Source organism: Sander vitreus, chromosome 16 (genome assembly GCF_031162955.1).
Source record: "Sander vitreus isolate 19-12246 chromosome 16, sanVit1, whole genome shotgun sequence".
Lineage (NCBI taxonomy): Eukaryota > Metazoa > Chordata > Actinopteri > Perciformes > Percidae > Sander > Sander vitreus.
Genome location: NC_135870.1, coordinates 13,466,363 through 13,537,700, shown reverse-complemented (window position 1 = coordinate 13,537,700; position 71,338 = coordinate 13,466,363). Strand labels below are relative to the sequence as shown.

General features: G+C 40.5%; 6 protein-coding genes across 10 annotated transcripts in view; 2 read left to right on the top strand and 4 right to left on the bottom strand.

Moving 5' to 3' along the window:
• LOC144531919 (mediator of RNA polymerase II transcription subunit 13-like) overlaps nt 1-20,929 on the bottom strand; it is a 74,574-nt gene extending 53,645 nt beyond the window's left edge. For 4 of the 5 annotated variants that reach the window (XM_078272324.1, XM_078272325.1, XM_078272326.1 and 1 more), the window contains exons 1-2: nt 19,826-20,929; nt 1,989-2,226 (exon numbers count right to left, since the gene is read on the bottom strand). In XM_078272324.1, the coding sequence (XP_078128450.1) occupies nt 1,989-2,226; nt 19,826-19,897 (310 nt within the window). In that variant the 5' untranslated portion in view covers nt 19,898-20,929. The remainder of the gene's footprint in view (nt 1-1,988; nt 2,227-19,825) is intronic. The other variant, XM_078272328.1, reaches the window with a different exon arrangement.
• Nucleotides 20,930-34,387: 13,458 nt separating this feature from the next.
• On the bottom strand, nt 34,388-37,042 carry LOC144531395 (uncharacterized). The gene is made up of 3 exons (XM_078271495.1): nt 36,869-37,042; nt 36,541-36,741; nt 34,388-36,443 (listed from the first exon to the last, which is right to left on the bottom strand). Exons 1-3 carry the CDS (start codon nt 36,924-36,926, stop codon nt 36,286-36,288), a joined length of 417 nt encoding a protein of 138 aa, XP_078127621.1. The 5' UTR covers nt 36,927-37,042; the 3' UTR covers nt 34,388-36,285.
• A 610-nt stretch (nt 37,043-37,652) lies between these two features.
• On the bottom strand, nt 37,653-45,129 carry mtfp1 (mitochondrial fission process 1). Its single transcript, XM_078271266.1, has 4 exons — nt 44,981-45,129; nt 42,061-42,188; nt 41,288-41,520; nt 37,653-39,753 (listed from the first exon to the last, which is right to left on the bottom strand). The coding sequence occupies exons 1-4, from the start codon at nt 45,048-45,050 to the stop codon at nt 39,687-39,689; spliced, it is 498 nt and encodes a 165-aa protein (XP_078127392.1). The 5' UTR covers nt 45,051-45,129; the 3' UTR covers nt 37,653-39,686.
• Nucleotides 45,130-46,169: 1,040 nt separating this feature from the next.
• lman2la (lectin, mannose-binding 2-like a) lies at nt 46,170-56,586 on the top strand. Its single transcript, XM_078271264.1, has 9 exons — nt 46,170-46,686; nt 47,067-47,185; nt 50,864-50,981; nt 51,066-51,148; nt 51,288-51,320; nt 51,676-51,837; nt 52,522-52,636; nt 53,180-53,305; nt 53,463-56,586. The coding sequence occupies exons 1-9, from the start codon at nt 46,497-46,499 to the stop codon at nt 53,603-53,605; spliced, it is 1,089 nt and encodes a 362-aa protein (XP_078127390.1). The 5' UTR covers nt 46,170-46,496; the 3' UTR covers nt 53,606-56,586.
• Nucleotides 56,587-59,207: 2,621 nt separating this feature from the next.
• wbp1 (WW domain binding protein 1) lies at nt 59,208-65,579 on the bottom strand. Its single transcript, XM_078271265.1, has 4 exons — nt 65,324-65,579; nt 64,356-64,458; nt 64,020-64,187; nt 59,208-61,122 (listed from the first exon to the last, which is right to left on the bottom strand). Exons 1-4 carry the CDS (start codon nt 65,384-65,386, stop codon nt 60,569-60,571), a joined length of 888 nt encoding a protein of 295 aa, XP_078127391.1. The 5' UTR covers nt 65,387-65,579; the 3' UTR covers nt 59,208-60,568.
• Nucleotides 65,580-67,014: 1,435 nt separating this feature from the next.
• LOC144531684 (ADP-ribosylation factor-like protein 3) lies at nt 67,015-68,910 on the top strand (the record flags this gene model as incomplete). Its single annotated transcript, XM_078271945.1, has 5 exons — nt 67,015-67,194; nt 67,384-67,500; nt 67,623-67,673; nt 67,891-68,076; nt 68,558-68,910. Coding segments are annotated over 5 exons (582 nt in total), but the record flags the coding sequence as incomplete, so codon positions are not given.
• Between the last annotated feature and the right edge of the window lie 2,428 nt (nt 68,911-71,338).

Sequence of the window (71,338 nt, the reverse complement as noted above, 5' to 3'; positions counted from 1 at the left end):
TGTGTGTGTGTGTGTGTGTGTGTGTGTGTGTGTGTGTGTGTGTGTGTGTGTGTGTTATTAATCCGCCTCAAGAGACCCTTCACACTAACACAGGCTCTTCATAGCAGCCCAATGTATGCTGGACTGTCCATATGTCGTTTTAAGAATTGATTTCTTTTATAGTCATTTTTTAAACAAAAATGTGAAATGCTCCTCGCTCCCCAATAGAGAATGTGTTGCCTTTCATTGTCTTAACATTAGAGTAAATTGAATATTTTTTGGTTTTGGTTGACCTGACAAAACAAGACATCTGATGATCAACTTAAACTAACAAGATTTTGATTTTGTTTTCACAGTTTCATAAACCGCTTCATCGGTTCATCATTTAAGTGACTGGCAAATTATAAAAATAATCATTAGTTGCAGCCCTTAATGTGACACATAAGAGATCCCAACATGACAAGACAAAATGTAGCTGGGCCTAAAGTCAGAGCATTCACACTTAATTCTTTTAAACTCTATTCCTCCCAAAAAATTATGACTTCACTTGATTTTTTCTGTGTAAATAAATGAAATTGAGACTTGAAGACCAATATCAAATTAGCACTCTATAGCAGAATACATCTCCATGGTCTGCATAGATATATAAACAAATAGCGACAAAATCCTCAGACTAGTAACACATCTTCTATCCTCAGTAATCAATAGCTGTAAAATGTAATTAAATAGGCCAGAATTATTATTAACCTTATAAACCTCAATGTGCTACTCAAAGGGAGTCATAATTTACAAGTCTGGCCGCCAGCTAACAGCTTGCAAATTGGTGAGGTAATGCTAACATTTCACACTGCTACATACTTGTTATGTGGCTTCTTGTAATAATATTTTGCTCTGGATGCCAAATTGCCACTCTGTACTCACCACATTGACAATTTGTGATTTTTTTGATCGCTCAGTGAGCAAAATTAAATTATCAAAAAGGCCATATCATATCAGAGTTGGACTATTTGCTATTAGAGGATTGGAGACATAGCTACACAGTGTCTCTATTACACATGCTTGTGCAATCTGAAGGCTCTCCCCAACAGCAGTAAGAACATCTGTCAAATGTGTGCTGCAGTGCCTGTGAAGCCTTTTCACATCAAGTCAGCTTTTATAGGTAACTGAGGGCTGATATCCTCACTATCGCTTTAACCTCTCCATCCAATATTCCATCTTTTTTCCTCTTGACTGTTGTTCTGCTAAACCAAACCCAATATAATCCCTCTCCTGTTTCCTCCTCTCCCTGTCTTCCAGAGGCTCAGTCGATATGTTAGACTTCTACACACATGCTCAGGGAGATAATGAAAATGTTTCTATAAATAGGGACAATATTGCTGACAGTAGCACTCTCTCAAGTGAGATATCGCAGTGTAATTTTCACTACACACACACACACACACACACACTTAATACTGGCGAAGAAAATCTCAATTGCTGTGTGCTTCATCATAGCGATAGTCCTGAAGCAGCATATAAACACTTGAGTTGCAAAGCAAACGCTTTTCAGATATGTGCTATATGAAGCTCAAATATAGGACGAGATCAATGCGCCCTACACATTTTAAACAAACAGCACGCAGCTTGATTCTGCAGCAGACTAAACAACTTGAATTTACATAATACTGAACCCTGCTCTATGTCAGACAATACAGCTCCTGTATAACATACAGGTGTTATGCTACACCATAACACTAACATTTATTCGCCACTCCTACATCTCAGTTGTACGTCTACACACAACACATATTTCACTATTCTCAGTCCTTTTACATACAATCCGCTAAAACCACGACTTTATTCCACGTAATCACTTTTCAGTCTATATTATCAAGTGCAACCTAATCAAAAGCGAACATAAAATTAAAGCCTTTAACCTAACTTTCAGAGCATAAACGGAAGCTTAAGTGAAGAGCGATGTGATGGAAAAATAATTGAGATGATAGAAGCTCTTTCATTCTCTTTCTCACCTTCCAGCTCATGATGAATGACATCCGAGAGGATGGGCTCTTCACCCCACCAGAAGATCCACAGCTCCTTGGAGTCCGGTTTGATTTTGCGCCGCCATACACACAGCAGGTTGGCTTGCACGCAGCGCATGAAGCTGCGCAGAACTGGGTCGTCCTGGGCCGGGGCCGAGATCACCGGCCCGTACTCTCCGCTGCCGCGAAAGCTGTAGCAACGCCATTTAATGCCCGTTAACTCCGCCTGCAGGAGGAGAGAGGGTAATGATTAAGGCTGTAAGCAGTCCATTTACCTTAAAATATAATACAGCATTGTTATTATGTGCAGTGACTAATGAAGTCATTTCGCATTATCTTCAGTCCAAACACTGTTAAATGTAATGTAAAAGCTGAAACAATTAGTTGATTTGTTGATAAGTCAACCAACAGAAAACTTAATCCGCAATCATTTTGATAACCATTAATCACTTTAGTAATTTTTCAAGCAAAAACACCAAATATTCTCTCATTCAAGCTTCTCTGATGTGCTGCTTTTCTCTGTTTTAAATCATGGTAAATTGAACTGAACTAATATTTGGGCATTGGGAAAAAGTGACAACATTTTTCTCTATGATGTGACATGTTATGGACCAAAAATTAAATGATTAACTGATACTGAAAATAATTAGTTACAACCATAACTGTTATATGGAATTGTATATCAATTAATTATTTTTATTCAAGAAGCATGTTTTTATCTCACTTTCTAACGTTTATCTCCCATCCTGTAGATGGAATGAAACAACCATTATGCATGAATCCATAATGTTATAGAAGCTTCATTAGTGTTGTGTTAACCTTTAAGTATTGTACTTTAGTGTACATAGATTTCTTGCATATAAAAGGAGACCATCAGACAAGTTGTTTCAATCAATAATTGCACAGACTCTGCCCAATTATGTTACATTTTTACTGGCTTCCTGGTTACACAGCTATGATCCTGTTGTGCAAATGTTTCAGCACATTTAACGTCTCCCTGTTGTGTTCTTATAACTGTATCTAGACACCTTGACTTGCTGCTGTTGATGCTGTCAAGATAGGATATTGTGGAGAGAAGAGGTGGAGAGTGACGGCGAGACATAAGAGATAGACATAAAGGATGGCCTTGAGTGAAATGCAGGGAATTAACTACAGGAGAGACAGCACTGAAATATAGGAGGGAGCTACAGAGAGTGAGAGAGACATGAGAAGAGGAAATAGTGGCAGGGTCAATGGTTGGAGCCCGGCCCAATAACTGACATCTTCTCCATTTAATCTAATGGGGCGATAGGTGTTTATGTTGCCTATTGCAGACTTGGGCGTGGAGGCTCTCTACCGTGCTACATTTAGTGATGAGCCAGTGAAAGAGCCAAACTTCTACCTCCATCATTTTACATTTTGCAAAAGAGCATACATATGCAAAAGAGCAAAAATATACAACCGTCAGTCAGCCTGTGATGCGCATGTGTGCTTTGGCAAACTCTTTTCCGTGTTAGTTTGTGTCCTTGTGTTTGTGTTTCTGCATGGATGAGTCGAGTGCACAAAAGGCATTGTTGAACAGGACAGAGATTTGGCGGTCAGAGGGGGGGAAATCTCTTGGTGTGTTGTCGCGCTACCCTACTCTCCTGTGTTCATCCAGCTATGAGGATCGTGTTTGGCACACTAGCTAGGGAGCCAAGACATCCAAGACCAGTTGAGAGAGGAAAAAATACTTACCCATTTTAACAGGGAGACAGGTGGAAAAGAGCAGCGCAAAAAAAAATTAAAGCCTGCAGTGTCTTTGAGTGAATGAAGAAAAGGAGGCTCCACAGCTTTGATACCCGTAAAGAGAGGGACCAAGGAAGCTTGTGTGTCTTTTCAGTGTGTGTAAGCAAGGGTTGCAGGGGTTGTGTCCGAATCAAAAATCCAGCCAAAACCATGCTTTTGAGGAAGCCTGTGCATGTAATAAAAACATACACCGCAGCATCTTATATGTGAGTGTACACAGAGGTATGCACATGACCCCCAGGAACATCCTGACTGCAGCATGCACCCATAATTACAAGCATGTCCCTCCTGTAATGACAGTGTATGTAATAGGAGATATAAACATTGGCACTGTGATAAGCCAAGCCCTAAAATTAGCCATGACAAGGTCAAGGATGCTGTTTCTCCCAAAGCAAAGAGGAAGACATCTGCTTGCACTACCTCGTCACTCCCAGTCAATGTCAAAGGTTCCTCCGCTGTTTGAGACAGCTGTCTGCTGCTACTGAATCAGGAGCGGAGACGAGGAGAAGTGAAATATCAAAAAACAATATTCACAATAAAGGCATACCAGTTGTTGGTTTTATAAGACAACACATGCTCTCTGGAGAATTAATTGTTAAAGATCCCCTCCAGACATGTTTTTCAACATATAAAAATACTGCTTGGAATACTAATTTGAGTCTGATAGGGTTCTTCCAAGACAATGTTAACAAGTTTACAGCCACACCAGCAGCTCTGTGAGGCTGTACTCAGGCACAGGGAGCTAAATACTAACATGCTCACAATGGCAATGCTAACATGCTGCTGTATAGCAGGTATAATGTTTACAATGTTCACCATTTTAGTTTAACACGTTTGCCAATTAGCAATAAACACATAGTACAGCTGAGGCTGATGGGAATGTCGTTATTGTTTTACAAAATCAAATTTTGACCTGATGCTGCTGCTAGATGAAAAATTAAGAGATCACCAGAGTTATTACAATTTATTCTGAGGGTAGTTGATATCAACGACGTTCCACTTCCGGGATTGTTCAGGTGCCGCCAGAAATTCCGCCAGATGTCCCTCTTTTTAAGACGGATGTCCCACACCTTACTCTCTTTGTGTTGGCATTCTAAACTCTGGTGGATTTATGAGGACTATGGTTAACTGCTCCTCAGATCTCTGCAGGGTAAATCCAGACAGCTAGCTAGACTATCTGTCCAATCTGAGTTTTCTGTTGCACAACTAAAACAACTTTTGAACGTACACATGTTCCACCAAAACAAGTTCCTTCCCGAGGCTATTTTGCAGAGTCACCGTCACTGTGTCCGGGGCTTAGCACCGCCCAAGACGATTGTGAATGGTTTAAAGAAATGCCAATAAACCAGAGGACGTTTTTCTCCCATCACGGAATGCTTTGTGGAATAGCCAGACCCTCCTCCGCAGCACGGTGGAGGAAGGTCTGGCAATGAGAGACTATACTGAGGATAACATGAATGTGGGCACCAAGTTTCATGGCAATCCAATCAAATTTTCACATTTCAATCAAAGCCACAAATGTGCTTGAGAAAAGGTCAGGGCATCAAAAAAGTCAGTATGATTCCTCCTCTGGGGACCATGACTGTCTGTACACAATTTCACAGCACTCCACCCTAGGGGTGTCACGATTCTTAAAATCCTTGATTTTATTACATTTTCGATTCTAAGGTCACGGTTCGATTCAATTCTCAATTTTTACATATTTTGCTTTAGCATAGGTTGCTATGCCATTTATAGACTAGACTTTTATGCAATATAATATCTGACCTTTGTTAGCAATGTACCACACTACATTGTCAAATTTAAAACATTCATTAACAACACAACAATAACATATCTCCAGTCAATTGGAAACTTGACAATTTATCAATAAAGTTAATAACAAAATTTAATTAAATTAAAAAAAAAAGTTTGCCGACAATGCAGAGGGCCAAAGAATTTCTAATAAGGGAAAAAGTTTCACTCTCTCCATACTTCCGGCTTCTGAACTGGTTGCAGTTCCACCAGAGTTCCACTTGGGGCGCCCACAGGCCAGTGCAGAATGAATGGGACTCTATGGAGCTATACCCCTCAAAATCCACTTTTCTCAGGATATCATTTTTTGTCTAGTAATTTGAACGTTGCATTCGAAAGGGGAGGCTAAGAAAATACACACTGCTGGGTGTTACATTTTTAAAGTGGCTTTTTTTGTTCTAAAAAGCCTTTTAAAATGTCAATGACGTCATATACATATACGGCCAGAGATACTGCTTTACGGCAAGCTCTGTCACTTCTTTTTTTCCTCTCGAGGCATCGACAACACAGCTGACAGGTTAGGCTCTCCCTGTTAATACATGTGCTAGAAAGAAGTTTGCGAAATATTCACTCTGACATTCTGGTTCTGCTTCGGATGCCGTCAAGCGGGGATCTCCGATCGTAATCAGTCCTTCACTGACCAATCAGCATTCATTAGCAGAATGCTAGCGTGTTATGGGCAACAACGACTCAACCTCGAAGAAATCAAAAGGACACAAGTACTCGTTCATTCAACTTTTGACCTATAATCCATGTTGAACTTGCAAAAGCTACAATCAAATCTGAGATTTCTCAACGACAATCAGGCGAAAGAGACAAATTTAGCCGTCTAGCTCCATAGAGTCCCATTCAGTTTGCACTCGCCTGTGATCACCCCCAGTGGAACTCTGGTGGAACTGCAACCAAATTCGGTACAAAGGGGCTGAATAGGGAGTGAAAAGGCTTTCCGTAGACGGGCTTTGCGAGGGCAGACGCTTCGCAGCGGCAGCACAGCAGCTGAGCAGTCAGAGAGCAGAGAGGGCGACTCGGCAGTCCGCTAACTTGTTGCTCTCTAATATAACCAATATACTGTAGGCTACAAAACGTTAATGCAGGCTGAAATTCAACCGTGCGGTTTTGTTGGGATTAAGCTATTAGCAGAAGGAAACTCTGCTAGCTGCTAGGCTAATGTGCAATGGTAAACACACAGAATATGGTACACGCACATAGCAGAGCTTGCAAACTGTGGCTTTTTTGTCGACACCGCAAACGTTGTCAACATAACTCACTGGAAATCCAAAATACTTCCACACCAGCGACTTCAGCGAAAGAGGAGGGGGTCTACATCTGCAGTTGCCATGCTATCTTTTGACTGGCTGTAGCTAAGTTAGAGGAGGTTGACTCGCAGCACTTCAACACGTGCGTTTTTTTCCGCTTGGCAAGCCGACCGGACGTGACATGGGGGCGTGGCAGCATCGACGATTCCATTTTTTTATTCAAAATTGAAATCGTGACACCCTTACTCCACCCTATAGTTGTTACTTTAAAAAAGGATGGCCGAATCAGGCCCCGCACAGACCAAGGACGAAGTTTGGACTGGTAGCTGGAGAGGTGCCAGTTCACCTCCTGGGCACTGCCGAGGTGCCCTTCAGCAAGGCCCCGAACCCCAAACTAAACATACATCATTCTGCACAGGGATGGTCAAAAATTTAAGTGCAGTAAAAATAACCACGACTCATTCTTGAGTGGTGTGGGAAATGAACATTTTTGATTTAGTAATCAATGTATCTTGGTGAAGCCCTATGATTCTATGTGTTTTAAGTTGTGAGGTTGTCAGATGAAAGTCAGCTGACAGTCAAATTCATGTGTGTCTAAAAAATACCCTCAGACCCCAGAGGGTTAACATTAAAGGGCCATTGTACTGAGGAAGGTCTAAGGTGGTGGACAAATGATGAGTGAATCAACCTTGTCATGATGTCAGCAACTGCTGTTTTTGTTTGCCTAAAGGATATATACTGTAAGGCAAGGCACTCTTAAGGGACTTCAGATAACACCACGTTTGAGTCTTCTCTCCTTGCTGCATAATGAGATTTGATTCATCACATCAACTCTGTCATTTGTAAGAGAACTAGAATAATTCATTTACAGTGGAGGGAGGCTTTAAGGCAAAATGTGCTCACTTTCTAGTGCAGAAATGTGACTGAACAAGTTGTATTTTCAGGTGGAATATTGCGCTAACTGGCCAAAGGCTGCTTTCAAACAGAGGTTCTGTGTATTTGTTGGCCATGTGTAAAGCACTAACCTAAAACCCTGCTGAACCCCTGTGGAGAATAAGCTGTGGCAACGTTGCAGGAAGAGGAACAGGGCTGCAGTCACGCACTCCTAGGCAGATCCACACACCCACACCCACACACACCCACTTAATCATTTTTGCAATAGTTCTTTCATTGTTAGTCATAAAATGTAAGGTAAAAAAGTGCAGACTTTAAACTTAGATTATATAGATAGTCCAAGTCCACCAATCGGATGCTGAATTGTACCATGCACTGGCCGATAAGTAGTGTTTATAGGCCAATTTGTATTTTACTCTCATTAATCTGCAAAAAAACATTTGACAGTAGGGCTGGGCAATAGGGAGAAAATCAGATATCACAATATTCGTGACCAAATACCTCGATAGGGAGAAAATCAGATATCACAATATTCGTGACCAAATACCTCGATATCGATATTGCGGCGATATTCTAGGGTTGACAACTGGTGCTTTAACAAAATATCTTCACACTTAGATTTTAGATAAATAATCATCAGTAATGTGGACATAATGTCTAAGTGGGGAAAATGCAAATAATGGAACAGTTACAACAGTCTGGTAAGTTCAGAAAAGTACATCACTTTACTGTAATGCAGCCTTTAACACCAGTAAAAGACAACACTTATGTCATATCACGATATTACGATATCCAAAATCTAAGACGATATCTAGTCTCATATCACAATATAGATATAATATCGATATATTGCCCAGCTCTACTTGACAGAAATGTCCTTTTGTGTCATGAGCGGTGCTGATGCTTACAGTATGCGTTCAGTGAAACAGGGAATCTATATGTACGTTTGTTAAGATGGCAGCAAATTCCTCGCCATCCAAAATGCGAAAGAGCAAATCAACAATTATTCCAGGCAGCAGTCTCCGTCTCTTTTAAAAACTACCCCAAGACTAAAAAGGCAAGAGTTCAAAGAAAAAGACGTGGATTTTGTTTCACTGTCAATAAACCAAGCACTCCACTTCTGTTGGTTAGCTGGTTCAATTTCTGATTGAGTGCAGGACCAAAACCAAGAGCTTTTCCTCCCATTGCTAAGATGGACCAAAGCTTTGACCTCACACTCACCTCTATTATCTTTCTTGTCTCCACTCTCCCTCTCATCTCTCAGCACTCTCTCACTGTCACACGGATGCCTATTGAATACAGCCGGGAGTATCTCACGCTCTCTCTCTCGCCTTTGCGTTATTCCTCTCTTAATGTCTTTTTGTCTAGTAAACAGAGAAAAGATAACTTTATGTTTCCTGAATATTTTTTGCGTTAGCACAGAGGAGATGGAAGAGTGTTCCGTCTATTCAAATCCCCTTTTTCAGTTTTTGGCAGTTAAATGGATTATCTATTACTTTACATGCTTTTGTATTCTTTGAACATTGATTTCAAATAGGAATCTAATCTTAAAACCAGAGAGTTAAAAACAATTTCCTGTATATATAAGGTGAACTGAGCCCCGACTCGGAAAAACCTAATCTGTATTCCAACCAGAGGTCATCTTCAGTGCACCAGACATGTGGTAGTAATCAAAGGAAAATATGGAAGTCAGAACTTGACTAATCTTTGGCATACATTGCTCAAACAGAAAGTACTGGATAAACCATATGACTTCAACAGAAAAGAGAATCAAAAGGTTTGTCATATTGCAGGTCTAAAAGACACATTCATACGATATATACTGCATATTGTTTGAAGCACAGGAGCTTTACAATGCAGAGGAAACCTCCGCTACTTAGATATCAGCGCTGAGAGGAAAACACACTTGACATGCACTTTACAGGAATGCTTCTGCAGACTGAAAATATTTTTTGCTCCTCCTGTTCTTTCTCAAAAAACTTGTGGGACCTTTTGAATGGACCACTTAAACTTCCCAACATGCAGCTGAATGTATGTTTGTGTTGGACTTTTTCCACACAGACAAGGCTTTGCAGCTGCCTGGGACAGAGGAAGGCGTGTATTGACAGCATGTTTAAACACAACTCTGTACTTGTAGAGCACTTTCACTTTCATGACTTTTAATAATACATCAATATATACGTGAAGCTAACTTAATGCGAAATACGTAAAAAATGTTTACAGAAGAAGTTAATAAAAAACTATATTTAGACTGGTAATATGCAGATCCTTGAGCTTTATTAAGGACACTTTTCTATCAGAATTGCAGCTGATGTGGACATTTTCAAGTGTGTTGTGCTCTATCAGAGCTGACAGAAAGCATATGAGAGACGCCACTTCTTTAGGAATCTCACAATGGTGTAAGAGCCTCACAGTCTGATAGTCTGACAAAGGAGGCACTTTAATGCAATTGAGAGACAGCTTGTATCAGCAGTTTTACCTACTCTGGCACAAGTGAAACACTTATTCTGTCAGAGTGGCGTAGCTTTCTCATCAACGTCAAATCAGTTTAGACACTTGACAAGCTGCCAATATTTGGGGTGTGTTCAGATCGCTTGTGATGACTCGCAGTCTTTATCAGACACATGCAACACTATCTATCTCTCTTTCATTCAATGTCAAAGAACAGGGTGTAATTGAATTATTTCTAATAGATAGAATTGAACCAATACAACTTATTTGAAGTTTCAGCAGAAACACCTTGGTTAATAGTTAAAATCCTTCAGGATTTCTTGAAATCAAACCCTGTTTGAGATTCTATTTATGGTCTGCATTTTTGACCAATGTATTTACATTCTGAATTATCTCTCTATATAGAAATTATCATTGTTTGTGGCGGAGTCCGCCATTTCCGTGCTCGATTCAAATTGCCTACATATGCATAGAAAACAAAACGTATACAAATACATATATGTAATCCTGCATTACCGTTTACTGTTCATTCTGCTAGTTCAGAATTAAAAAGCATTCAACGAAACACGGGGAAGCTTTTATTGTGAAGCAGTCACAGGACATGAATCTTTTAACAGCAGATCAGTTCTAAATAAAAAAGACCAACTCTCTTCTGTTGTGTGGCAAACTACTTGCAGCATTCATGGCATGAAATCCGATGGTGGTGCTCATGGCATTATGGAAAAGCAGACACCATCAACCAGGAGTGAAATCTTAAGTATTACAAGTTTAATTACACTATTTAGTGCTGGCACGTTGAAGCAGTTTAATGAAACATCAAGTGCAAAAAAACTAATATAAACAAAGACAATGAAGAATGGGGTGGCTGTGCTGCTAAGTCAGCAGTGAGAAGTCACCAGTTAGAAGAGGCAGTGGCAGGAATCAGAACAGGCAACGACTCCCCCTTCATCAATTAACCCACTGAAATCAAATTAACCCACAAGGTGTCGTGCTCCCCTCTGGCATTTTACACCACAAATGAAGAGCGATGCACATTACTGCACTTGTGAGGGAGCGAGAGCAACACAAAAGCACCAAACAGGTGTAGAAAGAAGGCCTCTGGGGCTGCAGACACTAAACAGATGCCTTTCCTCTGCCTTGTGCTGCCACCTTTACAAGTCCCTACAAAACAAGGGACCGTCATTTGATATGTGTTCTGCTGTAGCATCCAGCCCTGGGAGGTGAGCAAGCCAAGCGACCTAATTAGAGCAGCGAGAGTCCCCTGGGCTGAGTGACGGATAGACCTGCCAATCACGCTGCAGAAAGCCTCCATCAAGCCATGACTTCTCACCTGACACAAAGAGAGGCGGGAGGCAGGAGGCGACCGCAGCGGAAGACCAATAAGGACAGCAAGACATTGTGTACAGTGCACTGCAGCATCTCAAACAGCTGACAAGATCTCCAGCCATTGGCAAATAAAACAACACAAAGCTGCAGAGTCAGGCTGCTTTTAAAGCATTATGGGACAGGCTAAAGCAGTGGCCCTGCTTAGCCTAAATTATTAACGTGCAAATAAATAAACCAGTTTCTGCTTTACTAGTGGCTCTGGCGTAACTTAATTAACCGTGACAAGCCACAGGGAGGAAAAAATGAGCGCAAGACACAGACAAAAGACACAAAAGTGAGAAACTAAAAAAAATTTTAAACAGTTGCTAGGCAACATACAACATCTATAAGAATTCAGCAAGGTATTACATTTTTGAGATTTCTGTCTCCAGGGTTACAGTGAAAATAAAATATTTCAAGCACTTCAGTGGTCTCTTTCTTTACTCTAAAAATCAAAAAGGAGTGTACTGCACAACTCTGTATGTTGTCTCTCCTGAGCACAGCTACATTCCAACTCCATTTGTTCCCTTACAGCTGGAATTCATACGCTCAAATTTGGCTGAAGATATTATCGAGCACGTCATACATGCATCAGGAAAGTCCTGGGATTACCAGAATTTGACACAGTAATTGTACAATTAGCACTGCATGGAGGCTTCTGAAATGCCTACAAGTAGTTAATAGTCTGATTGTTCCTTAAATTGGGCAAATGGAGCATAAGCGGTATGAAAAATATCTAATTTGGCTTGTAATTTCCTGCATTGATTTTTTCCACAGGGATGCCATTTCAGATAAAATGACAGGGTTGCATACATCAGCATGACTTCTCCTTGTTTCATTACACATCAGATAAACAAAATATAAAAGGGGAAAAACTGGAAAGCAGCACAATGCCTGTTTCTGCATATGTGTGTGTGTGTGTGTGTGTGTGTGTGTGTGTGTGTGTGTGTGTGTGTGTGTGTGTGTGTGGGTGGGTGGCAGGGCCAAGCCATTAACTTCACCGTAGGTCACACCTGAACAGGTTTAACCTGCAACTCACCTGGCTACTGTCTGTAATCTGTTGTTTGCTTACAAAGTGGGAGTGGCAGCCAATCAGAGCTTCAACACTTAACTCTTTACAAGAGCTACAATGGTACCATAGCATGTTCATATCTTTGCCAACACCACCGTGCCCATGCACAGTCAGTCACGCCTGGTAAATACTCTATCAAACCCCTTGTGTCTCACTTCTATACTGCCACGTCCATTTATTCTGTGAGGCAAGCCAGGACTGAAATTGAGCTGTACAAATTTTCATTAGCATCTGAAAAATCATGGGTGTCTGCCTAATTCAAGATGAGAGAGATCGCCGTTTGGCAGCGCAGGCAGAATCAATGCACCACAAATGGCTGTAAATCAGCAGTCTGCACATAATGTGTTTGTTCTCATCAAGTACCCGTCTGATTGGTCGCAGATAATCTCTCAATGGAACATGGACACATGATAATTAGGATTTGCAACAACACAGCAGCCAAAATTAATGTTTTCTGTTTCCCCTTGTGTTGCAGCTCTAAAAGACACCCTTTAACCTAAGTGTGCTTTAACTGCAATTGAATCCCAGCCAACCATGATATTGGCAAAGCTGTCTGGCTTGCAGGAAATATTTGCCCAGTAACAAGCAGGGCAGTATCTCCCTTTAAAGAAATTCTCTTTGTCAAGGTGTCTGCAGTCAGCTGAAGAGATTGCAAACAGATTGTGTGATGGCACAGAGAGCAGCAGCATCATCATAGAAAACAAGTTTTATCTGTTTCTGGAATGTATCTACCAATCAGACAACAGGCCTCAGACTATGGGTTCAGACCAGAGGCAGTGTAGCAACACACATCCAAAATGTAATAGTTTGGAGGAAAGTGGTGTTAATCCGTAGGGGAGAAACACCACCGTTTGGTGGGAAATGTGTCTCGCTACATGAGATGGAACAACTGAATTCATCAATGGTGGAAAATAACACAAAGCACAATTCTTCTAATGCATTTGTACTTTACTTGAGTATTTCCATGTTATGCTGCTTAAACCAATACTTCTTACTACTACAACTCCACTATATATTAGAGGAGAATATTGCACTATTTACTGCACTGCATTTATTATCAGCTATAATTCCCAGTAACTTTTCTGTACATACTGCACACATTGTAAAAGTCTCAAACCTTACCAAGTGATTCTGTCTATAATTGAGTTCTAAAAATCATATTTTCTTAAAACAAGTGAGAAGTGTCAAGTGTAGGCCTAATTTTCTTGACTACAGTGCAGTGAGCTCTCTTATTTGAATTCCTAGGAAATTCCTGAAACAAATTTGAAACTGATTTCTATTTAAACAGGTTGAAATTACTAAAGACAGTCAATATGCCGCCAGGGTCCTCACCCACACCAAGACGTGGGAGCGCATCACATCACCCCAACCCTTATCCACCTTCACTGGCTCCCAATTAAGTCCCGCATCAAATATAAAATCCTCCTTCTCACCTACAAATCCCATGCCCTGGCCCCACAGTACCTCTCCGACCTCCTCCATCTATACACCCCACCCCGAAACCTGCGGTCCTCAGACACTGGCCTGCTCTCCATTCCCCACATCAGACTCTGTACCTTCAGAGACAGAGCCTTTAGTGTTGCCGCACCATCCCTCTGGAACACCCTCCCTGCAGATATCCAAAATGCTACATCCCTGGAAATTTAAAAAAAAAAAAAAACACTCCTGAAACACCACCTGTTTGCCACAGCCTACAACCTCTTTAGCTTAGCCACAGTGTCCTTGGGTTTCATGAAAGGCGCTATATAAATAAAAGTTATTATTATTATCATCAATATTAATAACTAATGAATATAGCTTTTTAAGAAAGGTTTTCTTTGCAGTACAAAACATAAATGATCATCACCCAACAGGATATGTAAAGTATCCAATTAGCTCCACCTCAACCAGCAACAACATTAAATTGCTGCTTACAGGAGTAAGTCGAATACATTTTGGTGATTATACTCAGCATAATTAAAACACAGTAACAGCAGCACTGTACATATCTATCTATATATCTGTCTCTCAGTGCATACGCCAGATAATAGCTAACTTTTCAGCAATTACAAGCACTTGGTAGCACCAGCTACTGCTCATTCCTACAAATCCTCCTTACCCACTCAGCCTTCTGTCACCCTGGACACATGCAGGAACACCAGCGGGCACTAAGAATAGAACACAGCTGGCAATGCAGGGCTTACATATTTCACACTCAAGCCACCATGCTCCAAAATACTCCTGCCCATCCCGTCCCATTTCCAGCTCTGGCACCAGCGGTGGTTCCCTCACTCTTCCCTCCCCTCCCTCCTTCCTGTCCATCTTTGAACCATTCTTCACCTCTGTGGCAGGGCCCTGACAAGTCTACTGCTAAGATAAGATCCATGACTACACTCTGGGAGAATTTCATAAAAAAAGAGATGTGTAGTAAAAACAGAGGAACGAGTGAGCAATCCTTGTTCACAAATCATTTTGATATGGCAGCAAACTATTTAAAGGGCCCTGTATGTGCGTCTGACATAGAGAATGCCATGTTCTCACAGGTGGGCCGGTGCCGGGTTGTGTCCTATTGCGATGACAAGGGATTCCCACAGCAGTGACAGGGGCAGATTAGTGGGAGGCGCCACACAGACTCAAGGTGAAGACAGTGCTAGCTGTCAAAATTGCAAGAGAGCGAAGCCAAAAGCACAGGTTGGGCGTAGGGGGTGGACTGTTGAGTGAGAAGCAGCCAGATGGAGCTGCTCCATAGGGCACGCAGCGAAGACTGGGGGTGATGTTTGGAAACCTGGACCGATCCTCTCCTTGTGTCAGAGGACCTGGCACGGTTTCAATGTCATCCTTAGATATCTCAATAATATGTATATCAAGTACCAACAGCTGGCAGATTCATAGTGAGGTTTACTTATCAGATAGTTCCTTAAAATGATGCACCTGGTGATCATCTTTTATCTTCTAATTGCCAAGAAATCCTGTGTAAATGACAAAAATAACAATAAATTGATCCTGCTTAAAATTGCGGCCAAAGCCGGATGCATCTTCATTCCTCTGTGCCTGTGCCTTAGACTTCCATTGTTGTCCAAAAACTATTAAAAATACATCAACGAGTCACAGTGCTGACCTGAGTGACTCCTTTACTTTACAATGAACACGGGCACTGTAGATTATTTCGTCAAATCATATAGCCTTTTTTTTTTTTTTTTAAAGAAAAGTCTATATTTACTTTTTTAAAAACTCAAAAAAAAAAAAAACATTTGGTCTTTTATGAGAATTGTTGACAATAACCAAAATATAGAATATTGCTAGCCTGACAGACAGTGGATACAAAAATCTGGATATTTTTACATATAGCCATAATATAAATAAACAGATACTTTAAATCTGGTTATCAAAGTATTGTGATCAAGACATTTTAAACTTTAAAAATAAACTCTAACACGGTTTCTAAATGACAGTGTTTGCAATTCTCTACAGCAATGTATTGTTACCTAACATATGCTCCAATACCAACATATCTACAATATCCAATATATCAGCCAGAATTACATGTAGCTTACCATCAATTTATTTGTCAGACTCTAGTTTAAGATTTGAGAAATTTGGCCTTTTTTTGTTTAATGTAACAAAGAGGTTTGTAAAGGAAAGATGTTCACATTTCTCAAAGATGTCGAAAATAACTTTTAGTACCAACACTCGGGTATTGTATCAGCACAAACGATTCCCAGCCATTTACAGTATGAGCTCCAACTTGACTGATTCTTTGGCCCTTTGTATCATGACACACACTTCATCCAACCACTGCCTCTCTCTCATCCCTGAGCCTCCTTGCAATATCCACCACCATTAATGACAAGGAAATGCACACAGCCTATATTAAAACAGGCACCACCCCTGATTACCTGCTTCTTCTTACAAGGCACGGCCACTCACCTGCCATAAATCAAGACACTGCTGTTAATGGTATTCCCTCTGCTTCGTCTCTTAGCACTTTATTTCCATGCCGACAGTAGCATCATTATTATACACGCAAGATCTCTATTGGAATACAGTTTGGCTAACGAGCCCCTCTTAGTTGATCACATTAGACCTCCACTTGAGGACACTTAATTACCAGTGTTGCACTCTGTCGAGGGGACAGAGGAAGTCCTTTAATTAAGGGCGCTGCCTATGTTTGTACAAGCCTGCGTCCTTGGGATATAGGATGTATTCGCAACCTAAATAAAGGAGATAAAAAATGGGAGTGTGGTGGGAGATTTGGTGCGTGCATGTGCGTGCATGTGTGTTGCATACATAGGTTTGTGTGTGCATATGGGTGTTTATTTGTTTCCCCTCTCCGTGTCGGTGGATGCATCCGTGTGTGCATAATGTGATGGGTGTTTGAAGTTTGTCTCCAGAGTCTAGATGGTTTTTACACACACACATACACACACACACACACACACACACACACACACACACACACACACACACACACACACACACACACACACACACACACACACACACACACACACACGGTCTTGACTGTCTCCATGCATTTCATATTCAGGCTGGGACTCTGGCTCGAGTCGGCATAGTAAGAACCGGCCCAGTCCACAGAAAGATGACTGTTTTCTCTCTCCCTCTCTCTCATTACGTTCCTCCCTCTTTAATTTTCTCTCTTGCTCTGTCTCAATCTCATCATTTCTCTCTCAAATAGGCTGAGGCTAGCAGTCAGGAAATGCACATCAGTCATAATACTTTCCTAAAATGAAAACAGATTCCGCTGCAGTCTCACACACTCCTTCGGCTGAAAACATTCCTGTTTCTCCTCTCGTCCTCCACCCTTCCCTCCTCCTTTGCAGCACACCAGCTCAGATCTTTTCTCCCACTTACAAGAGTCTTGTTTGCGTTCTGTTACAGATGGATGATCACCAGCAACACAAGACAGTTGTTTAGTGGGTTGTGTGATGGCAGCGATCTCAAGTATGTGACACCGGCCTCACAGAGCCCATGACAGTAATCTGCTGCGTCCCAATAAAGTCCCACAGTATGGGCACTTATGCTTTCTAAAAGGCACTTTTTATTGATGCGGGATGCAATAACAGCCGGTAAATCTGTGCCAGGACCGAGGCTAGTGCATGTTGGAATACTGTTTTGCAGGCTGTCAGACCAGAGTGCTCACTGGTTAGCCAAGGGACCTTTACGTAAAAACACAGCCATCGTGACCTGGATGAAGAGGTTAAGAAATAGCAACCACAGGGGTTATGCTTGCAGCTAATATATATATTATCATGTTTTTCTATTGATTGAACCATTGTTAAGTCTATAAAACGTCAGAAAAACGTATACAAATACCCATCAGTTTCCTGGAAACAAAGGTGATATCTTCAAATTGCTGAAAGTTGGCCAAAACCCCCAAAAGGTATTCCATTTACAATAAAAACAGAGAAAAGCATGTTTGACATTTTGTCTAGACACAAATCTCCAATTATTAATAGAATATCAAAACTGTTCTCAATTAATTTTCTGTCAGACAGAGGGATGCAATCTGCAACCCTCTTTCTGTCCCCACAGTCTCTTTGTCTCAGTCATATTCTGTAACCAGGACACTTGAAGTGTCATTAGTGTTTTGTTCAGTCTTGGACTTCCCTGTAGGAGCCCTGCCAGTGAGCAACCGCTGTGGCACTAGCTAGTCATAAATATTCTCAACAAGCCAGCTGATGGATGGTCTCAGTTTGAAAGGGATGTTCACAGGGCCAGCACCATGGCCAACAACGCCACGGCGAGTGAATGAAAGCTTGTTTGACGAGGGAATAACTTCGACTGAGACGTTGACAGAGACGTAATCACTGCTTTTGACTGTTACATGTCAGACGGAGAGAATTTAAGACGGCTGATACTGGAGCGCTTTTACATTTATTTCAGTGTCTGTGCACAAAAATTCAAAGAAGATGCTTTTCAGTAGCTTAGGATACTATTTTGAATGCATCCCTGCTTACAGTCACAAAACACTAATGAAAAACGAGGCGATAGAACTGCCAGTGCTTTGTTTCAAACGTTTGAGATTTCTGCAAGCTGTGTGATAACGACAAAGTTTCTTTCTCCTCTCTATCCACCAAAAAGAAAATCTAAATCCTAACATGTGACACGTTTTTCTTTTGCTTTAGCTTTGGTGTAACCTGTGTAGGGTAGCAGGGGTCAGCTGCTGTTGCTGGTGGACGACCTGCATGATCACCTAAAAAGCCCTCAGGACCCCTATGTTGTTGTGGTTCTCAGCAGCCTGTGCTTGAGCTCAGTCTACCACATGCCTTTCCACTTGGCTGCCTGTTGTAGTACAGTAGGACAGTTAACTCACTGATTGCAGGATGAAAACTGTGAAAAGACACTGCTCAATCTCCTCCACCCCCAAAACCAATGACTACTGCAAAAATTATACTGCCTGTGGAGTCCAAAAAACACAGTTTCAGTGTGAAAGTGTTGTTTCCGCTGTGTGCTTGATACATGCAGCGGTCTGTCAAAATCTTATTAACCTTCCTTTGTGGGAGACATTATTATTGCATCAATTTGTATCTGAAAAATAGCTTTTGTGTGCTGCTCAGTTCACATTCAAACAAAATCATCTCTAATCTTCCCATAATTAAACTGATAAGCCATTTTTTGTATATCAGCACAACTACAGTAGTATTCACTGAATATCAGAAAACCCGTAGAAATAATAATTCTCTGGCTGTAGAAATATTTGACAGAGGCAGCAGTACACCTTCTTTCCAAGTTAGTTTCTTGGCAATGCAACCGAGTTCCACTGAAATTATTGTTTAAAAGGGGAGGAGGATAAGGGCAAGAGCTAGGGGGAAATTAGTGTTTATCATTTGTTTATCTGCTAAACCCATGCCAAAACTGCAAACACATAATAACAAATAACAAATAAAGTGGTCAGTTTGTTTTGGTAGCATTTGAAATGTGTATGTAAAGCGTTATGATATATGTTTTGGCTTGGAATCAGATAATAAACGGTTGTTCTTTTTAAATCACGTTGATTTTAGCCTCTGGGCTGAAATGTCTAATTATAAACGCCGTAGAGAGGAAATATGGTCGTTTTTGGACCATTAACCTGCCGTGTTAATGATTACCTAATAACAACATCAGCTATGGTTCACCTTTGTACAGCAGACACACATTTAAGCGTGCCTCCCACGGTCTTATGACTTGTCAATCACAACTGGCTCGCGTGTCTTTGACGAGCATGGTTTATGGATACTGTAGCCTACCAGAGAGAAGATGTTGGAGTGGCAGTCCTCAAGGCTTGCCCCGTTAGCCACCCAATTCGCTGTTGTAGTCATAATCGTCCGCCGTTGGGGTCGTCAGCGCTGGGCATGTCGAAATCCTACATCGGTATCAAACACCGAGCAGGGCTGACAAATCGGTTCCCGTACGAGTCTGCCAAAACAGGCAGGCTTATAACCTCACAAGAGGTCCAGATAATAGACTCGGGATGGTCAGGCAGAGGAATGGGCGTATTTAAAAAGAAGTGCAGAATGTATCCATGAAGCCCCAGCGGATATAACGTTGTAGGCTAATGTAAATCCAAGCGTGTGTGGGGAATCAAAACATTGTTACAAACCAGGTCAGGCGGTTCCAAATGTGAGCATTGGTCAAAGACGGAGCGCACAAAAATGTATCCATTTCAATCAACACACAGAGGAAGATCAGCCTGTTTCCATATCAATCTTTCCGCTGTTAGTTTCATCATTAAATGAGCATAATCCATGGGGAAACGACTCCCTTTCTTCCGCGCCGAGGAACAGTTCCAAAAAAGGCGAAATTAAGAGTCAAAACTTCTTTTAAAAATAGATATACACGTTCGCTAGCTCTGCAAAACAATTAACTTAAAGCCGAGACCTTACATGCAGGATATCGGATTCCGTCTGCTCCACAATCTGATGCACCACTTGTGATAGTTTTCGAGAATTGCATGAGCTATTTATAGCCTTCTTTCTTACCACAACCGTTCCTCTCACAATGTAACCCAGTCTGCCTCACACAAAACAGGCGCTGCGAACAGGAATGTGTAATCCCCTCTGTTGCTCTTCAATTAAACGGACCGCAGACGAAGGGTCGCTGAAAAAGAAAAGCCCCCGGTGCTCCTCTGTGGCAAGGCGGACAAAGTCGAGCGGGTTCCCATGTAGCTCCGAAGCATGAGTCAAAGCGTTCAGACAAGAACAACTATTCTTATACTCCGCCACCAGGAAAACGACAAGCAGGCTTCTGTAGAACGAGGTTTGAAAAAAATCCTTCCTTCCTTTCAGTTTTATATCATTACGAAACGTCCTCTCGCGGCCACAACAGCCTCAATGTTGCACAAAAAAAATATCAGATTTAAATGCACAGTTCAAGCTAAAGTGACAGTCCTTGTCTGGCGCCGATCATTGACATAACGAATATTGTGCATGCTGCAGATTGTTTTTCTCTATAAACCACCATGACATTTAAAAGCGAATCTTCCTCCTTCTCGGGAAATGATTTGATTATTGAATTAAATCCTCAAACATGTGCACGGTTTCCTCAGCGGCGACTCCTTTTCCTCGTTGTTTATCTCTCGGAGCGTGTTATTATAGGCTATCGGTACATAAGTGTGCGTGTAGCTGTAGCCTGAGTGTGTCATCCTCACCCTCTGTGTCTGTTTGCTTTACGCCAAGCGCCGCTGTTGCATTTTTTCGCGCACGATGGTCCAGCCCACCACGCATTGCAATGTAATGGCGGTCGGAAGCGTACTACCCATGGTAGGCTACTACCGAGACTCGCCTTCCCATTTGACCAAGTTTGTGCTCACGTGATCAAAGTGTGGGATTACACCACTGTTTATGATCTTTGATATGAGAGTGAATACGACGCTGGAGACGCCGTGCCTGTCGTGCGCGCTGACAGTCAGCAGTTTGTTGTTAGATGTATCTTTGCTGTTTCTTGACATCTGCCTATTAAAATTGCTTGATAAAGATTAATTTATGATGTTTTTTTTTTCATCGCTGTATGGTGTCTCTGTGATGCATTGGTTACATAATGGAACTGTGTTCTCACAACAGAGGATGTGACAGAATAGAGGTCAGCAAGACTTACTGAGCTCCCACTGTGTTTCATAAGAGGCATCTATGTAGGTTAGTCTTACACTCACCAAATTCCCCACATCATAACACTTTAGTAGGCTATTTGAGAAGAAGAAAGAAGAAGCACAGATGACAAATTGATAGGAATTTAAATTAAGCATTGATTTAACTGCAAATTATCCCAATTGGTTCTATCCAGGGCCATAGCCAAGATTTTAGATATTGAGGTCATGATGAGGTAGGTCCCCCCTCCCACCCCTGCCTCCAAGACACCCTATAGATTTTATTATTATTTGTTTGGTTTATATTTTATCTGTTGAGTTAGCTGTTCAATTTAGTTTAAAGCTGCAATAAATAATATGTTCATATTTACAAATAGAAAGAAGTTGTTTTTTTGAAATAGTGTTTTGCTGTGAAAGGCATCACTTAGGCCTACTGTATAGTGACAAACCCACAGTAAATTATCACCTGAAGCTACAGTTCCTCTTCCTTGTTGTGTTTTTCAGTTCATTTTGTTTTGCGGCCGGCAGCTTTAATGTTCTGGTTCGGTCTCACTCATAGACTGTATAAAAAGAAGAGAACGTAGCCACCGTGGCATCAACCATTGGTTTGTGGACCACCATTATGAGGCCTCGAGATTGTCATTTTGGCCACTGCGAATCCTGTTTGTTGTTTTCTATTTTGGAGCCAGAAGTGTTACGTTCACTGAGGTAATAAATCAAGGGAAGAGTAGGGTCATTTTCTCATAGACTTCTATACAATTAGACTTCTTTTTGCAACCGGTGGAGTTGCCCCCCTGCTGCATTAGAAAGAATGCTGGTCTAAGGCACTGGCTTCACTTTTCATGCCCGGATGTTGCAGCTTGGTCTCACTTCTTGCATCAACCTCGTTTTTTGGCCTCAGCAGGCAGCTATTCTCTGCTAAAAAGCTCTAAAATCCAAACAGTATAGAAACACAGTTAGAGACTAGCTGGTGAACAATAGTGGAGCATTTAGCAGTTAAAGAGACAGATATTTTTCTCAGGAGTTGGTGGAGACCAAAAACAGAGCTGAAAGTAGAGTGAATATAGCATTCATGAAGTGGCCTGAAACATGACTCCAAATAAATGCTAATGTTGCTCCGTATCTGCTGGGTGTGTAAAAAGGCAACTGTGTGCTAACACATTCAACATATAAACAGTATAAGGTGAAATAGCATGTAATGCAGGTTTCAATGGAGCAGGTCTTCAAGGGAGTCCCTCTTAAAAATCAACGAATGCTTATAAACTCATCTAACTAAAGTTTAACTCACCTTTACTAGAACTATGTCTCTATGGTCCCTCTAACTAAATCACCAGAGGACATCAGAGTTCTCTCCAAGAATATATTAGGAAGTTACAGACTAATCATTTCGTTGGCCTAAAACTAATGCCATTTAAATGTACTGAGTCTACAAAATACTCCACCCCAAGGTTGCTAAACCCCCCCAAAATTCTTAGAAATAATACTGGAGACTTGACCATAGTGTCCTCATTGATATGGAGTTTATTATATCCTAACTATGCAGTGATGTGTGATGCATTGTTATATTTATGTAGTCGTATTGTTGGAGGTTTTGTTTACGCTATCTATAAAAGCTTCAATTGTTCTTTCTGTTCTGGAGGATTGCAGGTGGTGCCCTTTAGCTGAAGAACAAAAGATTATTAATACAGCCGCTGTTTCCTGAGGTACACAAAAGAGGCCATCCAGGAGTCAGTGCATCAAATATTAGTGTTGTTATGTTTGGACTATAAATGTAACTGGATTTGCTGGTTTCTGGTTTTAGCTTTATGTCCTTACATTTGTTAACTTTATTCTCTTTTGACCAATAAGGGAATGTTTTCTAAATTCTGCAGACTGTTTGTATCTCAAATATAACTGTAGTCATGAATAAACAGGAAAATTAATAGTCAATAGCTACAGACCTCTGCACATGGAACACCCTAAAGGCCTATAAAAGATTCAATAGTTAGTTTATTCAGTCAATATGCTTTTTATCCCTCAATTACATTTTCTCTCACAGAAAAACATTACATTTCCCTCTGTGAAAATGAACCTTTATCCTATTATCAGGCTATCTTCCCAGGGATTTGTTTATTTATCAGTGTGACTGCTGGAAAACTCATCTGAAACTATGTTTAAAGGGGTGATTTAATGCAAAACTGATTTTACCTTGTTATAGCTGAATAATGACAGTTAACCTCAAAATCCCATTGACACCTCTTTCCTCTGCAAATCTCAAAATTTGAAACTGCCTCTGAAAACGGGCAAATCTCAACGAGCTGCCTAGTTGACGTCAACTCAGCGGCTCCTCCTCATTTGGCTCTAGTCTCTATCTTTGTCACGCCCAAACATTTACATAGGCTACACCACTAACCTGAGGTCAGCTTAGTCTTCTGAATAGGTCGCGCAGATCTCAGAAATTGTATACATTGTTCATCTGCTATTTTACCACTAAATTCACTTCTGAGACTTTTTTATGCGAGAAATCAACTATGTAGAGGTCAAATATGGGCCGTTTTACAAAAATGTATGGCTAATTGCAAATTTTGTCCGACTGTGTGTCGGAGTTCAGCGGCCGGTGCTGCCTGTGTTGCTGCCTCGCCGCCCGGCCTGCCTTCCTTCACAGACCCCGGCCTGCTATGAGGTAGATGGAGCTCCGTCACGGCTGGCAGCCCACGGCACTCCATACCTGCGCAAAGTCACAGTTTTTTGGGTTAATGGACTACCAGACTCTTGTCTGCGAGTCTCATTGATAGAGCCTGCGGCTGGATGGAGCTCTATCAATGAGAGCTAGCTAGCCTCCTCGTAGAATTCCTCTGAAATTCACAAAAATGCATTAAATTGAAATCGGACACCATTGTTAGCTTTATAAGACCTTGAGGTAGATGTTATATAAGTGGAGTGACGAAATTCAAACTGTAAACATACTCTAATTACGCCGAAAATTAAGCTAACTAGCCGCGATCTGTACACATAGGATTGAAGGGACAGTCGCAGCTAACGAAACCCCTAATGTTCACAAAAATTAATTAAATTGAAATCGGACACCATTGTTAGCTTTATAAGACCTTGGGGTAGATGTTATATAAGTGGCGTAACAAAATTCAAACTGTAGCTAAATATACTCTAATTACGCCGAAAATGAAGCTAACTAGCCACGATCTGTACACATAGGATTGAAGGGACAGTCGCAACAACGAAACCCCTAATGTTCACAAAAATTCATTAAATTGAAATCGGACACCATTGTTAGCTTTATAAGACCTTGGGGTAGATGTTATATAAGTGGTGTGACGAAATTCAAAATGTAAATATAGCTACTCTAGTTATGCCAGCAGCTGGCAGCCAGCCAGCTCCACGGAGCTCCGCGAAGCCCCGAGTAGTCCAGTAGTCCAGTACCCAGGGAAACAGTGACTTTCACCGGGTATGGAGGTTTCGGATTTCTCGTCAGACTGTGTGGAGCTCCTAGCTAAAGTCCGACACGTCTTACCAAATTTGCAATTAGCCATCCATTTTCATAAAACGGCCCATATTTGAGCTTTATATAGTTGATTTCTCGCTTAAAAAAGTCTCAGAAGTGAATTTAATAACGAAATAGCCCGACAAACAATGTATTTGCAGTGTCTGAAATATGAGATCTGCTGTCTCGTCTCCAATGTGTTTCTATGTGGTTCGCTCAAACCAATCAGCGCGCAGCTCATCTAAATATTCATGAGCATACCATATTTGGAAGAAAAGCTCATGTTCCAAATAGAGCTATACTCACAGGTTAGTTAAGGGCCTAATAAAATAGCATTCGGGCAATTTTCAGCCCAACCAATGTTACATACCCTATTAGGAGACCTTAAGGAACAGTGTAAAATACCCTATATAATCATTCAATCACCCCTTTAAGACTAAATTAGTTACAAACAGTGACAGGAGAGGTTTCCCTTCCCTGCCAGGTTTTCTATTGAGCATTGGCATTTGAGTGAACGACTATTAGAACCACTGTAGTCAGCTAAATCCTTGATGCATGCTGCAACATACTTATTTGTATGTTGCAGCATTGGGGGTTTCACATTTTCTTAGAGACACATTTGAACATCAACCCACCCCAATGGAATGTTTATAAATGGATGCATAGTGGCAGTAGTTTAATGTCTGTTTTATAATTTATATAGGCTGTCCCAGGCTGTACATGTAATAGATGTTACCTCTGACAGAGCTATTTATAGACAACTGTATATTCTTTCTGGTGCCATACATCTTTAGAAAACAGCACTGACCTACCTTTACAGAGCTTTACGTATTTGAGGTAACAGCTTGCTGCTGGTACATATTGCCACAGAGAGGGAGCCTTTAGGCCAGTGATTCCTCTTACATCTGAAAAGCAGGATGGAAAAGATATGAATCAGATGGATGAGCGAGGGCTTAGCCTGATGGTTATTGATCCCTTTGCTCCAGGAATGATCAAGAACTCATTTGGAGACCCCTCTTTTGTTCAATACATCCTTAAAGGCTTTCAAAAGACTCTGGCACACAGTTTGGCATCACTTGGGGTGGAGCTAATAGGATGAAATGCTATCAGTTTGTATAAATCTATTTCAATATGCTACATGTTTCTTCTCATCAGGCCCCCACTGACTTGATTTGTGTATGAGGAGAAAAGGTGCATTACTGTAGATGTGTTAACAATGTGTTAAGTCTTGTACGGGAGTGGATGAGCATTAGTGTGTGTGTTCAATGTGTGGCTCTGTTAAAGTACGTGTGGGTCTTTCATTTAGTATCCTGTCATATAAGCTGAAAAGGTGCAGTATATGAACATATACTCACAGATGTCACAAAATGCAGACGTGTATTCACAAGTCTTTTTGCAAAACATAAAATAGGTTATTTACTATTTTAATAACAAAAAACTAATTTTTTTAACAAAGTGAAACATTCAGTGAATGTTTCACTTTGAATGAAATTAAAATATTTAGTTTTGTCTTGATGTCCTTTAAAACGCATTTGTCAGCTATTAATCAGAGTTGAAACTGCTAAGTAACAAAAAACTGAACTGTCTAAAGATTTTATAATCTTTGGAGTTTATTAACGCACCTAAAAACATTATTTCAAATTTTAAAAACAACAGCAACAAACTATACAAAGCTAAAGTTATCATACGTAGGTAAGCTACTATTTATAATGTGATAAATCAGTAGCCATAAGTTTACTAAGTGGAGTTTTACACTTTACACAACTAGTTCTCATGTAGCCATTTATAAAATATTTACACCCAGTAACTGTCAGTCGTAACGGTTACGTAGCTAACTGACAAAGGTGCTAATATAGGCTATCATCCGTTTAGAGTCAAAAGACATCAGACCTGACACTTAATTGAATAACAGTGTAATACTAATTCAACTAGAAAAATGTTGAATTATATTTCACAATAACAATGCTTACCTCAAATTACAAAAGGTTACGCCAATAATTAAGTTAAGTTAGGCTAACTGACCAAATAGCGTCGGTTGGGTTAGCATAATTAGATAATTCATGCTTTTATACAAACTCTGACACATCTAGTTCTCCAAGTATGCATATATAAATTAAACAAAGTAACAAACCAATCCAGTTCTCTCAGGGCATGGTTTGACCAAATTGGATTGACAGCACAACACACTTGTCATAATTTTGATTTTAATGTTGCTAAATCCTGATTTGTGTATAAATGTAAGTGACATCACCTTTTTCTAACAGAGCTCCGGCCACTTGTTGTGAAGAGAACACAACATATAAAAATCTTTAACGTAAAAGTACGAAAATTGTTCTAAATTTGGCAGAAAACTGTGTGTTTTTGTAGGGTCCCATCGCTCATAGTAAGATGCTGGTTGAGAAAACAGGTTTTCATGGCCTTTAATACATAACAAATAGCTCATGGCGACAAACACAGCTTCTACATGTTTTTCTACATGTTTTGCATACAGCTAACTGTTGGAGTGCTCATTATTAATTTAGGACAAGCATATTGCAAGGGATTATGCTTGCATGGACAGCGAAGGGTTTTTATCGTTCATACCCAGAGAGGGATGTGTTTCTTTTTAGAACAAGCAGTGGCCTCGCAGTATCTTCATTAGTGATTGATGGATCACTGTGTGCTAAGTTAACGCACACCTAGCAGCAAATTCTCTCCATAAAATCAGATGAGAGTTTCTCCTCTCTCCGTGGCTCCAATACCTCTCTGGCATTTCCTGGAGCGCGGAGAGTCTGGCTGAGAAGAATAGATGGGGTGCATTATAATGAACATGGGCTGACACCGCCTCATCCATCATTCACACCCAGGAAAATTATAGCAGTGCCAGCGAGAGAGAGAGAGAAGGAGGGAGATACTTTAAATCACAGGACATCTGTAGTTCTCTTCTTAGACTGTCATATGCTCATTGTTGTGGTTTTCTAACTGTCCAGTCCACTTCTGATTTTGCTCTCCAAAGGAGATGTCTAATTGTTTGTCTGCCTGTCAGTTTACTGTATATCTACTGTAAATCTCCAAATGCATGTTAGCTAGAATATGCTTCTGTGTTTTTGTCCTTATTTGTTTGTTTTGTGTCTATCTTAATTTCTTTTCCTGTTTCTGGGTCAGCCACAGCTACCGATTATTTTCATCATTAAATAGTCTGTTGATTATTTTCACGATTAATATGGTAAATGTAATGGTAGGAGATTTTTTTTTTTTAAATGGCCTTCACACGCTCCAAGAGCCCAATGTGACATCTTCCTTTATCTGATCAACAGTTCAAAACCCAAAGATGTTCAATTTACAACAATATAAAACAGAACAAAGCCTCAAATCCTGACATTTAAGAAGTTAGAACCAGGGTATGTCTGGCCATACTAGTATGGGTCTTTGGGTGGCAATGACGGTCAGTTGCTCCACCACTTTGGTTGAGACTGAAATATCTATTGCATAGATTGCTTTGAAATTTTGTACAGATATTCATTTTTCCCCAGAGGATGAATCATACCGACATTGAGGATCCACTGACATTTCCTTTAGCATCACCTGCAGGTTGATGGGTTTTTTATTTATAGAAATATCTCAACAATTACTTGATGGATTGGCTCAAAATCATGGCCCCCAGAGGATAAATGCTCCTGACTTTGGTGATCACCCTCTAGCGCCATAATGAGGTAAGCAATTTTGTAATTTATTTAAATACCTTGACATCTTGGACAATGACATATTCTGATATATTTATTTTTCCTTTCCTGCCCTTTGATGATAGATGTTCTCTCCCTCTGTACTTTGCTGCTAATAACTGTAGTGTACTGTCTGTCTGTTGGCAAAGGATGCCCTCCATTGACCACAATCCTCTCCCCTCTGTGAACCCACTTCACCCAGTACTGTATAATTCATTCTGATACTGGTTCTGCTCTTGTGCGATTTTATGCACATTTCTCAACATGCCAAAGATTTGTCTCTGGGCAAGACACAATTAAATTACACTGATCACTTTTGTGCTTTTTGGGCTTTTTAATTAGTCTGGTTATATCAAAGGACACACTGGAGGTGACAGTGTGTATGTGTACGTGTGTGTCTCTGCGTCCGCCAGTGTGTGTATGGTCATCTGTGATCTCGAATGATTCACTCAAGCACTGTGAAGACTGTTGTAATGGTGTTTCCGCAGCATATTGATTTCACGATGAGCAGACGTCTTTGTAAGATTACTCGAGAGAAGGGAAATTAGATGTTATCTCATAACAACACAGATCAGGAATCATATCGTACGTTATCTGATTTTGAAATGCTGTCAAGCAGTCAAACTCACTGATACACAGATGATGTGTGTGCTGCAAGCCCCCTCTTACGTTAAAGGACGAGGATGATTACAGCAGGAATACTGTAACTAGTAAATCAAGTGCAAGATGGGAAAAAATATATAGATTTTAATTTAAATTGCAAATTGCAGCTTCAAGTTATGCAGGGTATGAGATAGTCTGAAGGTTAGAGCAAGGCCTTTAATCCCCTGTTGCCCCAGTAAACCTCCTCTGTGGCCACTCTAGAAGCCTGGTTGTATTGCACATTTCAACCTGCAAGTAAAAGAATATAGCCTAAGCCACATGCTGCGCTTTCATGTAGAAATATTACCACAGATAGTGTGCTTTAAGTGACCAGCCAGCATTTCCACTTGGCTGCACCCTCTGATGCCACCTGAACAGAATTCAGTAGGAGCCTTCAAGCTTCTCATACATAATGTATTGCTGAAGGTCTGCTCAGTTTTCATGTTCTCCTAATTCATTTCACAGAGAGGAGAGGAGAGGAGAGAGAGCGCTCTGCCAGCATACCGAGCATATCGCCTGTATCATGCAGTACACTGTCAAATCAGGAATCAACACTGACGGCTTCTTTGTTGAATCAAAAGCTGTCATGTTGTTATTTTATTGGCTCTAATCTTTATTGAGCCAATACATATTGATCCACATAAATTAGAATTATTCCCTTTTCATTCTTTCAATATAAAGGTCCTGATTTCCAGATGTATGCTGTATTTTGAGGTTGCCAAAATGATCTTAAAGACCACTGGTTGTTTTCCATAATACGAGGTATGTATAGTAGTTATTTCTGTCTTTTGTGCCAATTATATTGTATTAATTAATATTAATTATTATATAATTAATATTGTAGTTATTGTCTTTTGACTTGTTTCAATTGATTAAACTAAAGAAACTATTTCAAAAAAATTCACTGCAATACCAGTAATGTGTTTTTTGTATCTCCCTCCAGAGTAAAGAACTTGATCAAATCAACCTAACAGCATAATCCAGCAGAATTCTCTATGCTCTTTGTCTTCACGTTTCAGAGACAGAAACTGGTATTTATTAGTTTAATGCTCAGTGACACAGCACTGGCCTTGCCCTTCATTTTTTATGTGGCCTTGCCTCATTTCTTTTGTGGCGTGATTTGATGTGCTGTGATTGTCTTTTGTTTCTCTTTTGCTCACAGCATAAAATCATTCATGAAAATCAATCCAAACGTAGCCCGCTCTTCTGTTTCTCAAAACGTAGCCTTCTGCTGACCTCAATAAATCGACCAGTGAGCGTTAAACATTTCAGTTAGTGCACTTAGTTAGTGGCCTTTCCACAAACATAGTCCTTTACTAAAGGGGGGCACTGAGAGCTGTGTGTGTGTGTGTGTGTGTGTGTGTGTGTGTGTGTGTGTGTGTGTGTGTGTGTGTGTGTGTGTGTGTGTGTGTGTGTGTGTAGAGAGAGAGAGAGAGAGAGAGAGAGAGAGAGAGAGAGAGAGAGAGAGGAGAAGGAGGAGGAGGAGGAGCACTATAGTAACCACCCTTGTAGCTAACACAATTATGGCCCATTGCCTATTACTAATGATTGTGTCTGATCATTTTAGTTTATGTTATTTTAAGGGGAGGGATCCTGTTCAGTCTGCCCTTTTTTCTGAGTGTCAAATGAAAAATGAAAGCAATAATCTTTAGTAATGTTAGCAGCTTGCCTCTAGGGATGTAAATGTTGGCCTGTCGGTCAGTCCACCACTTTAGTCCAGACTAAAATATTCTGTAAAATATCTCAACATCCACAGGATGGATTGGGTTGGCACCAGCTTTTGTACAGACTTCCCAGTGGATAAATCCTACAAACTTTGGTGATCCCTTCACTTTTTTTTTCAGCACCCCCATGTGGTTTTGAGTGAGATATCTCACCAATTATTAGCTGGATTGTCATGAAATTTGGTACACATTTATGTTCCCCTCAGGATGATTTTAATTACTTTTTTCTTCCTTCATCTTGCATCTAGTACCATCATCAGGTCAAAATTTCAAATTGTCTGTGTTTAGTGCTTATTAGCTATCATTACCATGCTAAGACGCTAAACCAAGTAAGTGAACATTGTTAACATTATACCAGCATGTTAGCATTGTCATTGTGAGCATGTTAGCATGCTGATGTTAGCATTTAGCTTGAAGCATCCCTTTGCCTAAGTACAATCTCACAGAGCAGCTAGCATGGTTGTCAACACTTGTCTTGTTTACTTTCTGGTAAAGTTGTTTAAGATTTTGAGAAACCACTCTGAAGACATATAATCCATCGTCTGCTTTCCAACCAAGTATGCATTTTTTATCCTGTCCGGTTCAGGGTTGGTTCAGTTCATCCCCCTGCAACCATGACCAGATATTTCCTAAGGGATGAAACCTATCCCAGCATGCGCCAGGCAAGAGGCCCCAGTATTCCATTGTAATTTCTTTATGTCCTTGCCAGTTTTTCTCTCGGGCCCTTCACCCAGTGCCATGTTGGTCTAAAGTAGGGGTCAGCAACCTTAGGCACGGGTGCCACTATTGGTCACTCAACCAATGGCACACTAGCAATAAGTGTGCAAGTTGTTTTTGGAAATGTTCCAATCTGCATGCCAAATGACCTCTTCACAGCCATTGGCAGGAGCACAGTCTGTTATTTACAGTAGTTTGATTTACTTTTTCCCCATCCTCATTCCCCAAAGACCTGCCCTACTCTTCCTCTGATTGGCTAGTACTTGTTGGCTTCTTCACAGAATGCGACGCAACGGAAAAAAATAACTGCCTGAGCGGGCATGGTAGATGATGGCAGGCTTAATACTGACATGGCACACTGATTAACAAGAACATTTTAAAATGGCACTTTATATTAAAAAAGGTTGCTGACCCCTGGTCTAAAGGCACTGCCTACAGTATTCATTTACAACAGCTACTGCATTACCTTCTATTCAGTCCTCTCCAGTATCATCTGTTCTCAGTCAGCAGCTATTATCTTATCTCAACTTGTAATATACACATAGCACAAAAGCGGTAAAAAAAAAAAGAGAAAAAAAAGCTCTGTTTTCTCTATTGAATCACCTTTTAGCACCTGTTCCTTTAGAGGGGCAGATGCCTTTGAAGGGGCAGGTGCTTGAGAGAAACAATGGAGTCTAAAGATTCAGAGCCAAGTATGTTGCCCCCCCCCCCCCGTTATATTTTGTTTGTACTCTATCATTTTGAACATGCAGGGTTATTATCTCAGATCAAAACATTCATTTTCTTAAAGGCTGGAATCCCAAACAATGCAACTCAAATGAGAGTCCCAGTTAAAAGCCAGCCTCCTCCATTCTGTACTGGACCTTACAGTTAAAGCAAGAAGCTGACGATCGACATTGTGAAAATAAATTGAGGCATCACATGACTTTCTCTGTGTTCAAGACATATTTAATGGAACAGAAAAATGCATAATAAGCTCAGACAACCAAGGACAATAATTTCAACATAACCTTGTAGCAACGCCAAATATGCATATAGACATCAAAATACATACTTTTTCAGCAGCTTCTCTTGACATAATGTATTATGCAGACTTTTTTTTCTTTTTATTGGACTCATGTTCAGTTTATTTTCAATTACAGGCAAAATCCAGTTTTGTGTTACCATATGGAAAGAAAATGTAAATACATTTTATTATATTGTGGCAAATACATTACTATTTTTTCATTTTTCTCAAATTACATTATGCTCCATAATGTAATTACTCACCTTTTGCAAAGTATGACTTGGTCTAAACTACAATGTAACCCTACAAACTGTATATAAAATAAAGCAAGAATGACACATATTTATGTTTGCTTGTCCTGAGAGAAGGCTTGTTTTTCTGCATCTGGCTGTTTGGATATCATTGTGGGGGTGGAGGCAATTGAAAGGCTGTGAATTCCTGAAAAAAAAGCGGTATGACGAGTGAGAAGGAGAGAGGGAGGTCTTTTGGCCACTTGTGGCCTTCACAACCCAGGCACAAATCATAGAGGGAAATGGCAATCTGAGTGACAGATGAACAATACTCACATTTTCCAGCCCCCTGCGAACAGGCCCATCCATCACAGGAGGGGAGATTAATTCAATTCATCAGCTTTTTGTCTCCTTGGGCCCCCTAATGCCACCTGATATTGCTCAAGGGGTGCTTATAAATGTTTGTGGATTTGATCTGAGCCTGCTTGCTTGACACTGAATTAAAACATTATTTTTTACTCTGTACTCACAATACACTGGTTTTGCCAATAGCCTGCCTGCCAATCCTGCCATAATTCTGATGAAGATGAATTCTTCTGAAGAGGAAAATGTTTGCCAAAGGCAGCAAAACATCAATAGGAGTTTGCAAAGTGAGAAGCGCTTTGGCTGGTGGTTACAGAACAAAATACAGGTCCTGTAAAAAATAAAAGGTTTCCTAGAAAAAACTTTTAATGAAAAAGATGACTCATCACTGTGAGGATTCAATTTTAATTTAAATATTATCCAAGCACAGAAGAGCAGCTTTAGGCCTATTAACATAACACTGTAAAAAGGCTATTCAAACAATGAGCAATCTATATAATTTATATATATATATTCTCTATCTATTCTGTTGGCCAACAAAAGAAATGTTTCTAAATATCTACACAAACATAACATACATTAATTATGTAATGATTAGACAGACATCAAATGATTCTCTTCAATTCAAGTTATTCTCTTAGATTAGACATACATAGAGGACCTAAAGCCTAATTAAGGTTGCAGTCATGAAATTTATGCTGGTAATCCCAGATCAGTATGCCAACAAAGGGAGCCAAAGTTAAGAGATCAATGGGCTGGTGTCACATATTAAATATGAAAATTATATACATAATATAAATTCACTGTATAGTGAAACACAAAGCTTACTTACAAGTTTTGTTTTATTGTACAATAGTTATACAAACAATCAAGGCACAATGTGTTTGTACATTTGTCAAAAAAGTGTTGACAGCTTTGAGGTAGAGACAATATATATGACAAAACATAAAGAAAACTAAAGATAGTGGGGGTCTTTTTAGTCAAGTAGGGAATGTAAGCTTAAACAAAAGTCTCTTGGCTTTTTCCTTAGTCATGCATTGAAGAAATAGCAAACAGCTTAAGCTCATTTTTCCAAACGATGTGGGGTTTGACCTTTAAATACTTACACCTATGAATAAAATGTTTACAATGTTCAATCAAGTTATTTATCAAGAACTTTTTTTTCCTTTAAAAATGTTCCAGCTTTAATTGACATTTCATTTAATGGGTGCAGCAGTATACCTTTACATTGAAGCCAGCCAAAAATTATTAATCGGGTGACACTGAAAGAAAACATGTTCAATCGTCTCAATATCGCTCTCACAGGAAGCAGCCTCTAGCTCACCCAGTAAGAGCGTTCGCCCCATGATTGGCTGAGTTCATTGCTCTCACCCTTTCTGGTCTATCCACTGTCAAAGGGAAAAGCCCCCCAAAAAAAAAAAATAAATCGCTCTCACAGAAAAGTTATTTTCCCAATAAAGCTTTACATGTAGGAAGTGATTCGATGGATACATATTTTAAATTTCACTTCTTTGGCTTTTGGTGGGAGAGGATAAGGATTGTTTCCTAATCTTTCGTGCTTCTCCACTATAGTCTCGGAGAATATATTCTCTTTTCAGTTGAATGGGATAATATTTTGTACATAATACATTTCTAACAAACTTGTTATTGAACTGTTTGCTATTCAAGCCGACACCGTCAACACAAAAGGCCTCATCTCTAACATGTGAATGCACTAAAAGTTGAGCCGTTGAAGGAAATTGGAATAGCTTTTATCGCTTTAGTGTATGCTCTAAACAAATAATGAAGACTACATTTGCCACAGAATTCTGTATAGTTTAAAAAAAAAAAAAAATTCACCAGATCCATCCATTGAGACAGTTCAAATTCCCTTTTCCATCCAAGTGCCTAAAAACAATGACTTCCCCATTGGATAAGATGTACCAGTTGTTCCATAGGGGTGTATTCTGAGGAGTATAATTGTTTATATAATCAAATTCCAATAGAGGAGAACTTGAGTAAAATCTGAACTTCCTTGGTAGTTTACAAAACTTACATACAAGTGTGCATAGCTGCATTCCTTTCAGGAGGATATGGTGGAGCATGGCACAAACACAATGTTAGGGATGACCTCTAGTGGCCATTACAATAACTGAGTACAGGATTATTCAAAGATTTCAAACAAAGGATTTATTTTTTTTAAGAAGCAGTTGCAGAAAGTCAAACTTAAGACAATTACGTTCATTTTTAAAACCTGAACAATTCAGTTTTATTTTGAAGGGTTACAGGCCTTTAGATCAGCTTTGTTTGTGAATATTATGAACCTCTGCCGTCATCAAGAGGTTAAAACACTGAAACCTGGCTGTGAAGCTATAGAGAGAACCTTCCTTGGGTTAAACATGAATACATGTAAAAAGTGCATTTCTGAAGAGTATAAAGATGCAGGCCGTTCTGGTTCCAAGTACCCTAAAAGTTACTTTTGACGGTCATCATTCTTAGCTTTGGCTGAAGAACCAAGAGCATCTGATCAGTAAATGTGTCTTTAACTGGCACTCCTATTGGTACTCACATCAACAAATTTACTTCACATTCTGCTTGCCTTTTTACCCACTTCCTGATGCATTTCCTTGCCAGAGATCATTGGCAGGAAAGAGAACAAGCTGTATAAAAAAAAAAAAAAAAAAGTCCCCTTTTCATGCAGACAGCCTTACATACACTCCAAAATGACTACAAATTACAAAAATAAAGCTTTCAAAATGACAATAATTTCTACACAACGTTTATTTCAAGCATTATCCTCCTTCTGAGGCTTATAGTGAATTCTGCCTCCTCTCCAGACACACATGTAATAGGTCATGCTCAGAGATCCCACTATAGACACCAGCAGGACCAACACTACCAGGCTGATTTTCCACACTGCTGATTCTTCTCCTTCATCTGAATCTAACAGGAATAAAAAAATAAAATATAAGAACTCTGAATGTTGTCCGGAATGGACAGTTTTAACAAAAAAGGGACTAATGCGCCGTTACCAACCCACCTTGTTCCTTTCTAGCATATGCCTCCATAGCATATGGCTCTGGAGTAGTCAGCAAGTTCTGGTCCGCCGATGATACCAGTTCAACAACGTCTGGGCTCTGGGGCCATATCCTTTCCTCTGCTAGAGATTGTCCAGCAATGTTTTCATACTGTGGAATCTCATCAGGGATAACCCACCGATCTTGAATGTATCGAGGAATGTCTGTAAATGTTAAAACATCAGGAGTGTGGGAGTGGAACAGGTGCTGTATTTTCAGCAGGCGCCTTCAGAAATAAAATGTAACCAAATTAACACCAACAGAAGATAAACATTACAATTTTCTTCTTACCTTGCTGAGCAGTTGATAAGGCCAAGAGAGCCAGGAACACAAGATTTAGAACAAACATGACTGCGTTATGCCAGTGCGTGATTCCTTAGTTCTTTATGTGGGCTTTTCATCTATGGAATTGGCTTCAGCTGTGGCCACAACTCAATCAAGTTAAATTACTGCAACTGGGCTCTCAAATCGCCTGGTCTGATGTGAGTTTGGGTGCTTCCATTTCATTGGTTAAACCCATCCCTTGAATTACACCTCTTTCATCTGACAGTAGGTTACTCAGGAAGTGGAACCTGTGCCTGCACAAAGAGCAAGTTGTTCTGCTGCCCCTTGAAATCACACTATAGAAAGCTGTTATAGGAAGGCCTTAAAGCAGACTGCGTTTAGATAATGCTTCAATATTTTTCACTAAACTGAGCTGTCAATCTCTAAATCCCAATGCTGCAAAGTGGCTCTTCCTTACTTGGTGTCAATATTTATTTTGTAGAAGATGATGCAGGGATACAAGAAAAAAAAAACAAAAAAAAAAACAATTGGCCTGTTTTAAAGAAACAGGTCAATGGTATTTGAAACTGTGATTTGTGGTGTTTATAAGATCACACATCACACAGAGGATGACGGCTGAATTTTGGGTGTCTATGGCTTTCATATTTGATCAAATATTCTCCACATTGTGAACCATAGCACAAAGTTTGAGGTTTGATCTTTTTTTTTTTCAGCCAAGGCTGAAAATGTCTCATAAAACCCACTTCGGAACACACCGCCACATAAGAAAACATCGAAGACTTTACAGAAAAAAAGTAAACAGTTCCTTTTTATTTGGAGCATGCAACAATAAAAATACAAAGACGTTCTTTGTACAATCTGAAATGGTAAAACTGAATATGAATAGACTTTCACAAGGGGTGCACCAATATGCTCATTAAAGCCCAGTTCCAGGGCCATGTTACAATGCACACTTAATCACTGGCATACTGGGACACTTAAAGTATGGCCTTACTTACACTTGTACTTTCCCTGCTATGACAAGTCAAATTGCCTGACATTAAAAAGATCCATACCCAGCATCCAAAATTAGCACCATCATCTACTAACCAAATGCTGGTAAAATATGCAAGTGGCTGGTAGATTTGCTTCACTCAGCCAAAAAACAATGGTAATCTATTGAGTGGCTGGTCAAATTTGAACATTCACTAACCATTTGCCTGATGGACAAAAGTAAGGAAAAAGTACATTTTGGACCCGTACCCTTACGCAAGGTAAAAGTAAGCTTTGTGCTTAATAAGTGAATGAAAACATCCCACACTGCACACACTGGAGCCTTGAGCATATGTTTTTCAATCTTTTAAAATGCCAACAACAAAACATTGTTCACTTAGACCAAATAATATTGAACAGGCTGTAATCAGCAAGTAAAAACATAATTGGTGCACCCCAAGTTTTAACAATCTTGTCTTTCAGCATAACTCTCCATGACAAAGTGAACCAGAAAGAATATGGATTGACACATTAAACAAAAGTTATTGCTAGAAAGGCACACTGTATATACAGTATATGCTATACAGCATGTTCCTCTGTCTAATTTCAAGCTAAATTTTTTATCAGATTTCCCTTCTTATTTCACAACAGCGGGAGAACAATCCCTGTCATTTGCGAAGCTAACGTATGTACACATTCCCGAGTTTCCCTTGCATAGTTCAGCATGAGATACAGTATATCAATCAATGAATCTGTATTGTATGAGGTACAATCCCAGTGAAATATAATCAGAATAATGACATGATTATATAAGTACAATATATGACTTGGCTCCTCAAAGAAATGCATAAGAAATTATACAGATGTACAGTATCTGTAAAAGAACCCGTTTCTGCATAGGTATGACACTGACCTCCAAAAGTATTTGAGAAGTTCAACACTAAATTTAATGTACATGTACTAGATGGGAATCTCCTGATGGAAATCCTGTTTAAATTGTACACCCAAAACTAAAAGCTTGTTTTGAGGAGTGTAATATTTCAAAACAGTTTTAAATTAGTTACAGTTGTCTGAAACTGGTATGTCTAACATTTTCAGAAGAAGTTACAGTATTGTATCTCAAAAATACAGTTTAGATATTGGTGAGAAATAATTCAAATACTTACTACTACAAGTATTCTTAGTTTAAAAGAACCTTATACCATTTAGAATAACATAGATTGTAACCGTGGTGTAAAAAATGCCCCCAGTGCAAACCTTAACTCCCATGACCAACAGTAAAGTAATATGAAACAATGAAAAAGTCCATCAGAGGACTATTCAAAGTAGCAGTAACCTTTGTTTTCAGAAAAAAACAAAAACCAGTCAAAGACTAACTTTAAGTAAGTAATGAGTAAGAGGGACATTATGGCAAACTGGCTTTTTTGGCTTGTAATAATGGTACCACTGTGACTAATAAACACAGCAAGTGCGGATTTGTATTTAATCTCCTTGACATCTGGACATGAGGTAAGCTCAAGAAGCAGGATTTAAATGAATATTTATACATATTTCATACCGTTACATTCCTGTTTTAAAAAATGTTGGTGTCACTATCCAGATTGCCCTAAGAGGATGAAATTAAGGATCCCCAAGGGGATATTTCATGAAGCAGGAACAACTTCACTTACTTATAGAAATGTTATAATTCTGAAATTTTTGTTTTGTTTATATATTTGAATAACTGTGGAGTCTGCCCCATGAAATTCTTCTTCACACTATTGCTTCACAGTGGTGGATAACCAGCACAGGTCGACGTAGACTGGACTGGTCTCTACCCAGGAGGGGGCCATTTGTTCTGCATGATGCGTCTTTATTTGTGCTTCTCTTCCTCATTGTAGACCTTCCGAAGGCTCGAGTCAAGCAGGAAATCCACTGACCTACATGGCACAGAAAGTGGAAACATTGTGGACACATAAATACAGCATTTCTGAATCCATTTCATAAAGAACAAGAGCAACTTTAGCAATACACTTTTTTATTTCATGTGTAACTACTATGTTGTTGTTTGTGGCACTATAACTTAGTCATGTGGATCTCATTGCCATTGGTGGTAAGATCAGCATCCTGAGTGTAAGTATAATGAACTTTATTTTTGTTTCATCAAAACTTTTGAGGGTGTTTCCAAGCTCTTAAAATAAAACTTAAGTTTTTGCATTATTTTAAATATGCTTTATTATCACATATTGTGATGTATAATACCTCTAAATAAAGGAATGTCGTGGATTAAAGCTGGAGTGCTGAACTTTTGTCTCCCCCCTCTGCCAGTGTGAGTAATTACACAAACACTGTTGACGTGATTAAGAAAAGCAGTGGGTTTCATAATAACCAAGGGGGTAAGCTAGCATCCGCAAAGCGTCACTCCTATGGAGACATTTTGATGCTAACAAGCCATCACCTGCCGTTAGCATTCCATTGACTGCCATTCATTTTGGCGTCACTTTGACAGTGAATACATCTGAAGCGTTTAAAGACTATATTTGTTTATTTCTAAAGAAACACGACAATGTATAAAAGGCTCCATTACCTTGTACCTCACGTTATGGCTCCCATAGCAGACGTTTTTGTAAAAACAGGCTAATGATTGTGTCATAACCACACGACTTTCTGTCGCATAGTAGAGGAATTACCGTATAGTACAGGAGAAGCTCGCAGGCAGTTTCGACTTACATTAGCTGTTTAAGTTTAATTAATAATGTTAACTAGCATTTTAGTTAGCAATAATTAGCCTGTGCCTATGTTATCTCCTTACATATACCTACGCTCTCCGTCTCTGCAAGATTGAATGATTGAGATTTCTCTTGGCACAGCTACCTGAAGACTTACAACTTTCAGACAGGTTGCTCATGTCACATCTACGTCGTCAAGCTCAGTTGGAGGCTGCGCAGTAACGCTCAGCCATCACCGGAAAAAGTGCTTCTAATAGACTTCACTGCTCTCTGTGGAAGTCTACGGCGTCGATTTGTCCATGATAATAACGCGGGTCGCTGCGATCTCTCCCCCCTTTCTGCTTGTCAAGGTATTGGGTAATACAGATTTTAAAGGATCCGTCTTGTTCTTATCATCACCCCATTTCATTAAAACAAAAACAATGTATTCAGTTCACTACCTCTAGTCTGTGGCACTCAACCCCATTTGTTCCTACTTAAGATATAAAAACTTCTGAAAAATATATCCTCAGTCCTTTCCTAAAACAGCTGAGCACTGTAGTTTTTAGCAAACATCTCTCAACCAAAAGCAAATAGTGGGGACTATTTGCAGCGGTGGATTAAAACACATTTGGTGCTCTAGTGAGTATTTCCAGCAGCAGGAAGATGTGAGCAGACTAACCCTTGAAATTAAATATTTCATCTCACAATGAGCAATTGACATAATCCACAATGCATACACAAAGTAGCAAGTACATGTGTGTACCTGTCTATAGGAGAAATAATGAAGGGGATTGTAGAGAGGCCTATAGCTGTAGTGGTCCACTTGCGGACGGGCAGGGGCCACTTGGTGGTTCTGCCCAGCAGGTGTAGTGACGCAGCACATACACGGTTAATGGTGAAGCCCGGGATAATCACAGAGGCGAGGGCCTGCCACACAAACGTGTCCACCACTGCCACCGCTACTCGTGTTGTCTTCCCTGGCTTGTCCCCGTGGGCCTTGAAGGACAGAATCAGGATCAGCAAATGAGTGTAGTCACAGCTATGGCAATGAAGTTTTCAAACACAGTTGATACACAAAATTCAATTTATTGATCATTTGAATTTCTAGTTTTTCTGTTCTAGCTTCTTTATTTAGGGAATAAGTTTATATTTGATAATCTAATCTAAGACAGTGGTATCCAACCAGTTTGGCTTGAGACCCCTGAAAACAAAACAATGTCTACTTGCAACCAAAGAGGGTTTTATCTAACTTAATTTGAAAAATGTCTAGAGTCCTGGAGCAGTAAACGTATCAAATAAGTCATGGTATAAATTATATATAATTAAGATATTTGTAATTGTAATATCTTTGCATCTCAAGACCCCTTAGATTAATCTTGTAGTCCCTTGTAGGACCCTGCTCCGGTTGGGATTCAGTGATCTAAGATGATGTTGACATCATATTTATTTATACTCCTTTCTAATAACATAATTTTATTGAATTTTGACCAATATGATTATGAATGAAGATAACACATACAAATGGATATGTCTTACCAGAGCTGCTTTCTTCCCTTTGTCCACAGCATCAGCAGTAACGTACATAGTGGCCACAGCATAGCTGCCCCATACCAAACTCACTGGTACCAGAGCACGAAAAGCCTCTCCGACTTCATTGGCATAGCCTGTAGGCATGCACACATGCAGGTAAGTTATAAACCTTTTAGTCTACTCTAAATGCATCATAACCTTAGTTAACATTAATCCTATACATTTGTTAAAAGATAACTGGTTTAGTGCCATTCTGAGCAACAGGGCAGTGCACTAAATACTCAAAAGCTCAGTTTCATGATGTAAAATTGTAGTGTCTCCAAATTCCAGTACATATATGCTGAAACAAAGAAGAGGCTCATCAACCTTAACTTTATATCTGACATTGTGTCAGTGAAAGAGGGTAACATTTGGAACATTATGTAATACCATTCCACAGGGTTAAATGACTCAAACGCCCTTGATACCTTATTAAGAAGTCACCTGTGCCATACGGCACAGTACATGCATACCACTGGTAAAATGAACTCCAGTCACAAGAGAAGTATTATCTTTGGTTCAATGACGACAGAACTATACCAGCGTGGTGAAGTCAAATTCGTCTCTATCTCTGGTACTGCTGGTAAAACTGAGGCAAGCACTGTGCAAACTGACTACACTTTACTGTGCTGAAGAAAGCACTTACTTTACTTACAAGCAACAATCTCACAGCCAATGAAACACTGCTTGGTGACAATTTATTTTCTCCCCAATAATGGTCATCGGCTACATAAATGAAGAACAATCAGTTGGATTCTTAGTCTTTATTTTCCATTTAGGCTAAAGCAAGCAAATCAAGATCAGATCCAGATTACAGATTTCTGTTTAAATCTAAATATTCCACATAACTAGTGGTTTATCAAAATACACACAAGATTTTTTTTTATTTTAGGCATCAACTATGATAATTACAACTAAGATAATCATTGGATTAGGCATCATTAGGTGCTTAAAAGTTATCACTATAATTTTAGTTGAGTCCCAACGGTCCACCACAATCCCTGCCCTGATGTTACCTTAAAAGAGAAAGAGAGCACTGGTATCTGCAGATGCCCTGAGTTGAGGTGTTGGTATTGGGATAGAAAAAGCTGGATCGGTGCATCCCTACAACTTACAAGATGTATATGCATTGCATGTATAGCCTATTTTATATGTTCACAGTGATTAAAATACTGCCTGAAAAAAAGCTCCATGCAGAATTCACAGGGTGCTTATGGACTCCCTTTTTCACAAAATTGTGATGGTTGTCATGGTTTTCGTGAGTACCTGTACCCCCTATCTCAACACATTACACTAATAACTCAAAAGCTTTTTCCTGTTTGCTTTATGAATTTTATTGAAATTTAGCCTTACAAGAGTGAATCATGCTTCCTCAGCTTCAAGAAGAGAAATTACAGCTTTGGTTTTTATTCAGATAGTCTCTAAGCAGTAGCCAAAGGGCACATCAAACCCTTTACACTCAAAAACTAATGGTTTAGCACTGAGCAATACTTGCCCTAATGCTGTAGCAGTGAACATGACAGCAAAGTAACTACTGAATCTGAAGCTCCAGAAGCACCTGTGAGCATAAGGTGATACGAGCTGTACTGGTATAATAGAACATGATAACAAGGAGAGTTCAGATAAGATTATCTTGGTTAATAATAAAATGTGCCATGCCATGGCACAATAAGCTAGAGTCCAATTCTGACCTGTGAGCAAAGGCTAAAAGGGCTTTTAGGCCCATCAGGCTGGTGGGAAAACTCATACATTATGTCAGGGTGTTGTAAATGTCTGTGCCTGTGAATATGTGATCTAGCCAAAAACAAGAAGATAGTGAGCTCCTCAGGACAGACAGCTGATGACTGCAATGAAGGTGGTTTTCTGGATAAATTACTGCTTGTTCAGTTAGAAAATTGTCAAATTTCAGGTTGAATCCAGTCTTTGTTGCATAACCACTATCATACTGGGGAATCCAACGCTGGGAAGAAATTCATTGTTGGCTAAATGTGTACAAAGACCATGTAATATGCATAGAATGAATATTTATAAATGACAAAAGAAGAAATGCTACATGAAATATGACATAGCATGGCTCATATTTAGACCAAAATCACATTGGAAAACTGATAAAACAATTTAAAATTTCTGTTTACATCCATGTCAATAGAGATATTTAACTGCACAGGCAGGATTAAAGATGTGAGCGAATAGATTATGATTTTATGAAGGGGATTAACAGATTCTCATGCAATTATATGACCACTGCAGGTCCATGTAAACTGTGGAGGAGCAGGAGATTAATGGCATGTTCCCTAAGGAGAACTGCCTACATAGTGGGAACTGCTGCAGTATGAATGCCCTTTACGTAACGTTACATGCCCTTCTCAACTAACAGCTCATTTGGTGATAGTGTGTCCTATGTTAGTAACGACCGTAGGGTTTCAATTAGAGAAAACTGCTTCAAGCGCATCAAGGAAAACAGGAAGTTGTACCTGCCACATATCAGCTGCAGTCTGGTCATGCTTACGGGCGTTTCTTTGTGGTTGTCTCAACTTGCTAAACAACTAACGTTGACGTTACCTTTATTGAGACAGACCTGAGCTACAGACACAACTCTAACGCTTTAGCTAACAGTAAACGTATAATACGTTATAGAAACAAAGCACGAACAACGATATTGTCGTCCAGTCTTGGACGTCGTCCTTTGCGTCCTGTGGTAACAAAATGACCTTACTATATATAGAATTTTAACAGAGTGCTATGCTAACTTTTAGCTAGCTAGCATGCAGCTCCAGGGTCATGACGGCGGATCCAGTGTAACGTTAACTTACTGTACTGTTCCATGTCTTACCGTCTGTTCAAGGAAAACAGTGGACTGAGCCGCTACAAATACGACAATACATACCTAGGAAGCGGACCCATGTATCGCGATAAATGTCGACCGTTTTGCTTGTTTTCTCTACAATTGGATCCATGACTTCCTTCCTTTACTCCATTCCCCTAGTGCTGTAACGTTACCACATAAACTCGGTGAGAGCAGTGAGAAAGCCAACACACGGCAGAGACAGTGAAGTGGGCGTGAATGATCTCTACTACAACAGCATCCAACTGGCTGCCAGAAAAGTCCCAAACTGCTGCTCAACACACAGGGAGACAGCAAAACTACTACTTTACTGCCAGTAAACAAGCCCTTTCTTTTCCATTTTAATATTCACAGACAGTGGTGTAAATTAACTACATTTACTTTAGTAATTTATGTACCTTTTACTTTATATACTACATAGGCCTACATTTCAGAGGGAAATGTATACATTTATCTGACAGCAGATACTTGTTACTTTATAGATTAAGATTTTAATCAACAATATATATGATATAAAATATGCTCCACTTCAACAGCTGTTAGAATACTGCTTACAGGTTAAAGCATCAGTAATAGAATATTATAATATGATATAATAATCTAATTTTAACTTTCTGAAAGGGACCATTCTGCCCAATAAGTAGGCCTATTTTTTCTTTAATACTTTAAGTAAATTTTAGTATGACAAATGATAAAGTCTATGCTAAATCCAGTAGGCCTAAAACAAAACATTTCTCCTATCTTGGAAATCCCTTTTTTCTATATCATTTGTGTCTTTTTAGCTTTGTGTGGATACATTATTCTATTAACAAACTAGTTTTGATATTGCACTTTCATGCTGCATATTCCTTAATAGTTTTTAATAAAAATTCCAAAGACAAACTGAAAAACAGAAAAGATGGGACAGGGTAGTATTCCAGCAGCAGGAGTAGCCTACTGGTTGGTACTTGATGAGTACTTAAAAAATACAATACATGCACAATGCAAAAAGTGTGAGAGGGTCAATATGGGTCTATATGCACCCACAGTTCAGTTTTGCCCAGGGGCTCTGCAAATATGCATCCCTGGAACATGGTGTAGTAGTGCAAGCTTATAGCTGACAAAGCCCTCAGCAGATATACAGCTCACAGAAAAAAGCCTAGATGAAAGACGTAAAAGAGATGTAGTATAATAAAGACATGGTGACAATGTCACAGCAATCTTACTGTTACTTTAAAAAGTGGCCTTTCATTTATATGATGGGACAGCACTTGAAAGTAGGTGCAGTAATAGACCGTGAGCATTTCCCAAAGAAATACCTGGATTACTAATAGGATTAGATTTATTAAAATGTCATATTATAGCTTTTTACAGCTCTACTACAGCTCCACACTTCCAATTTAATAAGTTAATTGATTAATTTTCACTATTGACATTATCTAAAACGATCGTACAGTACATCCAATAAAAAGCATGCATTCTGATTGACAATTAAACGGACCAATGGCGACGAGCCATGCACCGCAGTGAAGCAATGGGAAGGAAGCTGACGATTTAGTGGGATGAGTTTTGACCTACGATGGCTGCCGCCAGCAGGAGCCATTATTACGGGGAGCCCAGATCACCATTCAGACGGAAAATAATGCTTTTTAAATCATACTGGACTTTCGCTTTTCTAATTTTTACTGCAAGCAAGTGTTTGGCTGACGACGATCATGAAATGGAAGAATTTTTGAAGCGGGAGTATTCCCTTTCCAAGCCATACCAAGGTAACGCTATCTTACCCCGTTATAACGTTACACCCCGTGAACTGTCACAGTGGTGCTGATGCACAGGGGCAGATGTTTCCAGAATAATGCATTTATTTAGCGATCAAAGTAGGCTACATCTGCTTTAGCTTTTTACTTAATATAATGTCTTGATTTGATTTGTCTTACAACGCCTTCATTCTTCAGATACATCTTGCTGCTCTAACAGCCTTTTGGACTCTTATAATAGGCTACCTTACATTGTGATTCATTCAAGGCCTTTCTGTGCTTGTCTACCTTTTCTTCAGTTGTTTTGTTTAGTAACAAAGCAGAGGCTCAATGAGCTGTATTGTGCCCTGTCATCTTTTTTTTCATGCTGATGGTGCTATTTGTGTGCTCAGGTGTGGGATCCTTAGGCTCCTCGCACTGGGAGCTGATGGGAGATGCCATGGTAACCACCGAGCAGGTGCGCCTCACACCTGACATGCAGAGCCGGCAGGGGGCAGTGTGGAGCCGCCTTGTGAGTATACACAAATACTGGTAAACTGTATTACTGTCTCGTGATATTCCAGTGTTGTATAATCGAAATGGTTTAGCAAATATATTCACAGCCAAGAAACGCAGGATGAGAGGCCCTTAAGTAGAAGTTAAACATGCTTGTACACACTCAGCTGTCAGTTTATTAGGTTCACCAAGCTAAAACTGATGCAGTCTAATAAAACAGCCCTGCATTACAATCCACCAAGGCCACAGCAGTCATCTTGGATTCTGCTGAATTTTATTTATTGCATTATTCTGAGTGGTGTTCGGAATAGTCTAGTCTTAGTCTACCCTCATATATAAAGCTATAAATGCTGATAAACAGACAACTCAGTGTATACCATGCAAGTTATCAAAGGGTTGGAAATATCAGCATCATTTGTACAGTAGCCTAGGGGTAATAGTGATTGCACTGACTGTTAATGATTGCAAGTAGGTATTTAACTGTATTCTTTGTGGTTTATGTTTCATTATAAAGTTACAAGTGGTTATATATTTAGCCAGTAAAGTAGAGATTGTTAATTATGGGGTTGGTATGGGAGGATGTTTAAGCAACTGGTTTTTGCTTTCAGACAGTGTGTCATCTTTGCTGTAACCGTGTTGGATCTTATCTCGCACTAACCAAAATAAACACCCTCATCATTTGCTGCCCATGATTGTGGCTGGGTGAATACCTAATATCTCTAAAACGCCGACCTGAATACTATCTGACTCAAAGGAAGACTTGAACGTTTATACTTTATTTGGCGACTGAGGGCCAAAGGGCTCCTCTTGCCTTGACATCAACCCAACCAGTCATGTCTCTGACACTCAACAGGGCAACAGAAAACACTATTACAAGTGAAACCAGACTTCAGTATTAGACTAATTACGTTTTGGTCATAAGGTTGCATATGCACCAAAGAAGAGTTCGGAGTATTCAGCCTTCTTGGAGACCTTGAGTGGAGTCCTGCATGGGGCTCCAGTCGGGGACTCCATAGTTCTGCTGGGGGACTTCAACGCGCACGTGGGTAATGATGGAGACACATGGAGAGGCGTGATTGGGAGGAACAGCCTCCCTGATCTAAACCAGAGTGGTTGTTTGTTGTTGGACTTCTGTGCTAGTCATGGATTGTCTATAACGAACACCATGTTCGAACATAGGGATGCTCATAAGTGTACTTGGTACCAGAGCACCCTAGGCCAAAGGTCAATGATCGATTTTATAATCGTTTCATCTGATCTGAGGCCGTATGTTTTGGACACTCGGGTGAAGAGAGGGGCGGAGCTGTCAACCGATCACCATCTGGTGGTGAGTTGGGTCAGGGGTGGGGGAAGACTCTGGACAGACCTGGTAAGCCCAAACGGGTAGTGCGGGGTAAATTGGGAACGTCTGGAGGAGGCCCCTGTCCGACAGACTTTCAACTCACACCTCCGGCGGAGCTTTTCGTGCATCCCTGTGGAGGCTGGGGGCATTGAACCCGAGTGGACAATGTTCAAAGTTTCCATTGCTGAAGCTGCGGTGAGGAGCTGTGGTCTTAGGGTCTTAGGTGCCTCAAGGGGCGGTAACCCACGAACACCGTGGTGGACACCGGTGGTCAGGGAAGCCATCCGACTGAAGAAGGAGTCTTTCCGGGATATGTTATCCCAGACGACTCCGGAGGCAGTTGCAAGGTACCGAAGGGCCCGAAGGGCTGCAGCCTCTGCCGTGAAAGAGGCAAAGCAGCGTGTGTGGGAGAAGTTCGGAGAAGACATGGAGAAGGACTTTTGGTCGGCACCAAGGTACTTCTGGAAAACCGTTCGCCACCTCAGGAGGGGGAAGCGGAAAAAACCATCCAAGCTGTGTACAGTAAGGACGGGACGCTGTTGACCTCAACTGAGGAGGTAATAGGGCGGTGGAAGGAGCACTTTGAGGAACTCCTAAATCCGACTAATACGCCCTCTATGGTAGAGGCAGAGCTGGAGGATGAGGGGGGATTGGCATCAATTTCCCTGGTGGAGATTGCTGAGGTAGTTAAACAACTCCACAGTGGCAAAGCCCCAGGAATTGATGAGATTTGTCCAGAAATGCTTAAAGCTCTGGGTGTGGAGGGGTTGTCTTGGTTGACACGCCTCTTCAACATTGCGTGGAAGTCTGGGACGGTGCCTAAGGAGTGGAAGACCGGGGTGGTGGTTCCCCTTTTTAAAAAGGGGGACCAGAGGGTGTGTGCCAATTACAGGGGTAACACACTTCTCAGCCTCCCCGGTAAAGTCTACTCCAAGGTGCTGGAAAGGAGGGTTCGGTCGATAGTCGAATCTCAGGTTGAAGAGGAACAATGCGGATTCCGTCCTGGTCGTGGAACAACGGACCAGATCTTTACTCTCGCAAGGATCCTGGAGGGAGCCTGGGAGTATACCCAACCAGTCTACATGTGTTTTGTGGATCTGGAGAAGGCGTATGACCGGGTGCCCCGGGAGATACTGTGGGAGGTGCTGCGAGAGTACGGGGTGAGGGGGTCCCTTCTCAGGGCCATCCAATCTCTGTACGACCAAAGCGAGAGCTGTGTCCGGGTTCTCGGCAGTAAGTCGGACTCGTTTCAGGTGAGAGTTGGCCTCCGCCAGGGCTGCGCTTTGTCACCAATCCTGTTTGTAGTATTTATGGACAGGATATCGAGGCGTAGTCGGGGTGGAGAGGGGTTGCAGTTCGGTGGGCTGGGGATCTCATCGCTGCTTTTTGCAGATGATGTGGTCCTGATGGCATCATCGGCCTGTGACCTTCAGCACTCACTGGATCGGTTCGCAGCCGAGTGTGAAGCGGCTGGGATGAGGATCAGCACCTCTAAATCAGAGGCCATGGTTCTCAGCAGGAAACCGATGGAGTGCCTTCTCCAGGTAGGGAATGAGTCATTACACCAAGTGAAGGAGTTCAAGTACCTTGGGGTCTTGTTCGCGAGTGAGGGGACAATGGAGCGGGAGATTGGTCGGAGAATCGGCACAGCAGGTGCGGTATTACATTCAATTTATCGCACCGTTGTGACGAAAAGAGAGCTGAGCCAGAAGGCAAAGCTCTCAATCTACCGGTCAGTTTTTGTTCCTACCCTCAGCTATGGTCATTAAGGCTGGGTCATGACCGAAAGAACAAGATCCAGGGTACAAGCGGCCAAAATGGGTTTCCTCAGGAGGGTAGCTGGCGTCTCCCTTAGAGATAGGGTGAGAAGCTCAGTTATCCGTGAGGAGCTCGGAGTAGAGCCGCTGCTCCTTTGCATCGAAAGGAACCAGTTGAGGTGGTTCGGGCATCTGGTAAGGATGCCCCCGGGGCGCCTCCCTAGGGAGGTGTTCCAGGCACGTCCAGCTGGGAGGAGGCCTCGGGGGAGACCCAGGACTAGGTGGAGGGATTATATCTCTAACCTGGCCTGGGAACGCCTCGGGATCCCCCAGTCGGAGCTGGTTAATGTGGCCCGGGAAAGGGAAGTTTGGGGTCCCATGCTGGAGCTGCTACCCCCGCGACCCGACCCCGGATAAGCGGATGAAGATGGATGGATGGATGGATGGTTTTTAAAGGTGTTGGGTTTTACCAATGACCTTTACTCCCCCAAATCCAAAATTTGAGAATCTCTTATTGCCCTCTTATATATTGCCTAGTTGTTGGAGTAAACACTATGTATTTCAGTGGCTTTATGTAACTCTTGTGTGTGTTTAGCCTTGCCATCTGACAGATTGGGAGATGCAGGTGCACTTTAAGATTCACGGGCAAGGGAAGAAGAACCTGAATGGTGATGGACTAGCCATATGGTACACTAAGGAACGTGCACAAAAAGGTAAACGCTATGGGACCTTACTATTTATCTCATAAAAAAAAGTATTTTTTTTATATATTATCAACACTCTGTCTTATTTTACAGGTCCTGTATTTGGAAATATGGACAACTTCACTGGTTTGGGTGTGTTTGTGGACACGTATCCTAATGAGGAGAAACACCTAGAGGTATGCTGGAATAGCACTGCTTAGATCTCAAGTGTTGTGGGAAAGTACAGCAGGGTTGAGGGCGAGCCATGGACAAGGGCTCTTGCAAATTTGTGTAAAATGTGTCTTTGTGTTCTTTTGTGCAAACATTTGGAGTCAGGCGCAGAAGAAAAGATATACTCCTCGCACACAGGTAACCAGCTTTTGGAACATTTGATGCCTTCATTGGTCCTTAATGCTTCTCTGACTGCAAACATACCCTTGTAATCAGATTAATATGAATTCCAAAAGGATAAAGGAATACAAGGAATAAAGCATGCAACTAAATATGACATTCAAGTTAAACAGTGTCAATGCAGGTTTGTAAATAAGAGTTTTTTTTTTAAATTCTAAATAATGAACAGCATAGATTTCTTTTATGCAGTCTCTTACAAAAAGCCTACATGACCTAATTGCAAAAGCATCATTGCTACATTAGCGTATGATGAGGGTTTCATTAAAATCAAGACAATTTCCTCATCTCGCTCTTTTCCCCCTGTGACCACAAGAGGATTTTCCCCTTCGTTCTGGCCATGGTTGGGAACGGCAGCATCAGCTATGACCACGAGCGGGACGGTCGCCCCACAGAGCTGGGCGGCTGCAACGCCATGGTGCGCAACCTCAAACATGACACCTTCCTCTTCATCCGATACGTCCGCCGCAGGCTCACGGTGAGAGACTCTGTCTTCAATTATCTACAGTAATAACACTGCTTAGCACACGCAGACACTTCCTCATGTCCTCATCCGTCCAACCTGTTATTAGCATGCATTAGGTAGACTGAGTTGACCCACTAATATTTATTTATAAAGTGGAGGTTGGCTGAGAAAACGCCCTGTTCAAGGTTACACTGAGAAATAGAATAATTTATTCGGACACAAACAGAACAGAATTTCATTATGCTCCATTAAAGCAGGTACAGGCAGGTACCGGGCAATTATTGAGTATAGTCTGGCAGCTACACAAAGTGAAATACATGTTTTGATTTTCAACGTCTTTCCAATGTTTTCAAGCAAGGGCTTTGCAGATAGATACATACCAAAAGATATTACATTTCTTTGTCAGTCAGGGAAAAAAACAGCTGACTTTATCATATAAAATGCAGCATTACGTTATGTAATAATTTCTAGTAAACTATGGCTAAACTCACTATGGGCTAAACTCTTCTTTCCCCATTGTTCTCCAAGAAATTGAGTCAGTGTCCAAGATTTTAGGGGATTCTATGTTTTACTCACAAAGTCATTCCGATAACTCCGTAAACCTGCTTTTGGAAACAGAACTGAGATGAATTAGATGCCCAGTTATTTACATTCAGTGGCTCTCTAAAAGTCACTGAAGTAACTCTTGTTCCTCAGGTGATGATAGACATCGACGGGCAACATGAGTGGAGGGACTGCCTGGACATACCCGGGGTGCGGCTTCCCAAAGGCTATTATTTTGGAGCTACAGCCATCACTGGAGACCTCTCAGGTAAACAGCTTTCACTGTCCCAAACAGCTCCCCAAGTAATGGGGATTTAAAATCACTATTTTCCCAGCACTTCTTTCTCTCCTAGTTTCAAGGTCTATTTTATCTGGTAAAAATAAATAATTCTTCTGCTACTGCTTGGCTGTGTTTGCATCATTGATTTAGGAGGGACAAACATAGCAATAGAAGATACAGACATCACTCACAGGTGTATTGATGCATACAGTATACTGTAGCTTGTCATGCTGTGATACTGTTGATGCGAAGAGATAAGATTAAAATTCAGTGAACTAATCCTTTGAGTAATCGGACTGTAGAGTCAGTGCTAAATACAGAATATAGAATGTAGCATTAGAGAGATTAAGGAGCTAGATTCGGCGGAAAAGGCTTTGCTCTCTGCCTGAACTAAGGCGATGCTTTTATTTTTGCTCTGTTAGGCATTTGCGGTGAAAAGTGTGAGGCCTTTTAACCACATATAATCACTTCTCATTGATGTGTTGTGTGTTTTTCTAAATGTAATCATATTTTCTGATTCTCAACTTATAGATAACCATGATATAATTTCCCTGAAACTCTACCAACTGACGGTGTTGCGGAGTCGAAAGGAAGAAGAAGAGGAGGAAGAAGAGGAGATAACCATACCCAGTGTGGATAACATTGAGCTACTCAGATGTAAGACACACACACACACACATTATTGGGGAACATCAACGTCACTCTCGTCCTCTCTTTTTGCGTCATGTCACTCTTTCCTCCATCTTTTCTCACCTTCACTGTCATTTTCTTTCACCCTTCCTTCTCTCTTCCTGACTATTGTCCTCTGTTCCAGTGGGTCAGACTGAAGAAGGGATGAGTGGGTTAGCTATTTTCTTCACCGTGTTCTTCTCCATGTTGGGCTGCATCTTCCTCATCGTTATTGGCCTGGTGGTCTACAGCCACTGGAGCGAGAGTCGACGCAAGCGCTTCTACTGAGACAGAACAAAAAAAGATGGAGGTGGTGATTGTGATGACTACTGTGGTTCGTGGACGCAACCGCACTGAGACGGAAGTGAGACACTGCTGTCGGCCAGTAGAGCGCAGCAGGTTGTTTTTTATCCTGAGGACAACACTATTTGAACAGAGGACGAAGTAGATGTATCACCTGCTACAAATAGCCATTGTCCAACTTTGCCATTGGTCGTCATGAAGCAGTAGGACTTTATTTTTGTCCTGCCTGACACACACCAACTCGGCCTTACCATCTCCACCTCTGTACTTGTTACACAGCAGCAGACGTGCAGTATGACATCTAATGAGCAGCTACATTTTTATTTTCACCGTTTGCTGCATATGACAACTTCAAATTTCTTTTAACTATTTTTCAGTTTACTGATGTGATTTTATGGCTTTGAGAAACATAAATATATAAGCATCCAATGTGTTCCCACTCTACAGTGTGACTTGAAGCGCTAACCATATAGCACTAAAAACCAATGATGCTATGCTTAATGTAGCTCCTTGCTAACTAAAGATGCATCTCGACTGCTCTTTGCATTAGAAAAAGCGTCTCAGAGTATACTATATAGTATGCTGTATATTCTCATCATGTAGTTGTAGTGTGCATGACATTTGTTGGATATTTTTTATGAATTATCTAGGCTACCGCTGTTCTTCGTTAACATGATGCTTTAACTTTTATGTAAAGCATATGCATAAAACTGACCTGTCCCATGTGGCAAAGCAATTTCTTTTTAACAATATTATCTCTCACAAAATGTTTATATTTATCACTGTTCCCTTCCCCAGATGTTATGTGAGTATATGAGAAAATGGATCGTTTTTTTGTTGATCAGTTTAGAGCAAACTCTTCTAAATATATTTTAAATAGATACATTTAAATGTCTGAAATGGACTTTGCACTGAAGACAATTTGAATGACTCATTTATTGTAAATTATTTTACTTTGCACACTGAACACTAAAATGACTTTTTGTTTGTTTCTTTAGTGTTATATGTAAAAACACCACCTCTGTGTTTCTGTCATACGGTATATGCTCTTGCAGTGAACTGAACATGCTGGTCTGGCCTCAGGTTGCCTCCTTTGGATGGAGGTGTTGGCCGGGCCCTATCGACAGCTGTATGTTCTGGAAATGGCTGAAGGCCTCATGTCAACATCATATATTTTGTATGTGGTGCTTTGTTTTCAATTGTGCAATGAGTAAGGACTTCCTTATTTTCCTGTAGCCACTTTGACAACCGCCCTACCTTATTTCTGTTCTGTTTGTTTTGTATGACAACCGTGTGCCTCATATATCCATTCAGTGATCCGTAAATTACAGTTTGTAACTATTCTTTGTCCTGAACCATTTCTATTGCCTCCTTAAAGAGCAAACAAGACCTACATTGATATTGTTTATGACCTTTTTGAAGTGGGATATACAGTATGTAGGTCAACAGCATACAGATGTTTCTATCTGTGCGCCAGATAGAAAGTTAAAGAATAAACCGTGCATTGTATAAACCTCATCATCAAACTCTTTGAGCTTTCAGTGTGTGTGGGTAACAACATCCTAATTTTTGGATGACATAACATCCCGTCAATAATTCAGGCCAACTATCTGAGGTTTGATGATGCTCCAGATCAATATCTTAGCTTCGTCACACGTCTGGGCAGGGCATGATTTTCACTTAAGTGCTCAAGGTTAATTTCTAAAAATGTTCAGGCTTTACAAATGTTTACAAGAAGATACCAGGATCTTGCAAAAGACTACTTGAGGTTAAATGGAAGAATTTTTAAGTCAAGAAATGGCAAGGGTTGGTCAGTTGAGTGTCAATCTTTGTTTTATTAAAAAAATAAAATACAAATGATGACCCAACGAGTACACAGCAGACTTCTTACTTATACAAAAGCATTTTTATCTATCATTCAGTGCTTTATTTATGTATTTTTACTCATTTTGGCTTGTTTAAAGTTATTAGGAAAACAATGTAGAAAGAGTCTGTTGTGCGTCTGTAGATGCCTGCTTCTTTCTCAAACTGGGAGGTTTCTAGTTTTGGCCAAAAAAAGAAAAGAAAATCCACATAGCTCAACCATGGCACCTCCATCTGTTTGGTATTATCTATGGTTGAAAACAAAGTACAGTTTACAAGTTGTTGGACAGAAACAATGACCGATAAGTTCAGAGTGTTCCTGTATCAGCCTAATGTGTCCTGGTCTAAGTCAACTGTGTTCCATGTTGAGGTCTTTCATATGTATAATATACAAACGTTTTGATGGTGTTGTAATAACTGAGAATTAAAAAGGGAAAAGTCAGTGAAAATTCATCAAGCTGGAAAAAGAAGAAAGCTGTTGCTTTAACTGAGAAAAACCAACACGTTGAATTAGTGCAACAATAATGAGGGATGTAAAAGTGGCAAACAGATTAAAGATATCAAACATGAATTAATCTAACAAAAACAATATATTCAACTTTTTCCTCCGGCTTAAAACAACCTAATTATGTGGTTTATCCATAAATCCGGAGTAGAAAGTGTTAGTGGCTCTTTTTTTTCCAGGCAGGAAAAAGCCAAAAAAAGAGGGGGGGGTGAAGGAATATATAAAACTAGAATTGCTTTTTAACTCAAACCCCTCAGCTGACACTGAAGCATACGTTCCCACCACATCATTGCAGTAGCATTACGTTTTTATTTTTACAAGGTTTTCTTAAACAAACATGAACACACACCAACCAAAAGTAGATTACAGTACAGTGCCACAAGTACTCAAGAGTTATATTGCTTGTACTGATGCCAACAGACAAATGACAAAGAAAGGGGTTGCAGCATATAACAGTAGGTTTATGTTTTTGCATAGCCTAGATGAGTTAAAGTATAATAGACTACAGAGTTGCGTGATGCAGAAATAACACCACACAACAAGGGGGAAACAATTATCATGAAAGAACTGCTTTGGCTTTATGAGACTGGTGGGTCCAGTGTTAAATTTAAAACTCTAGCACTGCTTGTTAAAGATAACCCTGAGAGTGGGAAACAAAATCGTCATGACAACCACACGCACACCGGTGAAAACAGTGACAATCTGTGTAGCATGGAGATGGCAGCAACTTTGGTAGATTATTCTGTCGACACTTCTGCATGAGTGGACATGCCCTCCTGTTTCCAGGAAGTAAGGGTCCACATGCAGAGTGCTTGGCTACACTTTCTGTTACCAAGACGGAGCCTGGTGGAGGGTGGAGTCACGGTCCACAAAGAGCCAACGGCCCAAATTAACAACCACACATGCATCTAGTTACATAAGGAAGAATCATTCTCATTGGGCGGGGAGGTTGGAAGGATGTCGCATCACGCACCTCCGTTGACAAAACAAAAAAAGGCAAAGTTAAAGCCTATAAAACAAACATACGCAGCCATAAACAATCAGCTATTGTTAAATATGAACTAACTCCACCAGATTAAAAGAACATCCAAAACCCAAACGCTGACCATGTTCAGATGGTGGATCTCGGCAACTGTGGCTTTAAATGAACAGCACAGAGGAGACAAATCAGTCAGTGAAATGGATGAATGTTTGTCCATGATTGATGACTGATATAGCCCTTAATCTCGGTAAACGTGAAAAACAGGGAGGCATAGTGGTTTTTTGGCAATGGGAAAACTATGAACCTCCAGTTCACTCATGCACAAAAGATCCCCTATCCTTCCCCTCATCCCTCTCCCCTATTATTTTGTCTATATATGTATACAAATAAGCAAAAATGCACCTTAGTAAGAAGGTTAGAAAGAAATCTCTTGTTGGGAGTTCATTTTTTTTGTCCTCCAAACACATAAGATGAATCGCAACAAAACCATAGAAAACAAAATAGTTTTTCCTCATGCTTTTAAGCCAGGTAATATCACAAACTAATTGCAACCACATCCATGAAACAAAAACAGAACGAGCACAAAATCTGGTCTTGACTAATTCCATTACTGCGACGACTAACTAGAAACACAGTATTTGTTAATTCAACACAAGCACCCCACAGATACAAAACCAATGCAAGTAAAACTCTACAGAACGTGACGGTATAAATCTTGTGGCTTTAAATGTTAGGAAACCACATCCTCTCCTCATAAAGCAAGCACACTCTCTAAAGCTCAGATGCTATTTTCTATCGATACAAAAGCACATCCCTGCTCTGAAGCAGTCATGCTAGGAACACAACTATTACCATTCAAAAGAAACTACATCTACTCTAATAAAGGCAGTAGCGCATCCGTTTCTGCATTCAGAGGCCATATTTTATTGTGCAGCTCCAAAATGTAAGACATTTGCTCTCTAGAGATGCAGCAAGGCAGCTTGAGGTGTGTTGGTCAAAAAATGCCTTATATTACTTCTGCTAATGGGTGTGCAGTCATGCTCACAGTGTAACAGCTCCTCTGAAAAGGTCGTGGTCATGTTTGTTTGGCTTCATATTTAAGCACCTGCTCGTCTACGGCAACACAAGGACTGCAAACATCACAACAGCATGTTTGATTAGGCCTATTCAATGAACATGAAACTAAATCTTCTTTCAATGTAAGCCTTAGGCAGCCGTGCAGTCATATAGTTACACTCTATATTGATATTATTGGTGCACCGGCCCTCTTGCATTGTTTTCCTACGCTTTAGCCACAGCAGTACTTAGTGTAGCTCAAATGGTAGAAACACAACCACAGCCGGTACAGCGCTCTGGGCTGCTGCTAGCTGGAGAAAACACTTTCATAAGCCACAGAACTGCGTGTGTCTTACAATTATACACATTTATGTGCAGAACCCAGTGTCACATCTTGTGAAGAATTTCATCTAAATTATTACATTAATTTTAATGCCTGAAAAAATAGATCTGGCAAGCCTGAAATGTTAGCATTTACTCTCCACTTTGTCAGCTGGCAGTACTTTGTGAGCATGTGTGCTTATGTGAAGCAGAAAGACCCGACCTGAGTCTTTACACTGTGCCCATTTTGAGCAGACAAATAAAAGTTGTTGAACATTATTCTAAACAAATTGTCAATAAACCATTTAGTGACTCATCAGTTACTGCTCGTCTTGCACAGACTTTCATCTGGCAACAAATCATAAATTTTGTTCTGCGGTGGTTTCCCTATTGACAACAACCAGTTTGACTGCTATACTTTGAATACACACTGTACAGTATATTGGGCAAGCAACATGCAACACAGAGAAGCATGCAGTTAATCACAATAGATTCTGCAGCTGTGCCAACACTGCAGAGCCTGCATCCATCTCAACTAGCTAAGGCACCCACCCTCTGCTGCCAAAAATACCCAAATACCACTGCAAATCCCTCACACTGCTAAGAGCTACAGAGGCCGCCGACACAGCACCAGATAACTAGCTACCAGCACCGCACAACAGCATAGCATGGCTCACACAGACATAACACAATGAAACTAGAGCTAAAACCAGTCCATTTCTTTACCCCAACACCTGGGTACACAATTGTGCAGCCACAGTAGCCCACTATCATTTTGACAAACAGATGAGCAAAGAAAGTAGCACAACTGCTAGAAAATGCCAATAAACTCAAATATAAACAGAAATTCAAGCCTCATGCAAAATACCAGTGCTTTTAATAGTTAATTCACCTCAGTGCTGAGCAAGTGTTACCAGATGCTACAGCACTATACAGATATACAAAACACACAAGACTCAACCCTTCCCTACTGCACTACTATATCCACACTCTAGCAGCCCCCATCAGGAGCTTTGTTACATTAATGGTGACACCGGCGGCATTAACTGAAGTGTAGCTGGTTATGAAATGGAAAAAAAGCACATCCTTCGTTAAGAACATCCAATCTATATACTTGTGTTTAGAATGAGCAAAAGGCTGCTACTACTCACTCTGACATAACACAGTAAATAAAACACAGAGCCACCAAAAGGTTTTTTTTATTCATTACAAAATTGGTGGCATAGCCCTCTTGGCTATCTCTATGAATATAATGCAGTCAGACACCGAAGTGGGGGAGATAAATCATTCAAAGCTGGTTGCTCCTTACCTACAGTCATGCTAATTGGTGACCACAATATGGATATCAAAAAGGAAAAATGGGCTGGGGGTGTATGACATTTAAAACCCAGAGACAAAACAAACTCAACTCTTTCTCGTCTCTCTGCCGTTTGTGGGTGTATAGTCTCCCCCGCTCTAGATGTGAAAAGTCCCACAGACTTCACACCAGATGCTGATTGCCATGACCTCAGAGCTGACATCAGGCAGCTGTGCCCTAGATTTCACAGCACACACACACACACAAACTCTCACGCACACACAGCTTTGGGGAAAACAAAATGGTGTGCTCTTGTTGATTCATCCAGTTTTCAAGAGATTTTTTTTTTTCCCCACTCACTGCCTCAGAGTCATAGTGGGGATAAGGGAGAAATGTTGTTGACCGTGGTGGTATGCTCCGAGCTGACCATCCCACCGGGGGTAAAATATCAGATGGAGGGATGGCTGGAAATGTTCTGATCAAGGAGCGTGGCGAGGCATAAAAATGGAAACATGACAGCAGTGCTCAAGGAGAGGGCAGAAGCAAGGGAAACAGTCAATTCTGGTTTCAGTCACAATCAATGGCTGCCCTCTCACTACCCAATGACGTTCTCTCATTTAGCACTAAGGGAAAACATACCAAATGGAGCAACGACATGCGTTTGTTGGTTGGTTTCCCCACTAAAAGAAAAGCAAAGCAAAATAACGTGTCCACACAATGTGTTATTCGTCTTTCCGAATCAGGAGCCATTAAGGATTAGTTATCATCATCACCTTTAACATCATGTCTGTGTGTTAGTTCAAAGAATTAAAACACAAACAGTCTCTGTTGTGGTGATGATGATGCAACAGAGATCTTGGGTCACCCTGCGTGAAGCAGAAAGCCACACTGGCTGGCTGTCTGGCTGGTTAGTTACGCTGTGGATCACACCATGTGGTCTCCAGTGCTGGTGCTAGCAGTCTGGCTGGGCAGCTCAGAGGTGTGCTCCTTTTGTCTGAAGGTCTGCTGCTGATGCCCCGGGCAGCAGTCCTGACCGCTGACCTTGCACATGCGGTGCTCCTCGTCGCTTTCCTCCTCAAGCCCCGAGCCCTCGTCTACGTCCAGCTGGCAAACACAAACCTCAATCCCTGAGTCGCCGGTGACGTGGCGACGCCGAGTCATGAGCTCCTCATCCTCCTCCTCCTCCTCCTCTTCTTCTTCTTCTTCTTCTGCCGCCGCCATCAGCGCAGCCTCTGCCAGATATTGTGCTGGGACCGACATAGCCACTGCTTCGTGGTTTGATGATGAGCCTGAGGCCTGACTGTCCACTCTCGGGTCTGCCTCAGGCAGGGGTTGTGGCACCGTGGCGTCTGGCTGGCTCAGTTGTGGAGGGAGTGCTGGAGTACTCTCAGGAGGGTTTTCAGAGTAGGGAGGAGGTGGTGTTGGGGGGTGACCTACCACCTCTTCATAATCAGGAAGCTTGCAGTCGTTCCAGAACCCTGAAAGTCAGCAAATACAAAAAGGGCTTCAGCTTTCAAAGCATCATCCCCGTAAGAGCAGTCATACATCCATGTAGAGCTGCAACAATTAATCGTTGAATCAATTAGCCAATCAACAGAAAATGAATTGAAAACTATTTTGATAATCAATTGTCATTTTTTGTTAGCTAAAATGCCAAAAAATATATATATAATTGGTTCCAACTTCTGAAGTGTTAATTTTGCTGCTTAGTCCTCTATGATACTAAAGTATTTCGCTGCTGATTGGACAAAACAAGGAGTTTGAATAGGTCAACTCAAGCTAGGGGAAATTGCATGTTTTACTATTTGCCAACATTTTATGGACCAAACTATAATAACTATCACTGCGATCAGCACCTAAAAACCACCTTTGGTGACTGAAGCTTCACTAGTCCCCAGAGCCTCTATGTTATTTTCTCTTCAAGGACAGAGTAACAACAACAACCACTGTCAAGTCTCCCTAGGACAGTCCATCAGGTAAATATCTCAAATGCATTTTGTAAATGATGTGGCTTACTTTGCTGGGTACTTTTAATGTAAAAGTGTGTACCTTTCCCTTATGTCGATTAATCAGTTATTTTATCGAATAAGCAATTTGTTTTTTGGTCTATAAAATGTCAGAAAATGGTGAAAAATATAGATCACTGTTTTCCAAAATCCAAGATTACATCCTCAAATGTCTTGTTTTGTCAACAACTCAAAGATATATGAAAATCGACCCACATGCTTTGGTCTTGTCCCGCTCTGTCGGTGTTCTGGAAATCTATATTTGACTCACCTTCAGCCATCATATCCGTTAACATCCACCCATCAGCCTTGATCGGCCTGTTTGGTGTCCTGCCAACTGACCACCCACGGCCATCCTATCTGGCTGAATATATTGCTTTTCTTGCGCCATTAGCAAGGTGTGTTACATTACATTACATTTAGAGGACGCTTTTATCCAAAGCGACTTACAATTGCTATATATGTCAGAGGTTGCACGCCTCTGGAGCAACTAGGGGTTAAGCGTCTTGCTCAGGGACACATTGGTTGATGTATCAAAGCCTCCCACACCAAAGGCATGTGTCATATCCACTGCGCCATCACCACCCCCCTGTGTGTGATCCTTATGCAGTGGAAACATCCCCCCTCCACTTAAAAATATTTGTGACTGTACATATTCACTTTGATTCATTTCAAAACCTGTTTTCTTAACATATGTTTATATTTTGTTTAGTACTATTTTCATTATCACTTAATTGTTATTATATCTTTTTACTGTGTGTGTGTGTGTGTGTGTGTGATATTTTATCTCTACATTTCTTTGCCCTTGTGGGTTTATTATTATTATTTACAAAGACCTTCATCACATTTTATTTTCCTCGCACGTGTAAGGGCTTACATAGTGTTTTGTATTAACAAATCTTATAAATAAATCATTTAAAAAAAAAAAAAAGATATTCAAAAATCAATCTCTTGAAATGGTCTTGAAAATTGCCCTTTTCGTGATAAAATAAAAAAAAAAAAAGGTGTGTGTGTGTATATATATATATATATATATATATATATTTTATTTTTAATTATAAAAAATAAATATTTTTAATTTTTATATATATAAAAAATTCATTTTACTGTCACTGTGTTTTAAGCTAAAAAAAAAAAAAAAAAAATTGGAGAATTTATAAAGGGCAATTAATGTAATAGTTGAAAACCAAATTGATTAATCTTTGCAGCTCCCATGTTGATTACACTGCGATTTGTTGATATTTTCTGCACACACTTTATATTCCTCTCTTGTCTATTTCACAAAATAGCACTTCACACCCACATATTATTGATAGACAGACATCTGTAGAAAACTAGAAAATATGTTGTCCCAGAACTCAGCTTGACATGAATGTTGTCTGAGAAGATACATTTCAAATGAAGATAAATGGAACATGTCATTGGATACATCGGGGTAACAGGTTTAGAGCTGTAATGTTGGAAGGCATGCCTAAGAGAAATGCTAAAGCGTGCCCTGAGTATTTGGAAAAGGCTTATTACTACGTTCCCAATGATATCCTGTGGGAAGAGCTGCAAGACTCCGTATATGTTACCAGGATCGTGTAAAGTCATTGTCTGCGTCTGCTCAAAGTTAGAGTTGTGTTCACATTCTTGACATTAAGTCAAGCATGTTCACTGTGGGTCTCGGACTGTTAACAAGCGTGCCCCTTGTCCCACTCCTGTTTGTGATATAAGGCCCTTATAAGGGGATACAATATTAACCTGCAGTCAAGGTCCGGAGTGACCACTGACATCAGGGTGGCATCTTTGCTGTCTGATGCCCTTCTGACAATGTGAGACTATGATCTCCGATATGCCTTCAGGCAATTTGCCACAGAGTCTCTCTCGCTCTCTCGCTCCAAGGAAAGTTCATGTATCTTGTGGAGGTCATGTCTCTTGTGGATCTGAGTGACAAAGATTGTGAGATTTGCTGCTGTAATGTGGACGTTTCATTGTACTTTGGTGGTGGAGAGAGCAAAGTTCAAAGTCTTGACCCCTTAGAATAATACTGTGCATACAAGCTGTGAACATGAAACCTGTAGGATGGCCCTAATTTGTCTGATAAGTAGAGGAGTAAAGTTATCCAACACAATCCTGGTATAGAGCTTCAGCAATGCAATGATTTAGGGGAGACCTCAGAGCAGACCCAGCAGAAACTGAATCATCCAGCTGGTCCATGAGCACATAAGGATTCCATTGGAGGTTGTGGAAAAAGTTGCTTTAGAAAAGATTATCTGGGCTTCTATGCTTACACCATCACAACCCTTGTTTGTAGCACCTAGTCTGTATTGTGTTTAATTCTGGAAGGCATCACTGACGACCCCATAGCAAGCACAAAGACTACTCACTTAGATTGAGCGGTGGAGGGGAAATGAAGGAGCTGGAGGCTCCCTGGTAGGCCATGAGGCTGATCTCACGTTGACGTTGCTCCTGCTGAAGACGCATCTTAACCCTCCGGTGTCGGTAGGCACAGCAGCAGCTAAGCATGATGATCAGGGTCCATACCAACCAGAACCCTATGAGGGAGGACAAACTCAATGTAATCCTAATGAACCAAGACAGGCAACACAAATTCCTAAGGAATTTAAATCTCCAAAATTAGAATTCAATGGACAATAGGGATGTGATTTACCATACCATGAATTAATAATTGGGAAAAGAAAAAAGAAAACATAGGAACTTACACCAGAGCTCGTAGTAGTAGGTGCAGCACTCTGTCTCTCCGCAGCAGTACCCCATGTCACAGCGGTACTGTTCATTGTTTACCCCAAAACAGAACTCCTTCCCCTTAAATACACACAAGAGGTACACAAGTGAAAGTCAACATCACACAAGATAAGAAACTGCATTGCAAACTCTTGAAAGACTGACCCATTTCTAGGACTTTGTCATTTGTCACTTCAGTGCCACATATGTTTGCACATTTCTGAGCTCATTTTCTGTACTGTGACACTTATATTTATAATAACAACACAATGAGATTCAGATGGTACCGAGGCAATGCAAGCAGTCACTGCTAAATGTTGCCAGCGGTACAGGACAATTAATTACTACAAAAACAACATTTAAAGTGAATTTAGAGAACATGTAGCAATAAAACAACGCTAACGTTACTGCTGCCGAACAAGGTCAGTATGTCCACAAATGTGCAGATAAAATGCTAAATTGCTCAAGTACCATTGTGGGTGTTCATATCGTTATCAACTTAATTTGACATAAAACTGCAAGTAGCTAGCTAGCTTTATCAGGGAAGGAAACTAGACAAACTGGGACTGACTGTCCTGCCTATAATATCAAGAACTCTAACATTATAAATCAACAATAGAAACAAACACGCCAACACCGGGTAACGTTACCAGTTAGCAACGGCTAACCTATTCTTGATACCCTTGGTTCAAACAGTAAAATTGAGGTAATAAAAGAAATCAGTGCATCTTCGAGTTATAGCCTAAATCTTCTGGCAAGTTAACTGTCGAAATATGAATGAAAACTTTGACTAACTGACGTCATCCACAGCATACAATAACGAACCGTGCCCAGTTTCCTTTGTGGAGGAAACAAAAAGGATCGGCAGAAGGCCTTCACCCATCCCAAGAGCAGCGGCCTCAGCTGGAAGAGTCAGCCGGCACCGGGAGCTCTAGCGGTGGCTTACCTGCACCAGACAGGTCCCGGTACAAAGAAGACCTACAATGGATCCCAGTGCTTTCTGCGGCATCTTTCTGGGTCTTCGGCCGTTAACACGACGGGAATCATATAGCAGTCGGTCGAATCGTTGACTTGTTGAGGTGACTGCAGGTGGCAGTTGCTGGTTAACCCTTTAGCCTGTCGCACCCGAACATGTTTTTGTTGTTCCTTCACTAGAAACAGCACCAGTAGTAACATGAAACGGAGTCGGCGATTGAACTCTAGAGGGCGCTGTGTACGCGTGTGTGAAAACCTTTTATACAGTCTATAATTAAATCGGAAGGAGCGATATACCAACTGTAGTGTTACAGAAGTTTTATATTTGTTGCGAGTCATGTGTCTTGAAGTAGATCGGGGATGATGCTTCAAAACCGAATTTAAGTTCAGTGCAGAAGATTAGCCTACTTAAAAACGTTAAGACCATTGTTGCATTCATTTATTTTCCCATTCAATCATTTTATTAATCATTATGTATTCGCAAGGTAACGTTATTTCTCACTTTGGGCAGCAATTCTCAACACTCAGACGTATATGACTTCTTTCTCACTTAAAGCTTTCTCGAATCAACTCTTTGATTAAACAGAATAATAAATAAATACATGTTTGTACTTCATGATATTATAATAATAACGTTTATTTGAAGCACTTTCCAAAAAATCAATTCAACAAAATAAATATTTATATCAAATAACAAATGCCTAATTAAGTTTCTTCTTTATGTATTTATAAAGAAGCCATACAAATATTTGTAGGGTCATATTTTGAATGGTGCATTTTTGTTCTCGTGCCGAGAGATGCCCAGCCGTAACCCTGACGTCACGGTTCCCCTGGCAACAGAAGTTAACAGCTGGGAAGCATGGTTAGAAAGATGTTAATCCATTTAGTCTGAGCAAAGGGACACAAGACCAACACTTGAGGAAACATGGTGAGTCATAACGATTCACAGCCGTGGCTGCTTTGGAGTTAGAGCATGATGGTTTTAGTTTATATTTTTATTGAATGATAGTAGTTGTTGTTATATGACATAGGCTATGTGTGTTACTGAAAACTGTTAGCTACAGCCGGCTAGCATTACTTGGCAGTGAATGGGGCACCTAAGTAGTAAACAACAACAAAAACATACTGCATTAGTTTTGTGTCAATGATAATATGGGTTGTCACTGAAAATAGCAATTGCAAATTGTAATAGTTTTAATTCAAACAAATTTGACACTATAAATAAAATTGCATTAAAATAGTGTTACAAAATCAAGAAGAAGTCAAAGAAAACACTGTCACATGTCAGTCCCCATGATACAGGTCACAAAGTGCAGTGACAGCAGAACACACGGCAAGGTAAATGGCTTGAGCCAAATCCTTCCTTACCCCTTTCTGGACACAACCCATTCACTGTGCACATGCTTAATCTTGGCCAATGAGAGCTTTTGCTCTGACACGTGTAGGTCACTGCAAGCAGCTAACAGCTAAGTCCTCATACTCTAGGTGGTTCTTGCTGTGGGGTGAGTGTTCAACCTCCTGTACACGCTGTGCTGGGTTCCTCTGCCAACCCCTGACGCCATGCTGGCCTCTGATGACTGGTGCTTTACATAATACAGCTTAGGCCATGTAACAATAGTGAGAAAAAGCTTGCAGGTTTGTCTACGTCATCTTTGAACCTGCTATCCCATTGAAGGCTCTACGCCGCCCCACCTGCAGGGCCTGTTGTCCATTCTTCGGCGGCTAAAGCAGTCTCCAGAACAGGAGGTGCGCTTACTGTTGCTCGGCTTGGACAATGCTGGCAAGACCACTCTGCTGAAACAGCTGGCAGCAGAAGATATCAGCCACATCACCCCCACACAAGTACAAATAGGCACACACTCACACACATCTAGTAGCTGAGTCACACACTGTTGAGATGTCATCTTCTCACAATTGTCACACATTTCCTCACATACATTTCTTCATTTTCCAGTCAAACTGAATTCCAAATCAGGCTTTAATTTACCTGTGGTGAATAAAGCATTAAGCATCCATGTTATATTTCAACAGGGCTTCAATATAAAAAGTGTTCAATCATCTGGCTTCAAGTTGAATGTTTGGGACATTGGAGGTCAGCGCAAGATCCGCCCCTACTGGAGAAATTATTTTGAGGACACGGATGTACTGGTAGGTTCTCTTTGATGTACTTAACCTGATTGTTACTATCGCCAAAATTCACCTCACAATATAGTATTTCATACATGGTATGAACCGTTATGAACCGGTAATATCTATGACTGTTGTTGCAGATCTATGTGATTGACAGCTCAGACAGGAAAAGGTTTGAAGAGACAAGCCTGGTGAGATACAATGACTTTTTTTTAAAAAAGAAGTGCAATAATAAAATATTTCTTCTATGATTACTAAGGACGATATTCTCATTGTAGGAGTGCAGACTCAATTTTAACCATATTTCTTAATGGTGTTGGGTGCAATTAAAGCCAAAAAGTCAATATTATTTAGTTTTCTGACTCAGCCAGTACACATGTCACTGACTACGTGTGTCTGTTCCTCCAGGAGCTGGCTGAGTTGCTGGAGGAGGAAAAGCTTGCTGCTGTGCCACTGTTAATCTTTGCCAACAAGCAGGACCTGGTGACAGCCTCCCCAGCATCTGAGCTGGCAGAAAGTCTCAGTCTGCATACTATCCGGGATCGAATGTGGCAGGTCCAGGCCTGCTCAGCTGTCACTGCTGAGGGAGTGCAGGTAAATACAGTACACACTGCAACATGCAAGGGTTGCGACAGGATGGCTGGCAGAGTGGAATCCAACCGTCTTTGCAGTCAGTTTCAGAACTCATAGAATATTGGCATTGATAACTTTACTTAAATTTATATTGTGAAAACATATGATGTCTATTTATCATATACATATACTCTAAATGTTAAAGCTGAGAACAAGACTTCTCCCTACTCAAACTATAAATACTATTTATAATATCGCCCAGATTAAAGGTCCGAAGTTAAGCATGTTTCTAATGACCAAAGAGGCTTTGCTGTTGTGTCTTCACCATATGTATTCAAATGGTTCAACCTATAACATTGTCATCACCAGCCACAGTAATATTTTTAAAAGGATGATGTCATATTGCCCTGGACATCAGCAGTAAACTCTGGCTTGTAAACCCACTTTTAAGCTGTGGCTCACTAATTTTCACAGCACAAACAAATTGTCTGCTTCTTTCCAGGATGGCATGACCTGGGTTTGCAGAAATATAACGTTTCGGAAGAAATAATTCAGGAAGCAAAAGATCCGTGAAGAATTGCAGTTGCACTTTACATTTGACCATTTTATGTGTTGTTTTTTATGAAACTCTCTTTTGTCATTCTGTCTTCACTTGGCAGTATAAAAACTAAGTAGGCCTAGACGACCTGTACAGTGCTGTTCTTCTTAACCCTGTCAATGCCTATCATTAAATGTATATACTGTATATATTAGGTTGTTTTATTTAAATTGCTAGTTCTACACAATTCTTTTTGTAATGTGCTCCTTTTAATGCAATGGTATGTAGGCATTCACTGTCTGAATAAAATTCAGTATTATTCAGTTTTCTGTGTGGTGGATTCATGACTGATAGGTGTCGTAAGCCTGTGAGTCTCTCTACCTAAAGCTAGAGGGCGGCCTTGCGCTAATGTTGTCTCTCACAGCCTAATGCCCAATTATTAAATCCCCTACTTCCCATGAATGAGGTGGCTTCCTGTGCCATATTTGATTTGTTTGTTTCATAATCACCAATCTTTTCTTTAATCCATACATTAGTATGCTCTATTGCCAACCAAAAAGTCTAGGTTTGAAATATGAGGCCATAAACAAGGCAGGAATTGATCAGCAGTAATTCATTTAGTGATGCTTCGACATTTTTGCTCATTTACACTTTCGCAGGGCGGCTTATGGTCACACTGTTTATGCTCAGGTACAGAAAAAAAAAAATCTGTATCATGAACAAAATGACCTTAACACAGGAAACAGACCGCAATACATCTCTCTTGCATGCACAATACAGAAACACCTTGGCCATTCAATTACTCAACAATTCACCTTGTTCACCATGATTTACCACAAGGCAATTGCATTTTCTGTCTATTTTTCTATTTTGTCTTTTGCAGCACATTTGCCACAAACCCCACTAATCTGAACTGGCCGAGTGCTCCGCTGTGGTCCTATAGGGCATTTACATACAAACCTTTTCCAGGACTAATAGCTCTCCAATACAATTTGCATTTATATAGCCCTGTTCATACCAACATGATTTGGCGCCTTTGCCCATGATAGAAATAAACCTCCTCCTTTGGCCTTGAGTTACTGCCCTGCTGCTGCTGGCGAGTGTGTTCATCTGCGTCCCTCTATGTATGTAAGGGTGGCTGATTTTAATATGTCAGAGTTGCTTGATCCTTCGATGGAGACTGAAACAAGTGCGGAAAGCCTCAAAATGGACCTCATAATGATTCAGTATGGGCTATGGTCTCGTGGTAGTGTGTTATCTGCAATATAGTTCACTTGAATGTTGTTGATACAGCAGTGTGGGACACTTGACTAGGCCACAGAGTCACAAGTTAAATATTAAGCCCCAACTGTTTTCGTACATAACCTTATTCAGTTAAAGCTGCTTTCAATTTGCTCATACAAATGCATTCAACACTGTTACAAGGCTCTATGGTACATCAAAAGAGAGAGAAAAAAGTAATAAGAAAGTGAAAGTCTACCATGTGAGATTGAGAATAAAATTCCCCCTCTCTCCCTTTGGAGTGCTTAATCATTAACATCTAATCCATGTGATTATCACCCAACCTGTAAGAAATATTCCCAATTACACGTAGAAGTATTCTGATAAATCTTACCAATTTCATCTACCAATAGTATGTGCATCACATGGCAAACGCTGTGAAGTGCCTTTAAATCCCAATATAAAACTGGATTTAGCAAATAGAAGAGAGGATTGGATCAACCAGTCCTTGTTACCTCTGGCTCTATCATCAGCGAGGTGAGGGGCATTCAGGCCTGCAAAGGGCCATAAATCATGGGACTTTCCCCAACTACTCAGGCCAGCACACTGGTCTCCCACACAGGGGAAACGAAGGGCAGAGAGTCTGATTGACTCTCAGGGCCAGAGAGAGAAAAAAGGGGAGGCGAGATCCTGTGACTTAATTAAAGTGTTGTGTATCTCACACACTGTAACTACAGCTCAGTCACTTTGGTGCTACAGCAGCAGTGTGGGATGCATCAGCATTGAGGAAAGTATTCCGACCTCAACCACATCTAAAGAAAAATGCATAGGTGATTTTAAATTGTGTGACATAGATATTTTAAGACTGTTGGTGAACCAAACCTATGCTTTTACATGCACTTTATGTGGCCTGTCATGTCATTGACCACACTGTCTTTCTCTGCTTTCAACAGATGGAGTAATTCCATGATTACAATGGTATTGCAACACAGGTGATTCTGTGACATAATATATATTGCAAGGCAGACATCTACAATACACTAATATATCTGTATAACTGAGAGGAAAAACATGAAATGCTTCAAAAATAATACTGCATAAAAACTGCTTTAAATTCAGAACAGTTTTTAACAAAGTGCATTTTTTTGCAATTTTAACAGGAGCATGTATGAACCATGATTAAAATGTAAGTGAGTCTGGAGTGACAGAAAACAAAACAGTCCCAGAAATAATGGCTAATGTCTGTAATAAAGGAAAGAAATCTTTCTATTGGTTCGATTATTTGTTCCACCCCTATTCAACCCAATAAAAAGGGAACATATTGTCTAAAGTGTTTTCAAATTGTCTAATGTTAAAGAGCATAAATATTGGACTAGCTGTGGCTGAATCCCTCAGATGCATCTTTACTCTGCCTGGGCTTGCAATGTTAAAGTGTTCTTCTGCTCTCTCTTCAAATAAAACTTCCTTGTACCTTGTAAGCTACTACAACCAAAATGAATCTGGCTCATCCCTCCAGTAACAATT

Excerpts from the sequence above, each read along its gene's own strand:
- LOC144531395 (XM_078271495.1), bottom strand. The coding sequence starts at position 36,926 with ATGTTTGTTCTAAATCTTGTGTTCCTGGCTCTCTTGGCCTTATCAACT. Across the intron at positions 36,742-36,868 it reads CTTATCAACTGCTCAGCAAG|ACATTCCTCGATACATTCAA; the intron begins GTAAGAAGAAAA and ends TAACATTTACAG. Across the intron at positions 36,444-36,540 it reads ATATGCTAGAAAGGAACAAG|ATTCAGATGAAGGAGAAGAA; the intron begins GTGGGTTGGTAA and ends TATTCCTGTTAG.
- mtfp1 (XM_078271266.1), bottom strand. The coding sequence starts at position 45,050 with ATGGATCCAATTGTAGAGAAAACAAGCAAAACGGTCGACATTTATCGC. Across the intron at positions 42,189-44,980 it reads TACATGGGTCCGCTTCCTAG|GCTATGCCAATGAAGTCGGA; the intron begins GTATGTATTGTC and ends GCATGCCTACAG. Across the intron at positions 39,754-41,287 it reads ATTATTTCTCCTATAGACAG|GTCAGTGGATTTCCTGCTTG; the intron begins GTACACACATGT and ends TGTGCCATGTAG.
- lman2la (XM_078271264.1), top strand. The coding sequence starts at position 46,497 with ATGGCTGCCGCCAGCAGGAGCCATTATTACGGGGAGCCCAGATCACCA. Across the intron at positions 47,186-50,863 it reads GGGCAGTGTGGAGCCGCCTT|CCTTGCCATCTGACAGATTG; the intron begins GTGAGTATACAC and ends GTGTGTGTTTAG. Across the intron at positions 53,306-53,462 it reads TAACATTGAGCTACTCAGAT|TGGGTCAGACTGAAGAAGGG; the intron begins GTAAGACACACA and ends CCTCTGTTCCAG.
- wbp1 (XM_078271265.1), bottom strand. The coding sequence starts at position 65,386 with ATGCCGCAGAAAGCACTGGGATCCATTGTAGGTCTTCTTTGTACCGGG. Across the intron at positions 64,459-65,323 it reads CCGGGACCTGTCTGGTGCAG|GGGAAGGAGTTCTGTTTTGG; the intron begins GTAAGCCACCGC and ends TGTGTATTTAAG. Across the intron at positions 64,188-64,355 it reads CTACTACTACGAGCTCTGGT|GGTTCTGGTTGGTATGGACC; the intron begins GTAAGTTCCTAT and ends CCTCCCTCATAG.